The 72,089-nt window shown below is 34.6% G+C and overlaps 1 protein-coding gene across 1 annotated transcript; it reads left to right on the top strand.

The window, feature by feature from the left end:
* Positions 1-30,247: 30,247 nt before the first annotated feature.
* Cand1 (cullin associated and neddylation dissociated 1) lies at positions 30,248-68,860 on the top strand. The gene is made up of 15 exons (XM_026386640.2): positions 30,248-30,615; positions 41,853-41,996; positions 49,773-49,927; positions 51,476-51,599; positions 53,048-53,304; positions 53,384-53,489; positions 54,717-54,862; positions 57,946-58,238; positions 59,606-59,747; positions 60,051-61,544; positions 62,296-62,391; positions 63,760-63,929; positions 64,020-64,184; positions 66,009-66,116; positions 66,972-68,860. The coding sequence occupies exons 1-15, from the start codon at positions 30,548-30,550 to the stop codon at positions 67,194-67,196; spliced, it is 3,693 nt and encodes a 1,230-aa protein (XP_026242425.1). The 5' UTR covers positions 30,248-30,547; the 3' UTR covers positions 67,197-68,860.
* Positions 68,861-72,089: the final 3,229 nt, after the last annotated feature.

The raw sequence follows: 72,089 nt of genomic DNA, 5'->3' as shown, positions 1-72,089 counted from the left end.
TAGTTTTTTCTCCGGCATGAAGAGAGCCCATCAAAAATCCAGAAGAAGTATCAACTGTAACATGCAAATATTTTAATTTTCCAAATTCTGGCAAGTGTGTGACGTCCATCTGCCAAATATGGTTAGGTATCAGTCCTCTAGGATTGACTCCAAGATTAATTTGTGGTAAAAAGTTCACACAATTTTGACATTGTTTTACTATTTGTCTAGCTTGTTCCTTAGTTATTTTAAAACACTTTTGTAAAGTATTAGCATTGACATGGAACTTTTTATGAAAATTTATAGCTTCTTCTAATGTAGAGAAAATATGTATGTCATGTGTAGTTTTATCTGCTAAATCATTGCCCAAACTAAGGGCTCCAGGCAATCCTGTATGTGTCCTGATATGTCCTATAAAGAATGGATCTTTTCTGTTCCAGATTAGACTTTGTATAGTGGAAAGCAAAGAGAAAACAGTAGAGGAAGGGGAAATCCTACCAGCATCTTCAAGGGATACTATAGCATTAACTATATACTGACTATCAGAAAATAAATTAAATACAGAATCTTTAAACATCACAAAAGCTTGTAATACTGCATTAAGCTCTACCTTTTGAGCTGATTGTTTGGGTACTAAAATGTAAAAGTCTGATCACGTGTAACTACTGCTGCTGTACCATTATTTGACCCATCAGTGAATATATTTGGAGCATTCATGATAGGTGTTTTTCTTGTCAATTTTGGAAAAGTTACAGGATGTGATGACCAAAAAGACAATAAATAATTAGATGGTAAGTGGTTATCAAATGAAACATTAGATTTGCACATGATTATTGCCCAAGTATTTAACTCATTAGCTAACTCATCAATTTGATTCATAGTATATGGAGTAATAATTTTATTGGGAGAAATTCCAAACACTCCCTTTGCTGCTTTTATTCCTTTGAGTATTATTTGTCCTACAGCCTCAGGATACCTAGTAAGAATAATATTAGGAGAATAAGATAAATGTATCCATAATAATGGACCTTCTTGCCAAAATACTCCTGTAGGAATATTTTTTGTTGGTAGTACAATAAATAATAAAAGCAAACTTATATGAATTCTATCCAAATGCATATTTTCCATATATGTTTCAATGATTTTTAATGCCTTTCTTGCTTCAGGCGTTAACATTCGGGGTGAATTTGGATCTGATGGACCTTTTAGGATATCAAATAAAGGTCCCAACTCTCCTGTTGGTATACCTAGATAAGGCCTTATCCAATTTATGTCTCCTAATAGCTTTTGAAAGTCATTAAGTGATTTGAGTTGATCTACTCGTATTTGAATTTTTGGTGGACGGACTATGGTTGAAGATAATAGAACTCCTAAATAATTAATTGGAAAATTTAATTGTACTTTATCTATTGCTATCTCTAGATTATAATTTTTAATAAGTTTGTAAGTGTGACATAACATTCTAGCAATGTGATTTTAGCTTTGTGTGCTAATAATACATCATCCATATAGTGAAATATTTGTAGTTCAGGATTTTGATTTCTAAGTGGCTGGATTACTTTGTTAACATAAATTTGACACATAGTTGGGCTGTTAGCCAACCCTTGAGGGAGTACTTTCCACTCATATCTCTGATCAGGACCTTCATGATTCAGTGCAGGGATAGTAAATGCAAAACGTTTTTTACTAATTTCTGATCCCATATTTCTACTATAATACAACCCAACAAGATAACGCCTAACAAAACTTAAACAGAGTGAAACAAAATTGGAACAACACAAAATCATTATAATAGCCTCCTGAAATGTCCATCCGTCCTTTCTCCCTATCTATTCCTCAGATGTGAGTGGTTTTTCTTCCACCTTACACATCTCTAGGGACAGGCAACTTAAAACAAAAGTGAAGCAAAACAAAAGAATAATCTTAAAATGGCTACCCATCCTCTCGCCCTGCTCTCAGGGGCGAGCAGTTTACCTTATCACTTACCCTCAGTCGTTCCCCGTGCAGCCCACCAAATGCCGCAGTCTGGCTGGGCACAATTCAGGAGCCACGTGTTAAAAGAAACGAACTTTATCTTTAGAACCACACAGGCCAAACAAAAGAGCTCCTCAGGAAAAACCCTCAGAGCCCAACTGCCACCACCGGCTTCCCACAAGCCTCTCCCTCAACCACCAGCCTCTCCACCACCCACAATCCTCCTGCTCTTGAGGCCAATTGGCTGGGTCCCATGGGCGGAGCCAAAAAAGTCCCCCAATGAGCAGCTCCGTGGTCTGAAAGGGCAGGGAAACAGCCCAATGAGCATCATCGCAGAGGAGTCAATCAGCTAGATGTTGCTAGGGCTGCTGTGAGCCAATCATCAGCTGGCAGTCTGAAAGGGTGGGGAAACAGCTCAATGAGCATCTCCAATGAGCATCACCACAGAGGAGCCAATCAGCTAGATGTTGCTGGGGCCACTGTGAGCCAATCATCAGCCGGCCGCTGGAAGTGTGCTGGCAGCTGGAAGTTTGCTGGGGTCCCTTCGGCTGTGGCTCTCAGCAACTGTGTATACTGACAAAGAGATCATATCCAGAGCATTGGTATGAGGGCAAACAACTCAATTTTCAGAAAAAGTTGGTGCATGCCTATTATCCCAGCAGCTTGGGAGACTGAGGCAGGAGAATCATAAGTTCAAAGAAGCCAGCCTCAACAATAGCAAAGTGATAAGCAATCCTGTCTCTAAATAAAATACAAAATAGGGCTGGAGATGTGGCTCAGGGGTCGAGTGCCCCTGAGTTCAATCTGTGGTACCCAGGACCCAAAAAAAGAGCCAAAATCTTAAATAGAATTTCACATTAAAGGCAAATGTCTGAAAAAGATGTTCAATCTTATTAATAATCAATCTCATATTTAGCTGAAATATGAGATTTACGATAAAATGAAATACCATATACCTTCTCAACTAGCAAAGATTAAGTCAGAAAATCACAAGAGTTAGTGAGAAAGTGGTGCAAAAGATCCAACACCGGCCATTAGGTGGAATCCCACCAGCCAAGCCCACACGGACCCTTGGGCCGAGCACGGGATCTCAGAAGGGGAAGGAAGCGGTACAGTCCCATCCCCCACAGCGGACACTCCACCGAGGCAGTCAGCGGCCACCATCTGGTAAAGCTGAAGGATACACCGCCAGTCTCCTTCAGAGTGCAACATCAAAACAGCGGACACTCCATCCAGGCAGTCAGCGGCCACCATCCGGGAAAGCTGAAGGATACGCCACCACTCTCCAACAGCTTGCAACATCAAAACAGCCAGATGCAGGACCCCGGAGATCCAGGCCAACTGATTCGCACGGTCTGCCCCGCAGCTACAGAAGGCGTGGCGCCTCAGAGAAGCCATTAATTAGCAAGCAGGGAGGTTAGGGACTGCCATAGGTGGAATCCCGCCAGCCAAGCCCACCGCCCACGCCCGGAACAGGCCCAGCGACCTGCCAGCATGGTAGTCACGACACCCCAATTGGAATAGGGACAGAGCAGAGCCGCCTTCCACTCCCGGAACAGGCCCAGAGAGACGCCAGCATGGTAGACACGTCACCCCAATTGGAGTAGGGGCAAGCCGCCGCCCGCACCTGCAAGGGAGACTTTTCAACTATACAAGAGCAACATAAATAAATAGGGGGTAAATTTCAAAAACACAACAGTTGCACCAAGCAGAAAGAAACGCGAGCAGTAAGAAAAGACAAGGAAAGAAAGGACCACAAGCAATGCAAGTCAACTCAACTTTAGAAGAGGTAATAGCTGCAACAGATGGAATATCAGATAAAGAGTTCAGAATATATATGCTTCAGATGATCTGGAGTCTCAAGGAAGACATGAGACAGCAAAATCAGACAATGAAAGATCACATTGACAAACAAATCCAGGAAGTAAAAGATCAATTTCACAGGGAGATAGAGGTAATAAAAAACAAACAAATAGAAATTCTAGAAATGCAGGAAACAATAAACCAACTTAAAAACTCAATTGAGAATACTACCAGCAGAGTAGATCACTTAGAAGAGAGAACATCAGACAATGAAGACAAAGTATTTCAACTGGAAAAGAACATAGACAGCTCAGCAAGTCTGCTAAGAAACCATGAGCAGAACATCCAAGAATTATGGGACAATATCAAAAGACCAAATTTAAGAGTCATTGGGATACAGGAAGACACAGAGCTCCATTCCAAAGGAATAAACAGTCTATTCAGTGAAATAATACGAGAAAACTTCCCAGACTTGAAGAATGAGACAGAATCCCAAATCCTAGAAGCCTACAGGACGCCGAATGTGCAAAATCATAAGAGATCCACACCTAGACACATTATAATGAAGATGTCCAACATACAGAATAAGGAGAGAATTTTAAAAGCTGCAAGAGAAAGAAAGCAGATTACATTTAGGGGTAAACCAATCAGGATAACAGCTGATCTCTCAACACAGACTCTGAAAGCTAGAAGATCCTGGAATAACATATTTCAAACACTGAAAGACAATGGGCTCCAACCAAGAATCGTGTATCCAGCGAAATTAGGCTTCAGGTTAGAAGATGAAATTAAAACCTTCCACGATAAACAAAAGTTAAAAGAATTCGCAGCTAGAAAACCATCTCTTCAAAAAATCCTTGGCAAAACATTACAGGAAGAGGAAATGGAAAATAACATTGAAAACCAACAATGGGAGGTAGGACAGTAAAGGGGGGAAAGTAGTCAAAGAGGATAACAAATCAGGTTTAGTAACATCAATAAACAAATATGGATAGAAGAACAAACCATATCTCAATAATAACCCTAAATGTTAATGGCTTAAACTCACCAATTAAGAGACACAGGCTAGTAGAATGGATCAAAAAACAAGACCCAACAATATGCTGTCTACAGGAGACGCATTTGATAGGAAAAGATATACATAGACTGAAGGTGAAAGGTTGGGATAAATCATATCACTCATATGGACCGCGGAAACAAGCAGGAGTGTTCATACTCATATCTAATAAAATAGATTTCAAGCCAAAGCTAATCAAAAGGGATATAGAAGGACACTTTATACTGCTCAAGGGAACCATACACCAACAAGACATAACAATCATAAATATATATGCCCCAAATAATGGTGCAGCTGTGTTCATCAAGCAAACTCTTCTCAAGTTCAAGAGTCTAATAGACCAACATACAATAATCATGGGAGACTTCAACACACCTCTCTCACCACTGGACAGATCTTCCAAACAAAAGTTAAATAAGGAAACTATAGAACTCAATAACACAATTAACAACCTAGCCTTAATTGACATATATAGACTATACCACCCAACATCAAGTAGCTACACTTTTTTCTCAGCAGCACATGGAACCTTCTCAAAAATAGACCATATGCTATGTCACAGGGCAACTCTTAGACAATACAAAGGGGTAGAGATAATACCATGCATCTTATCTGATCATAATGGAATGAAACTGAAAATCAATGATAAAAGAAGAAAGGAAAAATCAAGCATCACCTGGAGAATGAACAATAGGTTGCTGAGTGATCAATGGGTTTTAGAAGACATCAAGGAGGAAATTAAAAAATTCCTGGAGTTAAATGAAAACACAGACACAACATATCGGAATCTATGGGACACATTGAAAGCAGTTCTAAGAGGAAAATTCATTGCTTGGAGTTCATTCCTCAAAAAAAGAAAAAACCAACAAATAAATGATCTCATACTTCATCTCAAAATCCTAGAAAAAGAAGAGCAAAACAACAGCAAAAGAAGTAGAAGGCAAGAAATAATTAAAATCAGAGCTGAAATTAATGAAATTGAAACAAAAGAAACAATTGAAAAAATTGACAAAACTAAAAGCTGGTTCTTTGAAAAAATAAATAAAATTGACAGACCCTTAGCCATGCTAACGAAGAGAAGAAGAGAGAGAACCCAAATTACTAGCATACGGGATGAAAAAGGCAATATCACAACAGACACTTCAGAAATACAGAAGATAATCAGAAATTACTTTGAATCCTTATACTCCAATAAAATAGAAGATAGTGAAGGCATAGATAAATTCCTTGAGTCCTATGATCTGCCCAGATTGAGCCAGGAGAATATAGACAACCTAAACAGACCAATAACAATAGAGGAAATAGAAGAAACCATCAAAAGACTACCAACTAAGAAAAGCCTAGGACCGGATGGGTATACAGCAGAGTTTTACAAAACCTTTAAAAAGGAACTAACACCAATACTTTTCAAGCTATTTCAGGAAATAGAAAAAGAGGGAGAACTTCCAAATTCATTCTACGAGGCCAACATCACCCTGATTCCGAAACCAGACAAAGACACTTCAAAGAAGGAAAACTACAGACCAATATCTCTAATGAACCTTGACGCAAAAATCCTCAATAAAATTCTGGCGAATCGGTTTCAAATACATATCAAAAAAATTATACATCATGATCAAGTAGGATTCATCCCTGGGATGCAAGGCTGGTTTAATATACGGAAATTAATAAATGTTATTCACCACATCAATAGACTTAAAAATAAGAACCATATGATCATCTCAATAGATGCAGAAAAAGCATTCAACAAAGTACAGCATCCCTTTATGTTCAAAACGCTAGAAAAATTAGGGATAACAGGATCATACCTCAACATTTTAAAAGCAATCTATGATAAGCCACAGGCCAGCATCATTCTGAATGGAGAAAAATTGAAGGCATTCCCTCTAAGATCTGGTACAAGACAGGGATGCCCTCTCTCACCACTTCTGTTCAACATAGTTCTCGAAACACTGGCCAGAGCAATTAGACAGACAAAAGAAATTAAAGGCATAAAAATAGGAAAAGAAGAACTTAAATTATCACTATTTGCAGATGATATGATTCTATGCCTAGCAGACCCAAAAGGGTCTACAAAGAAGCTATTAGAACTAATAAATGAATTCAGCAAAGTGGCAGGATATAAGATCAACACGCATAAATCAAAGGCATTCCTGTATATCAGCGACAAAGCCTCTGAAACAGAAATGAGGACAACTACTCCATTCACAATATCCCCCAAAAAAATAAAATACTTGGGAATCAACCTAACAAAAGTGGTGAAAGATTTATACAATGAAAATTACAGAACCCTAAAGAAAGATATAGAAGAAGACCTTAGAAGATGGAAAAATATACCCTGCTCATGGATAGGCAGAACCAACATCATCAAGATGGCGATATTACCAAAAGTTCTCTATAAGTTTAATGCAATGCCAATCAAAATCCCAGCAGCATTTCTTGTAGAAATAGATAAAAGAATCATGAAATTCATATGGAATAATAAAAGACCCAGAATAGCAAAAACAATGCTAAGCAGGAAGTGTGAATCAGGCGGTATAGCGATACCAGACTTCAAACTATACTACAGAGCAATAGTAACTAAAACAGCATGGTACTGGTACCAAAACAGGCGGGTGGACCAATGGGACAGAATAGAGGACACAGTAACCAACCCACAAAACTACAACTATCTTATATTTGATAAAGGGTCTAAAAGCATGCAATGGAGGAAGGATAGCATCTTCAACAAATGGTGCTGGGAAAACTGGAAATCCATTTGCATCAAAAAGAAGCTGAATCCCTATCTCTCGCCATGCACAAAAGTTAACTCAAAATGGATCAAGGAGCTTGATATTAAATCAGAGACACGGCATCTGATAGAAGAAAAAGTAGGGTATGATCTACATACTGTGGGATCGGGCTCCAAATTCCTCAATAGGACACCCATAGCGCAAAAGTTAACAACTAGAATCAACAAATGGGACTTACTCAAACTAAAAAGTTTTTTCTCAGCAAAAGAAACAATAAGAGAGATAAACAGGGAGCCTACATCCTGGGAACAAATCTTTACTCCACACACTTCAGATAGAGCCCTAATAACCAGAATATACAAAGAACTCAAAAAATTAGACAATAAGATAACAAATAACCCAATCAATAAATGGGCCAAGGACCTGTACAGACACTTCTCAGAGGAGGACATACAATCAATCAATAAGTACATGAAAAAATGCTCACCATCGCTAGCAGTCAGAGAAATGCAAATCAAAACTACCCTAAGATACCATCTCACCCCAGTAAGATTGGCAGCCATTAGAAAGTCAAACAACAATAAGTGCTGGAGAGGATGCAAGGGCACTCTCGTTCATTGCTGGTGGGACTGCAAATTGGTGCAGCCCATTTGGAAAGCAGTATGGAGATTTCTTGGAAAGCTGGGAATGGAACCACCATTTGACCCAGCTATTCCCCTTCTCGGTCTATTCCCCAAAGACCTAATAAGAGCATGCTACAGGGACACTGCTACATCGATGTTCATAGCAGCACAATTCACGATAGCAAGATTGTGGAATCAGCCTAGATGCCCTTCAATAGATGAATGGATAAAAAAAATGTGGCATTTATACACAATGGAGTATTACTCTGCATTAAGAAATGACAAAATCATAGAATTTGGAGGGAAATGGATGGCATTAGAGCAGATTATGCTAAGTGAAGCTAGTCAATCTTTAAAAAATAAATACCAAATGACCCCTTTGATATAAGGGGAGTAAACAAGGACAGGGTAGGGACGAAGAGCTTGAGAAGAAGATTTACATTAAACAGGGATGTGAGGTGGGAGGGAAAGGGAGGGAGAAGGGAAACCGCATGGAAATAGAAGTTGATCCTCAGGGTTATACAAAATGACATATAAGAGGAAAGGAGGGGTAAGACAAGATAATACAAATCGAAGAAATGATTTACAGTAGAAGGGGTAGAGAGAGAAAAGGGGAGGGGAGGGGAGGGGGGATAGTAGAGAATAGGACAGACAGCAGAATACATCAGACACTAGAAAGGCAATTTGTCAATCAATGGAAGGGTAACTGATGTGATACAGCAATCTGTATACGGGGTAAAATTGGGAGTTCATAACCCACTTGAATCAATCTGTGAAATATGATGTATTAAGAACTATGTAATGTTTTGAACGACCAACAATAAAAAAAAAAATCCAACACCCCCACTCTGAGTGTATATCCAAGGGAAATCAAATCAGTCTGTCAAAGAAGTATCCACACTTCAGTGTTTATTACAGCATTGTTCACAATGGCCAAGATATGGAATCAACATAGCTGTTCATCAACATATGAATAGATAAAGAAAATATGGTATTTTCACTATGCTCTTCAGTTTTGATAAATAAGGAAATATTGTTATTTATAACAACATGAATGATTCTAAAGGACATTATTTTAAATAAAATAAACAAGGCACAGAAAAATGTATACCACAAAAGCAAGAAGTTCTGTTGTGCTATTGCACAGTAGGGTGACCACAGATAATAATAATAACTTGTTATATATTTTTTAAAAAGCTAGAAGAAAGGATTTTGAAGATTTCACCATAAAAATGATAAATTGTTGAGGATGCATATGTATGTGGTTACATAGAGCTACACATGTAATATGTGGATATAATGTGCAATTTGATATATAGATGGGTACAGTATACTTGTGTGTTTATATATGCCACAAAACTGATACATACAAATTAAGAAAGTGGCTGCCTTAGATGGGGAGACATTTTCACTGGGATCAAGACTTCAGTGGAGATTTCTGGGGCAACGGTTTTATCTATCTGTCTGAGAGTTACATTGTGTTTGCTTTTTAATTATACATTTGGCTGAACATGTTTTGCATTGTTCTAACATTGTGTTATATTTCATAATAAAGTTGCTTCAAATACAAAAATAATCCTTACATGGTGAAATAATCCTAAAATGGGTGAAACATTGTGATTAGCCTCTCTTTTAATTTTGTGAATAATATTATAACAGTATCTCATAACATTTTTATCTCCATTTGGGGGGGTGTGAACTATAATTTAGTCATCTTTTTCTTCCAAAATTTGACACTGTGCTTGGCATTCAAATCATCCTATTGGTTTGATAGTAAACTGGGACTTTTTTCGCCTTAAGACAGCATAATTCACAAGGAATAGAACCTGCAAATCCAGGTTTTTCTCAGTCCGGGCTCCATCAAGTATGCCACATCTGCTTCCCCACAGTTCTGCTGTGGCAGACAGAAGCTGTCCCCAATCTTGGTTGCCAAATGCACACACAGCTAAATAAAAAGTCTATTTCCAACCATGCACTGTAAATAGATTGCAAGTTTAAAAGACAACTAGAAACTGTTTAAAAACGTCTTGGACCACAGAGCCTGTCCATAGTAAGTCAAGGCAGGAATTGTGTACCTTTTACTATTGTGTTAAACTGATTTCAGATAAGAAACCAGCTCTCCCTCTCCAAAGCAAGAGGAACTGTCCTTTTGCCCTAAGCACAGTATTTGCAGATGTTTTTCTAGAAGCTACAGAGATAATAATACATTTTTATTTTTAGGTACTTTGAATTTTCCATACTTTTCCATAGCTCACAGTATGCCTAATTAGTTCATCAAAACGTAGTCAGAAAGTATTGAGATAAAGATTATTTGAATCCAGCTAGCTGGATTTTGAAAATAGTCTCTGGACAGATGTGTCATTGTGGAATGCTATAGTATGGATCTGGAATGTTCCCAAAGTTCTATTTGGTAAAGTCTTGATCCCTAGTTTGGTACTATTGGCAAAGAGTGGAAACTTTAACGGGCTGGGGATGTAGGTCAGTGGCAGAATACTTGCCTAGCATATGCCCAAGACTCTGCATTCAATCCCCAGTACTGGGGGAAAAAAAGTGCAAACCTTAAGAGGTGGAGCTTAGTGGGAGATTTTCAGGTTATGAGGAGCATGCCCTTGAAGGGAATCATGGGACCCTGGTCTCTTCTTTCTATGTTATAATTCCTAGCCAAGAGGTGAGTGATTTTGCTCTGCCATGTGCTTCCACCATAATATGCTCCCTTACCACAGCCCCAGAAGCAATGGGTCAACCAACTATGGTCTGAAACCTCCTAGACTATAAGCCAAGTAAGCCTTTTCTTTATAAATTGGTTATCCCAGTTAATTGTTCCTGGGATGGAAACTGACTAACATAACTCTGTTATTTTCAGGGTTTAACAGACAACCAGATTTGAAATTGTACACAGACAGGAACAAACTCAGTGGATTCTCAGCCAGAGAAACAGGTTCTGGAGATACTCCTAAGAAGGGGGTCATAGTCCATTAATGAATCTCCACTACTTAGGAAAACATGAAATAAAATAGGTTATAAACATTAGTGTTTATAATACCACCATATGAGTGGTATGTGTGTATGTGTGTATTGAATTGTGTTATAAACGTTTTACTTAATGTGGATCATGATAAAAATATGTCCCAAAAAATCTTGATTTACATGATTTTTTCTTATATACTCTGAAAGTCCTGTTAAAGACCTATAGTTATGAGTTCTCTTTTATGATAATCCAGGCTGAAAACAAAGAAATACTTGGGTAACTGATATGTCATCAGACATGACCTAATTTATCTGAATCATTAATTTGATAAGGGCTCAGAAGCAACTGGAGAGCCAGATGACCAACAGGAACTAGCAAATTCTGTGATGTTATTAATTTAAAACATGGAGCAACTATTCTGCACTATTCTTTTAATCTGGTCCAAATGCAACAAAGCAAGGCACAGCAGAGTCCATGATGAGTGCCAAGGCTCAAGGAAGACTAATCTTCTAACTGATCCTAACTCCCACCCAAACTTCAAGAGCTACTCATGTTACTGAATACTGAACTTCAGTCATAAATGCCAACTGAAATGCTACACAATGAAGCAGCAACTTCATCATGTCTTCTAGATATTTATTCTTACTCACTTTCTTAATCAAGAGAGAGTATAAAGGTACCTCAATTCAGAATATTCCTTTTATGACTTATTGATCTTATTTTGGATATTGAATTATTTGACATATATATGAAAAACAAATGTCTTTAACATTATTAAAGAGAGAGAGAGAGAGAGAGAGAGAGAGAGAGAGAGAGAGAGAGAGAGAGAGACCCAGGAAACCCAGTTGGTAAGTCTGCCCTAAAAGATAACGGGTCACTAAAGTTTGGAAAATTGACCACTTTTCTCTAAGTGCAAAAAGCATGGGCACACATTATGAATGAAAATTTGTTAAATGATTAGATAGGAATAAAGACCGGAAGACCGGTATCTTTATAATTTCACCATGATTCATGCCAGAGCAAGCAATGGCCTGGTTGAATCCTGGACAGAGGCAGAGAGAAAGATAGAAAAGCAGCAAGAGCTGAATTTTGAGGCGGATTCTAACATAATCAATTTCCCATGATCAGCATGACTTCCTTTCTTCAGAGGGTCCGCAGGAATGACTGTAATAAAATGTTTTAACCTGAGAATGGTTTGCTCCATTTCTGAACTATGAGGCTGAAGATTGCTACTGAGAAGCAAGTAAACATTTAGAGGGAAGATTACCTTTTTCAAAATACAAACAATACTGACTGCCCTTTCTTTCTCTTGCGGAAGAGTGTGCAATCCTGTTTTAAGATTGTCGACAGTTTAGCACAGCCTCCCAGCTAATGATCCCTGCAACAGAGGACTGAGCAAAGTGTCAGGTGCTGAGCCTTGTCTTGTATATAACTGTTTCTATTTTGTCTTTACAACAAACCTGTGAACTAGAAGTTGCTATCCTTAAATAAAATAAGGCTAGTTAAACTCTGGGGTCTGTTTTCTAACTCAGGGATTTCTACCCAACTCCAAAGCTTTAATACTGCATACCCTCACTGCATACACTGTGGTTTGACAGAATTTTATTTCTACCTAATAGGATGCTCTGTGCTAAACAAAACAAAACAAAAAAAGTAAGAAACTGCAAATAGCTTAAAGGCAAGATTATATATATATATTAAAATTCTCATACTTAATTACAGATTTTTTGGAAGATCATCTTGTAGGCAGAGCTATTATTTACAGGCTGGATAAAATTCATGCATTACTTTATATTATTGCCCAAAATCTTTACCAAGTACACCATATTCTCTATTGTCATAATTGTACCCACTCTTGAAAATAATACCATCGGGTGATTTATTCAGGCTGAGTTTTGGCTTACTCTTCAAGAAATTATTTTAGGAGACACAGTGCTGGCTAACTCTCAAACCATGCCATAATCAATGCAGAATTTACAACCTTAGAATTTACTTTTTCAGATACAAATGCTTCTTTCTAAAAAGACTAGAATACAAGTCTCATGGCCCACTTACTACTACAGAGGACCAACATCAACAGGTACTGTGTGGGTACTGTGCGGATTAGGAGGATGATAAAATCTTTCATCTTTGAGATTATGTGTACTTGGGCAGTGGCTCAGTATGAAAAACAAAGCTGACAACATGTGTTGGTAGAAATTGGAAACCAGGAAGAAAATTAGTTTCTTTTATACCTAGGATTTCCAAACACTTGTGGCTGTAGGATTCACTTTTTATATTAAAGAACTCCTATCTTTTGTGATGAAAAGAATATGAGAAATAACCTCAGAGTCCTCAGCATACATTTTCAAAGAAAAAGTCAAAAGATGGGATCACAAAGAGTATTAAATGTTTTATTAGGCTAAAACATGGATTCTCATGAGATTTATTTTTCAAGGCACTGCTCATTCAAAAGAGGGCTTAAAGCAAATAAAAATTAAAAGATCCCTCTCTTCAGTTGACCATAATTCTAACTTAACCCAAATGTCTGATAGTGCCCTATTTTCAGAGAAAGAGTTAGGTGGCAAGAACATGATGTCATGTTAAATATTTTGTAAAAACAATCCTGGAGCATCAGGTATTTTCTGGAAGTCAGTAGCCACTGTCTGATCTCCTACTGCTATACTTCTAGAGATTGAAAGTGGGTATAATGAATGTGTTAGGGTTTGTGATTTGTCCCCTACAGGTTTCTGTGCTGGAAGATTGATTTCAACTATGGTGATATTTAAAGGTGGTGGAACCTTTATGAGATGGGACCCAGAGGGAGGTGATTACATCATGGGGGCAACTACTCTAAGGAATTAATGACTGTCTTCCTGGAATGGGCTAGGCTTCATGTGAATGCATCCTCTCAGAACAGGTTGTTATAGAGCTAGGCCACTCCATGTTCTCGGCTTCTTCTGTATGGGACTGTTTCCCTTTCTGCTTCTCTACTATGTTGCGACACAGCTGGGAGTCCTCATCAGACCCTCACACCATGGTGTTTGGAATTTTAAGGTGTTGAAATCAAATAAACTTCTTTTCCTTAAAAAGTACCCAGGCTCAGGCTTTTTTTTTTTTTAAGGAGCAATGCAAAATGGACTAGACAGAAAGGTAATCCTCATCCATATAAAATCCTTTAAAATAGGAATATTGAGTCATCTTTATTGTAATGTAGTCCATTATATCATCCAAAATCATTCTTAAAGTAAAGGAAGTTTTAAAAGATTTTGTTTTAAATTAATCAAAATTCATTAAAAAAAAAACCAAAGCATCCTTCATTCCCCTAGTTGGGAGGGTCTCTTGTTAAGAATTTTCTTTTCTTTCTTCCTTCTTTTCCTTCTGCTTTTCTTTCCTCTTCCTCTTCTTCCTCTCTTTCCTCTTCCTCTTCTTCCTCTCCTCTTCCTCCTCTTTTTTTCTTCCATTTTTTTGAGGCACCAGAGATCTCTAAGTTTCTTCTCTTCTAGAAGTATAGCAGATAATTACTGTCACCTTTATCCATTATGTTTTCTGTGAGACCCAAAATTATTTCATAGATGACAGCAATATATTTTGTTCCATTATGAAACTGCTATTAATTACTTGTTATTGTCAGTCTAGAGTAGATAAAGAAAAATAGTACAATGTTTGAACCAGGGCTGAGGGGTACCGAGCACTTGTTCTTTTAACATCTACAATGGTGAAGCAAAATGTAAAAGTCTAAGTCAGTCCTGTAAGCCTATCTATTCTTTGATAGAAGATATGCCAAATGACATTGTGGGTTTAGATTATTCCTGTTTTATAACCAACTCTGGAATGGTGCTCAGAGTTCAAGATTCAAAGGGTACTGATCCTCTCTGTGCAGTACTGCAAGACTGCAGCAACTTTCTGACAAACATCCTGGGTCTGGTGCCCACAGCCCATAGACAGAGGAAATCCAGGCTGTCCAAATCTGCCGCTCAGAAAGGTGGGAAGAAGTAGAACTGATGTTTCACTCCATACTAATTTCACTTCAAATATATTTAATTGTTTAAATATCCATAACAGTTCAAAATAGTTGAGCACATTTTCTAGTACATGGTGACTGATTTATTTACCAATTGTATAGATATATTATTATGCTAATAAGGTACTGACACATATAAAATAGAACTTAAAAATAAATGTAAACAAAAGTTCTTATATTTTCTTGCTGGACTTCAACAGATAGTTTCGAGTAGTCCCTGGAGTGCACCCTCATACACAAACACACACACACACACACACACACACACACACACACAGTGAGAGAGAGACAGAGAGAGAGAGATACTTAGTGTACTGCTGGTCTAGACTTGACAGCTGTATTAACCTTACTTTTGAATCCACAGGTCTTCTGATTGATCAATATATTAGTTTTCCATCAGAATAACAAAATAGCTGACATAGGCTACTTATAAGGAAAGATTTATTTTGACTAACAGTTCTAGAGGTTCAGTCTAACATCAGGTAGACCCATTGGTCTGGGCTTCTGCTGAGGGCTGCAATCATGGCAGAAGTGCATGTCAGAATGAGTGGTCATATCTTAAGCCAGAAAAGAGAGTGAGAGACAGAGAAATAGAGGGGGAAAGAAAGAGAATAAGACTTGAGTCCCTTCTAGGTCATACTGCCAAAGGTGCAAGGACCTACCATTAGGATTCATCCCTTAAAGGCTCCTAGCATCTCACAGTACAACCACCCTGGAGATCAAGCCTTTTCATATGAATCTTTGGAGAATACTCATCTAAACCATAGTAGCACCCATCCAGATGTATTTAATTTTTAGAAACAAGATCAAGGAACATTTGAAAAATTATTATGTCTATTCAGGACCAACATTTATAGAGAGAGTATATATAATGCCAAACAAAATTCCCCTGGTGTTTAAGTGATCTGTCATACTATAAAATATTATGCTTAAAATAGAGTATGCATATATGCAAGAATGTTTTAGAAAAGCCAATAAAATAGGTTAGGACTATGCAAGGATTAAATATAAGTTTAGTAAAAAAGGCTAAACTTTTATTGGTTAATAGTAAGTCTAATGTATAGGATTCCTTGATTATTTACTTTAAATTTTTTTTTTGTTATCTACATAGATCAATGAGTAAAAACAGATATATGCTTTGGGTTATATCAGATCATAACATTTTCACAACATGTTCACTTGGGTACTTCAGAAAATATTGCCGCAATCTGGCTGCAGCAAAATAACCGGGGGGTGACGAACCACTTGTGTACGTTGATACAGCAGGAGTGGGAGCCGTTTATTGTAGGACAGGAGCGGTATTTATACATTCCATACAGCTTATTTTAATTAGCATAAACTAGATACATCAGTCAACCAATAAGGAATCTCCACACTTAATGGCTCGCTGGCTTTACTTCACAAACCACTCCCTCTGGCAATATGCCAGGCGCCATCCAGACTTGTTTACAGACTCTAACATTTGCCAGGTGCCTTCCTGACTTGTTTACAGACCTTAACAAAATATGAACAACAAAAAACAAGTATACAGGCAGCTGTAAAATAACAGTGGGCTAATTAAATGTTTAAGGCAAACAGTAAAACCATAGATGCTTTTAAATTTTGTGTCTTATCTACAAATCAAGGAATATTCTTTTTTCCTGGCCCGGACTGAACTCCACTTTCTATAGTCATAAATGTCTTTCAAAGTCCTTCTTAATCCCATTTCCTTATCAAGTATTTAAAGTCCATCCTCATCACAGTTAGAACTAAATAATTTTCCTGTAGTTTATATATTGTGTACTGTGACATTTTTACCATCAGCATGAAAGGTGATAATACCTACTTTGTCCTAGGTAACAATTTGTGAGTGGTAGCTTTAAGAGCTCAAATCTACCTGATATCAAAGTCCATATTCCTCTCTTCATCTTATGAATTAATGAGCATATTGGGATCCCCAAAAGGCTGGTATGATATTGCAGTATATAGCATATCACAATTGCAAAATGGGTAATCCCAAATGTTTGTTAATTTGAATTTATAGATGCAAAAGTTACTCCAAATGTATGTATTCAAATTATGTATATATAATTTAACAATTCATTTCATTGACTTTTAAAATTCATATGAGTCTTTAAATGTGCTTACAGCATTCTTAGAAGGAAAAAACTTTGGGAAGGAATATGGGAAGAAATTTTGTGGATTACAATAATGCATTATTGTAATATAAAATGTTAGAAAGCAAGAGAATAATATTTAAAGGGGAAAATGTGTTGAAAAAACTTATTACTAGAGATAATGTGTTCATTTTTAAATCTATATCTAAAATTTTGATTATCATTTGACTTTTCCCAATTCTCAGTAGATGATTAATGATATAAATTAAAAATGTAGGATAATTCTACAAAAGTGACCTAAGGCTGCATGGAATTCTCAAAAACTCCAGGATGTCAGAATAGCCCATCAGAAATCTTGTTTGATTGAGCTCTCCCCAGAGAAATTATGAAGATTCCTCTGTCCATATTCCTGGGAATGTTGGTGGAGAGGATTTTGAGATATTATCAGATTCCTGTGATAAAAGGAAATTCCTCCTGAAGGGGAATACATTCATTATGTGGAAGAGGAGTCTGGCCATAGGAGGCCAGATTGCAGAGAGAATGGCCCTTCTGAGAATAGCCCTGTGGAGTTTCTGAGTGCTCTCAGGACAGGTCTTGAGAAATTTTTTTCCAAATTTCCTGAAAGAGAGCATATAAAGTTGAAAGAGTGAGGGTGCTACTCTTTGGAACCTAAAATAGTTGTATAAAATCAGTTCAAGATTTCCTAAGAAAGTGAAAAAACAATTTTTCTTATATTATAGTATATATTATGTATTTTCACTCTCATGTAAGAAGGCTAGCAAGCTATTCCAACTTTTACCTGTTTGAATTCCACTCAGTCGCCTGTTTTCATAAGGTTTATTAGCCAAGAATGTTTTTTAAAAATTTTAAAATAGTTTTTAAGTAAAAAATTATTTTGTAATATGTGAAATTTATATGAAACTCAAAAATAAGTGTTCATAAATATAATTTTATTAGAATATAGTTACATTCCTTTGTTTATTTTATATGACTGCTTCTGTGCTATAATGTCAGACTTCAGTAGTTACAACAGAGCCTGTAAGACACTAATCTTGAAATACTTACAATTTTCAGAAAATTTTGCCAACATCTAATCGACAGTGATGAAGGAGAACAGGAATCAATAAAGTGAATGCATGGAGAATTCTCCAGCAAGTTAATATTTAAAAGAATTTTGAAAAAATTGTAAAAAATGTGAGAGAAATGTTATTAAGTACTAATACTGAAGATGTAGAAATCAGTATGTGGAAATGATATCCAAGATGCTCAAAGCTCAGAAGATTCTGAGGCTTAGAAAAATTATTAATAGCAAGAAAAAAAGAGTTTTATTTGTGAGTAAGGAAAATATGAATGACATTAAGTCTTCTATTTGGGGTAAATGACAAAAATGCTACTGAAGAGAAGAAATTAAGTTGAATTATTTATCTTTTTTTTAACTCAACTAATTTCTCAAGTATATTTACATCTTTTCTGTGAAGGCTCGTCTCCATTTGGGAAAAGCAAAATAAACATTAATAAGAAGAGATGGGAGACTAGAAAATAAAATAGTAAAGAAATGTCCACCACTCTAGTTGATCTCCAGGCCTATAAAATGTCTTAACTAAATAGCTCTTGACAATCTTTGAGAATTTGGAAAGAAATGAAGAGATGCTTAAAATTTAGAGTTAAAAAAATAAATTCTCCAATTAAAAAAAAAGATACTGCAGACTACAGGATTGAGAACTTGACATGACTTTCATTAAGGCTCTTGGATGGACTATTGGTTCTTTAAGCACTGGAAAAGAAACCTATAATCAGGAGGAATTAAAATAGATTTGCTTAAAATTAAAAAAAAAATCATGCTAGGCTGGGTGCAGTGACCCACACCTATAATCCCAGTGACTCCAGAGGCTGAGATACGAAGATTGTAAGTTTGTGCTGGGCCTCAGCAACTTAGTGAGACCTTGTCTCAAATAAAAATAAAAGATAAAAAGGGCTGGTGATACAGTTTAGGAGTAAAGAACCCCTGGGTTAAATCATTAGTACCTAAATAAATAAATAATGCCAGATAAGCCTTGTATTTTCAGATAAGATTAAAATATATATCTTGATTTTAGAAAGTCCTCTGACAGGTTGTTGTTCTCTGTTGTAGAAGATTTAGAAGGGATGATGTTGTAGATTAAGAAGTATCATCAAGTGCAATTATGTGGACTTGTAATTAGAGTACTTGATTAATGATATCTCCCAAAATGTTGATTAATGAATTAATGCCAAGATATAGAGAATTCTCCAGAAGATGCTACTAGCTCACTCTCTCTGTTTTTACACAAATGATTTGGTTAAAAACATTACTGACATGGGGCTGGGGTTCTGGCTCAGTGGTAGAGCACTTGCCTAGCACACATAAGGCACTGGGCTTGATCCTCAGCACCACATAAAAATAAATACATAAAATAAAGGTATTGTGTCCATCTACAACTAAAAAAAACATTAAGAAATTGTTGACATGATGTCTAAACTTGCAGAAACTAGTAGCAGCAAGGGGAATCTAGCATGCCTCATGGTAAATTAAAGATCCAAAAAGACCATCAGAAATTAAAACAAAATTCTATAGTTAGTTCCTAAACAAAACCAGGCAAAACAGGAACAACAGAATAAAAATCAAACAAACAAAATTGGAGTTCTCAACTCAAATTACACATTAAAATTCTCTGGGGAAATTTTTATTTAATTGGTCTGGGATGCAGTTGGAGCATCTATATTTTGAAAAAGCATTCCAGATGATTCTAAGTTCATCCATAATCACTTGTAATAGATTAGCATTCTGAAAGTCGGGGATAGGGTGGAATAACCAAGGCACAGTGTGTGCATGGAAATGTTTAGAAGATTCTGTGGACTAAAAGGTGAACAAACCAATTATCCCTTAGTTTGCAATACTTCCCAGTTTAAATACTTTCCTATTTATGATGTTGGAATACTTTTAGACCTATGAAAAGAAATGTGGTAGTAGGAAAGGGTTGGTTTTCTTTGGAGAAAAATACATTTGGGTTTTTAATAACAAGAGAAATATTTGTCAAGCACTTATTTGTTTAAGTCTGATATAACCCTATGAAGTAAACATTATTCTCACTTACAGAAGTTACCCAAGATTACAGAATAAGTGGGATTTGAGCGCAGGCCTCTTTGAGTTAAACCTTGCATTCCAAAACACTTTACAGCATCTCATGTTGAATTTAAGGTGACTGTATAAGATTCAAGTAAAAACATGCCATAAAAATTAGAAATATGAGTATATCACAACAAAACCATTAATTATATGTTCAAGTACTTAATAGTTTATAAATATGCTTACTAAGTAGTTTTAAATGGAGGAGTAGCACAAACATTTTCATGTGTCATAAATATAGTCAACATACCTTATATACAAACAGAGATATGAAAAATTGTGGTATATATGTGTATTAAGAATTACAAAAAAAGTACACGTATAATGACATAAATTGACGTGAACATACTTTATATACAGAGATATGAAAAATTGTGCTCTATATGTGTAATAAAGATTGTAATGCATTCCACTATTGTTGTATATTTAAAAAAATAATAAAATCAATTTTAAAAAGTTAAAAAAACACAAAAAATAATAAATATAGTAAATTTCTCATAAATATAGTATGACTAGTTTCCAAAAATTTTTATCAGGATTGTAGATATATATAGGATATAAACCCTCATTTAAGCAATTCCTGGGTCCTTGTTTGTAATAAATATCTTTTCTGGGGCAAATACATGAAAGAAAACTAAAGTTACTTTGAGACTTATATTCTAAATCATTTTGACTTTTATTTTTATTATCATGACTTTTATTTTTATTATCATTTCAACAGCTTTATTGAGGTATAATTGACATCCAAGAAGGAGCACACATTTAAAGTCTACATATTGGGGGCTGGGATTGTAGCTCAGTGGTAGAGTGTTTGCCTACCACGTGAAAAGCCCTAACTTAATCCCTAGCACTGCAAAAACAAAACAAAACAAAACAAAACAAAGTGTACATGTTGATAAATTTTGACATCTGTATACACACATGAAATCATTACTACAATTATTGTAACAAAAACTTCCACAATTCCAAGTTGTCTTTGAGCCCCTTAATCATCTATCCCTCTCTTCACCTTCGTCTCCAGGCAACCACTAATGTGCTTTGTATCCCTACAGCTTAGACTGCAGTTATATATAAATAGACTCCAGATATTTTTTTTTTTACTATTTTCTGCCTGACTTCTTTTATTCATTTTGATATTGAGATTCATCCATGTTGGTAGGTGTATATCCATGGTTCACTCCTCTTTATTGCTGGGAAATATTCCATTATATGAATATATCACAATTTCTTTATCCATCCATCTGTTGGCAGACATTTGGGTTGTTTCCAGTTTGGAAATACTACAAATAGATCTGCTATAAACACATTCATATTCTTTGTCTTTGTAAGGACATATGTTCTTCCTATTTCTCTTAGGTAAATACCCAGGAATGGAACGGCGGGTTATATAGTAGATGTGTATTTTTAACATTTGAAGAAACCACTGATCTGTTTTCTACCAGCAGTGTAGAAGACTTCCAGTTGTCTTACCAACATTTAGTGTGCTCAGGTGTCTTAATTTCAGCTATCCTAACACATACATTGTATATTATTATAGCATCTATTTCTTTCCTTGAGAGTATTGATATTGATCACTTTTTAAGGTGTTTGTCATTCTGTAGCTTCCTTGGTGACATATCTGATCAAATAATTTGCATACTTTAAAATCAGGATTTTTGTCTTATTACTTAGTTATGTAAATTAGTTACATATTCTGAATACAAGTTCTCTGTTAAACATGTTTCACAAATAGCTCTCTTGTTTTAAACATTGATTAAACTGGTGAAATAATTTTCCCAAGGGGGCAAGATTTTTTTCTAATTCCAGAATTTGACATATCATATATAAAAATTACTACATTGATCATAAAAAATCCTTTATATTTTCTGGGATTAATCCAAAATTTTTATTGCCTTCTTCATGAAATACAAAGAGAGTTTACTTGAGTTTTTTTTTTTTTTTTAAGGCCATGTAGAACAGTTTTTATTTTCCAAAATGACGCAAAGGCAGCAAAACCACATTTATATGATCAGCAATTTTCTTCTGGAATATAAGGTTTTTATCACTTAACTGATTAGTATTAGTAATGATGTATGATATTGCATAAAAGGAAAGAATTTTGCTGTCATTTCATTATATTTATTTTCATTAATTTACAATTTTTTCCCAATCTTGTTTTGTTGTAATTTATTTTCAATCCCTGATCCTATGGGTTCATAATTTCTCTTACTCTTTAACACTTTTTTTTTCAGAAATCAAAACTTACACTGATAGTAAGCAAAATACCCTTTTAAGTAATAAGGCATCATCAGCCCTTTTGTATTTTAAAGTGAATTGCAGCATTTGTTGAATTCTAGCTCTTTCTTCCACATCTTTACTCCAAAACTGATAACAAGTTTTACATATATAGAATTATATTTTTATTTGGAAATCCTAGAGAGTGCTCTTATCATTGATATTAGAAAATATTGTGATTTTTACATTATGGTTAATACTAATATAAAAGCCAAAGGTAAGAAAAAATGGTACATATTCCAAAGGAAGCATATCAGTGACATAAATAATCTTTGTAATTTTCACTAATATGCAGCAAATGTATTTCTAACTCTAAAAGAATAATTCCTTCACAGAACAGCAATTAAGCTTGATTTAGAGTGCCACTAAAAATTAACCAAGAGCTCTGGAAGTTATTTAGAAGAGAGTAGATCACAGGAAAAACTCTAGCTGTTGGGTTGTTTCCCATCAGTTGGAAATAAATCTCCTTGAGATTAGACTTATACAATATTCACTTCCTAGGGTACCTAAGTAGAATTCATCATTGGCAAATGATCCATAATAGGAAGTAGTTTGCACCTGTTGGTGTGTGAAACTGTCTGCAGTGAAACACAAGTCAGAAGTGCCCTTTTCCTCCCCTATTAACCTTTCAGCTTTGACATTTAACAAAGACTTAGTTATATTTCAGGAATCAATTACTGGTTGAATAGATGGAGCCCTATTGTCTTTAATTCAATTTAAAACAAACAGGAATAGAGCACAGTCCACATTTACTCAACTGAGGGCTGTTTTTAAAATGTACACTGCAATTATTTTCTACCATGACTCTCCATCTCCCCATGATCTGTTAAGAAAAAATATCAATAGAACATTGTGCAAATTGTGTTTCATATTACATTTATCCTTTGAGATAGTAATAGGTACAACTTTAAATTTTATGCTCAAATGTGTCAAGCAGCTGTGTACTACATATTTGTTTTGGGGGTTCATAATATATGTTAGCATATTAAATGTTCTGAAGTATTTTTCATTAAGCAAACTGTTCCAGACTGGGCACCATGGTGCCCACCTCTAATCCCAGAGCCTTGGGAGTTTGAGGCAAGAGGATCACAAGTTTGAGAATAGCCTCAGCAACTTAGTGAGACTCTGACTCAAAACCAAAAATTTTTAAAAAGGGGGTGGTGGTGGTGCTGAAGATGTAGCCCAGTGGTTAAATATCCCAGTACCAAAACAAACAAACAAACAAACAAACAAAAACTTTTCTAAGCGTCTAGGATGTGGCTCAGTGGTAGAGTGCTTGCTTAGCATGCTTGAGGCACTGGGTTTGATCCCCGGCACCACATAAAAATAAACAAATAAAAAAAGGTATTGTGTCCACCCACAAATAAAAAATATATATATTTAAAAAAAATAGGGCTGGGGATGTGGCTCAGTAGTCAAGTGTCCCTGAGTGCAATCCCTGGTACCAAAACAAAACAAAAAACCCTTTTATAAACTTTTATATTTAAGTAATATCTTGCCACCATTAACACCAAGCTACACCAAAACCTCAAAGCATCTGTTTCTGTTAACATTTTATGGAACTTGTTCACTCCAACACAGTTTGGGAATTGCTTCAGCAGAGCCTCCTTGTAATAAGAGGGGGAAAGGACGGAAACCCATAGACAGCCCTCAGAGTGTCTTTTCCCACTAAAAGCTTTGACTTTTTTTCTTCATCTCCTGCCATATTAAAACTGCTTTAGTAAAAATTTAAAGGGTTTTGATTCCATTTAATTTCTTTTACACTCATAGTCTCTTGCAGGAGTACTAATGAACAGTCAAATACCTAATGGGGCAGATAAGCAAATTAGGGCGTTATTTAGAATCTAAATAATCTATAACAAAATTAATTTATTTCTATTTTTTCTCTTAAAATCACCCTGGGTACCCAACATCAATGTATATTATATGTACATGCATAGACAAGGATCATAATAAGACTGTACACAGTGAAACAAGAAGTCAGATGTGTGCATCATTCAGGGTTTACTTATTGAGAACTGACAGAGTGGAGATGGAAGTGATTCAGTTTGGGGAAATAGAGTTCAGACTCAAGACATTCTGAGCTATGTAGGCTAATATAAAGAACCAAAAAATTGATGAAGAAAACTTCATTCTTTGTCATACCACTTCAGATCTTTCATTTCTCTGTAAAAGTGTCATTCTAAACTGTCCCTCTTTATACATGTATGAAAAGAATGTCCTTCCATACATTCTTTTCATACATGTATAAACTGAGACATTTCCTGTGATCTTAGAAGCCCCAGCGTTGAAAATATTACACATAAAGTAACCTCCTATTTTTAAAAAGATACTCTGAGGGGACCCAGATGCCCTCCAGTCTATAAGCTTATCATGGAGGAGAGAATTCTAAGAGAAAGAAATGTGGTAATTATTAATTGGCAGAGAGAGTTGGGTGTTTCTTCCCCTACTCACTTCAAAGACAAACAACAAAAAAAAAAGACACTTGGAGGAAATGAGAATCTTTGCAAGACAGGAAGAGCTGGAGAGCTTTGTGGTCTGCCCATGATGTCACTAAGGATGAAGGAAAAGACTTGAGTGTGTGTTTGTTTGAAAGCAGTGATAAGAAAAACGAAATGATAGAAAAATCTTTAATTTAATACTTCCAAAGCTTTAGATTATCCATTATTCATGGTTGGCCATCCTCTGATCTGTACCCACTTGAGAAGAGAAAGGCAGAGAAGTGGCAGGGTCCAGAGGGAATTGATAGTGCAGTGGTTGTACTTCCTCCACCCAATGTGCCTAGGATGCATGGGTTTTAGTGGCCACATGGACAAGTGTTCTGAAGAAAGTTGGGCTTGAACCTGGAAGTATCCCATCTAGGAGTGCTATTGCCACCTGGAGGCCTATGGAGTGCTCAGAGCTTCTTTGTCAGGAAAATGTGCAGTCGGTGGCCTCTTTTTTAGAGAGAGAGAGAGGGAGAGAGAATTTTTTTTTAATAGTTTTCAGTGGACACAACATCTTTATTTTATTTTTATGTAGTGCTGAGGATCGAACCCAGCGCCCCGCGCATGCCAGGCGAGCGCGCTACTCCTTGAGCCACATCCCCAGACCTAGTCGGTGGCCTCTTGAGAGACACCTCAAAGAACTCACAACCTTGGCCTTCATATGAGAGTCAGTGTTTGGGTGAATGCCAAAGAGAGGATATTAACAGCAAGGACAGAATCCTCTCAATTCCAGAGGATCTAAAAACAGACTGGAGTATCTGGATGGCTATTGGACTAACTAGTGTCTTAAGTCTATTTTCTGTTGATATGATAGAAACAACAGACTAGTAATTTATAAACAATAGAAGTTTATTTGGCTTATGGTTGTGGAGGCTGGGAAGTCTAAAAGCATCTGACAAGGGCCTTTGTGCGAGTTCATGACATGGTGAAAGGGCAAGTAAGCACGTACACGCAAAATGGAGGACATCTAGTTGAACTCATTCTTCTAATTAGGCACCCACTCCCACCAAAAAAAAAAAACATGAGTGGATTAATGAGGCAAAGCCTTAATATCTCACCTATTAATATCATCATAATAGTAATTATATTTCAGTAGGAGCAATTGTATTGAACTTGTAACACCTTGAAAGGTCTGAAAATCTATGGTTCTACCCAAGATGTCCTTAAAGGTCATGGAAAGTATTTTACAGGTGTATTTAGAAAACAAAACAGAAAAGTAACGTTTTGTGCTGGTACCCTGAAAACTTCAATTATTCAACAAACCAATTGAATGATCTTTCCATTGCTCTTCATTTATTGACATTTATCTTTTAATGCACAATTTATTCCTACCATATTTAAAAATTTTAAAGATAATTTGAAGATCTACTCTTCATTTCAAATACAGAATATAAAGCTACCTTGATTCTATATTCATGGTGAGTCTCTTTTTTTGCTTAAAATGTAAGAATTTTGATATGAAATTTAATATTTTATCCACATGAATGTTCAAGATTAGGGGACATGTTTTGCTTATCTTTGTGTCCCCTTTATCTAACACAGTGCATAGCATAGTGTAGGTACTCAATATATATTTATGAACTAAGCTAAACTAATGATAATGTTGGAGAACTTCCCAAAAGCTGAAGGACACTGATTTTCTTGCTATTATTTCTCATCTAAGCCTTCTATTCTGACCATTTACTAGAAAAAACAAAAACAAAACTCTGAGTTTAGCTTTACCTAGATTTATTTTCTTTTGTATATAATATTAATTTAGCATAAATGAATCCTTAAAAGAAAGCATTCTCTGCTGTTTACTAACAAGCTATATTCATTGAAATACAAAATCAGATTTCCTTTTTTTAATATCTTTTAGTTGTAAATGGACACAATACTTTTAATTTTATTTATTTATTTATTTATTTATTGAATGTGGTGCTGAGGATCAAACCCAGGGCCTTGGCGCGTGCTAGGCAAGCATTCCACCACTGAGCCACAATCCCAGCCCCAAAATCAGATTTTTATAAAATAAAATTAAATGCCACTAAAATGCCTATTAAAATTTTGGTATTGGCTTTTTACTCAAAATAAGCAGAAGTTTAAAGATGGAAACTGCTCTTAGGGAACTTACATATTACTAATATAGTTTGTCTAAGACTCTAGAAAGGGGAGGGGAAAGGCATTCATATGGGTGAAACATTCTAGTGGAATAATTTAGGAAATGGGCTCTGAAGCAACACTGTCTGAGTTTCAACCCTGACTCCATCTTGTCAGTGGCCTATTGTGAATTACTTAATCTTTTTCTGCCTCTTATAAACCCTGAATCCATCTTTGCAGGGGCCTTTTGTGAGTTACTTTTTTCTGCCTCTTATACTTAAGGTATAGAAAACATCTATAAGATTCTGAGGATTTAACGAGTTAATACTATACTTGATCCATGAATACGTTCTTATTGTAGTTACAAATGATCACCTACTTAGAATGGCTAGATATAATTTTCCAACTTTATAATGGTGTTAAAGCAGTATGTATTCAGTCAAAACCATATTTTGAATTTTAATCTTTTCCCAGGCTAGCAATACATGGTACAGGTGAGCCACAGCTTCCAGTCAGCCACACCATCACAAGGATAAAAAACTGATGCTTTACAGTGTACTGATACTAAATTATGATGTGCAGTAGGTTTGGTATAGAAAATGGATTTTCAGGTAAGATGGGTTTATTGGTATGTAACCTCGTCATACATTGAAGAACAACTGTATTACTATTATTATATACAAAGAATTGGAGCTAGGTCTTTGAAAGACTCAAAACAGTGGGAATAATTCCTATATTAGAAGAGTGACAAGTTAGAAACAAAAGGGTAAGGACAGATGAAGGAGGCCACTGAATTTCCAAATATTGAGATATTATTATGTTACTAGTGAGCCACTAAACATTTTAAACAGGTTAAACAGTACAATTTTAACAATGTTTTGAATAACTTTGGGTGTGTAAAATGACTTGGGAATAGGGAAAAATAAAAGACTGAAAGAATAGAATAATATTAATAGTAACTTTTATTAGACACTTCTTGGAACTTTGTAAGATATTTGCAAGAAACACTAATTTTAAATATTATTACTATGCTATAGGCAATGTGATATATGGTGTATCTTATTTAACTCTTAAAACAACACTAAAGATAATACTCTGCTGAACTTCATCTTACTTATGAAAAAACTGAGAATCAAATTGAAATGAATTTCCTAAGACAGAGCTAGTAAATGGTACTAAACATGATTTATATTCAAGGTGTCTGACTTCAAATACTATAGTTCAGTTGGAAACTGATAAATGAAAAGATTTACACACAAAAAAAGACAAGCCATGATTTTGTGTCTTACTGGAAACAGGCTAAAAGAAAGGATTATCAGATAACTGAGCTTTCAAGCCTTGAGAGTCACACAAGAAAAATGACCTCTCTGTGTGTGCATGTATTACATTAACTATTGTGGGAAAATTGTTCAGAGCAAAAGGAAATTAATTGTGGCTAAAGTCCTCAAGGACACCTTGATGAAAAATGCCCTAATGGTGGCAAACTTGGGCAGAATGAAAGCAGGCATATGGCATTACTGGGCAGAAAAGAATATACATATGATATTAAAGTAAAAGAATAAATGGTGGTAGACAGTAGTAATAAGGAGAAATTTGGATACTTGCTGTGAGTTCAAATCACATTTCCATCTGTTTTATTAAACTGCTATTGTCTATAAATGTCTCTGACTTAGAAGATACTCAGTAATAATTTGGGGGAAAGAATGGTAAAGATATGTCAGATGGCTTTGGTTGGATTCGATGTATTTAGAAGTAAGAGAACATTTAAAGGTTTATATTTAATACGACTATCAGAATGAGATTGAGTTTTCCTTGTCTCTCACTTAACTCTTTCCAGACAGTTAGAACAGATAGCTCCACTCTTACTAAAATTTTTTAGGTGTTGATCCCTAGCTGGAAAAATTTATGTGAAAACTCCCAAATAGGTTTAAAAAAACAAACAAACACAACACAACAACAAAAAAACAACCACAAATCCTTGGATAGTGAACAAATGCTTTGATATTGCTTCTCTATGTATATGAGGGCACAATAAAATAAACAGCTATAGGATCGTCAAATGCACAACATCGAATGCAGAAGACAGTCTTTTAACATTCTAAAACGAGTGTCCCCCAATAAAATCGTCTGTAGCTGTATATTATTCTTACTAAGGTCCTGCGGCTTTAGAACTGGTTTTTTGATTCACGAAAGCAGTGGGTCTGGACAGAAGTGAGGCTCTGGGCCTTCGGATGGGTAAGGAAGCACCAACTGATCCGCAATGCGCTTGCCCAAACCACAGCAGCCTAGCTCTGCAAACATCGAAAATGGGGGTGGGGGGGGAGGTGTGTGTGGGAGGGGCGCGTGGAGGAAAACAAGAACCCAAGGCAGAAACCAAGAGCACGCTGATTGAAAGGTTGTATCCAGCACAGCAGCTTAGATCGCCTGCAAATCCCAGCATCCCCGCCTCCCACGGGAGCCAGTGAGAAAGAGACAAGTTCCTACAGCCAATCATATCCCAATACAGCCTATCACCCTACTGAATTCTGGGACTTGTGGTTTTCACGTGGCAACACTACATCATGGTGGTTAAGGCTAAAAGCCACGCACGCGTCTGTATTAAAACGAGAGCTCCATTTTATGTCTTCTGTTGGTCTCTAAGCTAGTTCCCTATTATTATTATTCCCAGACCTTACACGTCTTAGGAGTCATAAACGTTTTCTGTCAATGTCATACGGAAGAAAACATTCAACCTATTTTCTGAAAATATACTCGTCCCACTAGTCTTCCGTCCATTAACCGTCGCCCTACAGTCTCGCGAGAACAGCCCCGTTGAATCCTTGTCATGCCTCCTGAAGGCGGTTCACGCGAAGACTGACATTGGCTTCGGCCAACAGAATTGCCCTTTAACTAGCCCCTCCACAGCGTGCCTGGAGAGACCTCGTGAACTCTGACCTCAGCTTTCCGTAGCGTCCCGCGTCTGCCACCCCCGCCCGCGGAGCGAAGGAGGCGGGTTTTGGCCTCTTGCCCTAGGGAGCGAGTGCGGAGGGAGTGGGAGCGAGACGGCCCGAGTGGAAGTGTCTGGCTTCCTCCCGTAGAGGCCCTGCTGTACGCCCCGCCGCCCATGTACGCCGCCGTCGTTAGGCCGGCCCCCTAACTCTGCTTCCCCCGGGACAGGCTCACGTCTCTTCGGGGAGGGGGCATCCTGTAGAGGCGCCTCCAGTCAGCGCCAGCGTCGCTCTGCGACCCTGGAAGCGGGAGCCGCGGCAAGCGAGAGGAGGAGCCCCAGCAGCGGCGGCAGCGGGCAGCAGCAGCCACAGCGCCAGCGGGCGGGATCGAGGCCGTCAACATGGCGAGCGCTTCGTACCATATTTCCAATTTGCTGGAAAAAATGACATCCAGCGACAAGGACTTTAGGTGAGGACGAAATCCGATTCTAACCCACCTCGGGGGTCCCCCATCCACGGCCCCGGCCTGCACGCCGGCCTGGCCCCACCCCTTCGGCCTTGGCCTGGCTGCCTCTCTTCCCCGGGGTTTTCAGCCCACCGCTCGCTCCCGCTTCCCCGCGGGTCTCCTCCAGCCCCCGCCCCCAGCCTTTCCTCTAGGCGGTTGTCCGCCGCGGCTCTGATCCCTTCCTTCTGGGTCTCTAAGCGTCCCCGCCGCATTCCTTGGCCCCGGCGACGTGGTTCCCGCGTCCCCGGCAGTGCGGAGGCCCAGAGTCACCCAGTATTGTAGTGGAGGGAGTCGCTCTAGGTGCGGAGAGCCGGCGGCTAGGCCTACTCGCCGGCCCTCCGAGACGCTAGGCCTCCGAACGCGCCCGGGCCCTAGCTGCTGCCCGCTCAGGGACGCAGCATTTGCCCGCTCTCCCACAGATGTGGACCTGGCTGCGTTCAGCTGGAACGATGAACTTTTTTGAGCTCTTCGCTGATTGGGTTATGTACTCTTTCTTCGGATAATGCTTTTTTGAGAAGGTGGGGAGAAGGGGGAGGGGAGCTGGGATGAAGGAAACTTGGACGGTAGGGTTTTCCCGCCAGCATCTTGTCAGTCTTCCTTGTCAGGTGAAACCCACGCAAGATCACGGGATATCTGAAAGTCTCGTATCCTTAGATCCCAAATCACTGCCAGAGGGTTGAATTGCTGAACCTTAAACCACGCAAACGAATCTTCTTGAAAGACGGGCTGGTGAACATGAAGCTTTAGTACAGTAGTTCTGATCCAGGAGACTCGTACTGTTGATTTCAAATTCTTGTACCATGCACATTTAAGATTTGTTATATTTTCACTTTTTTTTTTTTCACACTACAGGGATTGTTACATTCCTTACTGCCTGCCTTATATTTCTTCACAAATAAATAACCTCTCCATCAAAAAGAAAAAAAGCTATTGATAACCTAAGTTTTCCTTCTCTTGTGCTGTAGTAATTGTAATTAGCGTTCTTTTTAAAAGAACCGTCAATCTTCAATTAAAATTATGGGTAAAGAACTTCCTTTTCTATTTGTATGAACAATAAGTTTTAACACCTGAAAATGTGTTCAGACCTTGTTTCTTGGGAAGAAATTTTCCAATTTCTGAAAAAAGGAACCATGAAAAAAATCAACAATGGTGTTCCAAAACAAATTTGAAAGTTTTGCTACCAAGAGAGCTTTTAAAAAAGTGTTCTATTTGTAATTTCTAAAAACTAATTTGCTGAAGATAGTTTAGTGCCCTGTTTGGGTTTTTTGGAATTCTAGATTTGTGTAATTCTAGGGCCAAAATCAAGATTACTGAAGGAAATAAAATTTTTATGTATTGTAGGATGGGGTTGTAGTTCAGTGGTAGAGTGTTGGCCTAGCATGTGCAAGACCCTGGGTTGGATCCTCAGCACCACATAAAAATAAATAAAATAAAGGTATTGTGTACAACTTCAATTAAAAAACAAATATTAAAAATATTTATGTATTGTTTTAAAGATTGGGATGCTGTTTGATTCCCTTTGGAGTTTTGCTTTTTCACAATTCGAGTCTTGAAATTTAAATAAATGTTTGAATGGAACATACATACATACATACATACATACCTTTGGATCATATAAGATGTGTGGTGTGATTTCCTTGTACCTTATGTCAGATTGGTTATTCCTATAAAAGTACTAAATTTCATTCTGATTTTAATTTTAGTCTAAAGGTAGTGCTTCCGCCATACTAATACAATTTCAATTAGACTGAATCAGATATGGATAATGTTTAGGAAGAGTAAAGAAATCATGTCATGTGGTGATACCATGGATGTGATTATTGATTGAAGTTCCCTTATATTTCTGGCAAAAGAAAGTAATGCATATATGCCCGAGTTTTTGTTTTCTAAATAAACTATATGAAAGAAATAATACTTTGATATTCAACTACAGTGATTGCTGAACTTGATAAGAATTATCTATTTACTTGGGTTGGAATGCATCAAAACTTTGCTTAGAGGGTTGGTTTATTGATATAGTTCTAATGGTGAATGCTATTAAATGTATCTTGAGGAACAATAAGTGACTTTCAGTAATTTGGCATCTTTAACATTTTTATTAACTGTTTTAAAGACTTTCTTGTAATATGCTTTAGCCATCTGTTAACAAACAAGTCCTTGGGACTAAAGCACCTTGTGTATTAATTAACAGACATTTAAAGATTAAAATAGCATTTGAAGTTTTTTGAGGATTTTTCTCCATATTTTCTATATAAGCATTTATTTTACATTTTTTAAATGATGCTTTGTTCACATAGAAATTTAGTTATTTTGATGTAAGTACCGGAATCCTGATTACATATTTTAAAATAATTAGTGCCAAGAGGATCTTGAGGGCAAGGATAATTAACATTATTGGATGCCTAACTAAGGTGTCTAAAGTACTCTATCTTGTACAAAGGAAAGCGGAAGAAAATAGTGCTGCCAAAATGAAGGAAGTTCTATTTTCTTGATAGAATCTAGGAGAATTTTACCCAGTCACAAGATAGGAGTTCTAGTCATGCACTATTCTTTGTTGTGAACTGTGAGATCTTGGGCAAGTTACTTGAGATTACATTTTCACTTCTGAGAGGCTTGCACAGGTATAATTACAAAAGATCTCTTATGGGTCTGAAGTTTCAGGTTTCTACTTAGCTAACTACATAGCTCGTTAATGAAGAGAAGGTAGAGAAACATGCAAAATTTAGAATTTTGAAATTCCAGCATTTTAAAATCTTTTTGTAGATAAAAAACTTTACCAGTTTTTTTATTATTATTATTTCATTTGTTAGTATTCTTCATTATTTGATGGTAGGATATTAAGAGTTTGGAGAAATGGAGAAGCTTTGGGAAGAGAAATGTCAAGACTGGAACCTTTTAATAAAATGGGACATTTGTGTGTATCCTAATAATGAGGATAGTGCCTGTCACCTACTAGTCTTAATATTTTGGGGAAAAAAATCTTTAAAATAATAAATGTTAATTCAGATAACTCTTTAAAATTAAAATGAAGAAACATTCTTTAGGAGAGTACCTTAGAATATAGTTCTCATCACTTACTTAAAGGAAACACCTTCTGCTTCTCCCTCCACACCCAGAAAACCTTTATATCAATATGTTTTGGTGATTAGGTGATTGTGTAGATAACAGAGTGAAAGCTTTGAGGTAAATGAGCCCTGTGAGTGAGTAGTCCATACATGACTTAATAGTGAGCATTCAGTGGGTGGAGGCAACTTTTCATCTGCTCACTACCAACTTAATTAAAGTATTGCAAAGAATCAAAAGCTAAGGAAAATATTCACTTGTCTCTCTGTACATATATATTTCTGCTTACTGTGAACATCATATACTTTATTTATTCTTCATAAGTAGTAAAAGTGGACAGTAATTGTATTACCATTAAGGAAACTGAGATTTGGCTTAGTTATTTCCCCTACATCATGATAGATTTGGGATTTATAGAACCTCTTTACCCATGAACTCTTATTTCCTGCCCCCTCACTAATAAATGAAGATATATAACCTTTCAGAATCACATAATCTGCCCATGAACTCTTAATTACCATGCTATGTTACTTCTCTAGAGTTTTAACTAGTGGCATTATAAGTCAGGCCTTAAATTTCAATTGCCTCTAAAATTAGGCTTATGGAATATTTTATGCTGGAAAATACTTTTAATAATTCTTTGAGAGGAACTTCAGAAAGATCCATTGCTTGCCCTTAGTGAGTATACATGTTTGCTGAGTGGTCAAGACACTATTGTAAAAAGATAAATTGTACCATGGCAGTGTGTAAGTGTTAGGCATTAAGTGGCAGAGAAGATTAAAGTAAGGAGATTCATATTCATGGAGAGATCTTAGTAAGGTCTTGAAATTCTCAGTAGAAAATGTGAGAACAAGTATGCAAGCACACTACAAAATTTCACTAGGGGAGGGGGAGAAAATAATCTTGACTGTAGATGGGCAGGTATTTTTCAGAAACTTGTTAAGGACAGAAACCTTGTCTTACTGAACTGAAACCTGTAGAATTCTTTAGCCTTGTGGTTCTTCAGTAAGTGCTTATTAGATCCAGAGTTAAGGAAAAAAAGTGTGTGTGTGTACACACATATATAAGTATACACACATATATAAAAGAATTGTAAGAAATCTCTTTAATAAACCATTGTAAAATCATTTTGTTTAATACCTCTCTATACAGTCTTCTTCACTATTATAGAATACGAGTATTTCTCAGTTGCAGAATGGTTTATGATACAAGTTTGTTAAGGTGTTTTGGATATTTGAAGACATTTTCTCTCAAAATGTTTAAAATGCTGAAAATAAAAATTAGACCTTTTAAGGAATCATAAGCAAAACACTGTTTGAGCATTAACAGGAAATACCAATTGAAATTATTTTGACTACTTGGAGAAAATCAGGTGTCCTGAGAAGAAATAGATTTGTAGAGATATTATATTAATAAGGTGATTCCTGGTACATTTTAAGTACTTAGTAGATTTATGGCAGCAACTTACTTGATTTTACTCAACATGATTTTTCTTTATATAGATACACTACAAACATTATCAGCAATGGTTAGGATTCACTATTGAAGGAGGGAGGGGGATGTTATAGAGGATACTTGGAAGAAGAATAAAAATTAGTTTTATTTACTTGAACATCACTAAGACTACTTACTGTAAGCTAATTTATAGCCTTTCAGGAATGAGGAAAAGTTAAAACAGTGTTGTGTGCTCAAAGGCTTTGAAATTTGAAAGATAATTGGTTTACTGGGTGATGCAGTTGGCCCATATCACCTAGATTTCTGTTGTAATCAAGGGTGAAATTGTGTTTGGATAAGAGGAGAAAGATTATGGTGGAAGTTACTCAGCGTGCAGTCAAGACATCTACTTTTACTGTGTTCCTGCTTCTCTACATTGGATTTACTAAAGATAAGTTTTCCCTTCAGAGAACTTCTAGTCTGGAAGAATAATCCAGGAGTATAAGTATCAGACCATGACAGTCTTGTTCATCAATCACTTTGTTCACAGCACAGTTCCTTATGCTGGGACCCCCAAATACGTTTGAGTAAATCCCACTGAAAGTCCAAAGCAGAATACCTTGGTGTCACCCTTATCCTGCCTTTCTTCTCTTTAGTCCTATGATGAGTATTTCTCAAATTAGTCTCCCTACCTCAGCCTTCTTCCTAATCTAGTCTGTTGTTCGCTCTTGCATAAAGGAAATAAATTCTTTATTTTCAGCCAATTACTGCCTCTTTCACTAATTTTCCTGATGACAAAATAAATTAAATCTTTTTGGCTGTTGCCTCTCTGAGTTCACTGAAACTGCCCTACCTGAAGTCTCTAGCATTCAGTCTTCTGATATAACTGATTCAGTGAATATTTTTTTTTAATACATGACAGCAGAATGCATCACAATTCTTATTACACATATAGAGCATAATTTTTCATATCTCTGAATATAAAGTATGTTCATACCAATTCATGTTTTCATACATGTACTTTGGATAATGATGTCCATCACATTCCACCATCATTGCTAACCCCCTGCTCCCTCCTTTCCCCTTCCACCCCTCTGCTCTATCTAGAGTTCTTCTATTCCTCCCATGCTCCCTCTCCCTACCCCAGTATGAGTTAGTGAGCTTATATAGGAGAAAACATTCACCATTTGTTTTGGGGGGATTGGCTAATTTCATTTAGCATTATCTTCTCCAACTGCATCCATTTACCTGCAAATGCCATGATTTTGTTCTCTTTTATTGCTGAGTAATATTCCATTGTGTATGTATGCCACATTTTTTTAATCCATTCATCTACTGAAGGGCATCTAGGTTGGTTCCACAGTTTAGCTATTGTTAATTGTGCTGCTGTAAACCTTGATGTGACTGTGTCCCTGTAGTATGCTGTTTTTAAGTCCTTTGGGTATAGACCGAAGAGAGGGATAGCTGGGTCAAATGGTGGTTCCATTCCAAGTTAAGGAATCTCCATACTGCTTTCCATATTGGCTGCACCAATTTGCAGTCCTACCAGCAATGTGTGAGTGTTCCTCTTCCCCCAAATCCTTGCCAACACTTATTATTATTTGTCTTCATAATAGCTGCCATTCTGACTGGAGTGAGATAAAATCTTAGAGTGGTTTTGATTTGCATTTCTCTAATTACTGGAGATGATGAACACTTTTTCATATATTTGTTGATTGATTGAATATCCTCTTTGATATGTTTTTGTATTTCATTTGCCAGAGTTTTACTGAGAATTTTTGCATCTGTGTTCATTAGAAATATTGGTCTGAAGTTTTCTTTCTTTGATATGACTTTGCCTGGTTTTGGAATCAGGGTGATATTGGCCTCATAGAATGAGTTTGGAAGTGCTACCTCTTTTTCTATTTCCTGAAATAAATTGAAGAGTATTGGTATTAGTGCTTTTTTAAAGGTCTTATAAAACTCAGCGGTGTATCCATCCGGTCCTGGGCTTTTCTTGGTTGGTAGGCTTCTGATGGAATCTTCTATTTTATCACTTGATAAACTGTTTATATCTTTGGTTCAGTGAATATTTTCATTGGTCTATCTATTTGATATTTAAGTACTATGTTATCACTTTTTTTCCTTTCAGAGTTTCTTACATAGGTGTCCTGGACACAGGTTAGGCTTAATGTTCATCACAGTGAGGGAGAACACATACAATGGGGTCTTGGAGGTTGTTATTTGGGTCATTTAAGGAAAAGTCTAAGGAAGTAGGGCTTTACTTTAAATTGATGTTTCTATGACCTGGCATCTCAAATTTTATAGGGATTTGTATGTCTGTTTTTTCTTCCAGTTACTATGTATGGCCAACTGCAGATGAAGTTGTGCTACAGGACTTTGATCCATGGTGATTATATCTTCATTGTGACTGAAGATTTTGTTGATTTAAGATTAGCAACATACCTATTCAGGGTAGTTGTACTTAAACCAGAGTTAATTCTTTCTCATTCTAGTGAAAGATGAGTGATTGAACCATTTGATGTGACAGTGGCTGTACAGTTACATTAAGACTAGACAAAGATACATCAATGGTGGTAATACCCAAGTCTTTCTACTTCTTTCTTCCACTTTATCCATTATTTTGCTCAAGTCTAATCCATTTTGAAGAACTATTTTACCTGATAACCTCAAATATAGTTAACCCTTATTCTTGTAGTAATTGCTTTCTGTGAAGTTGCCACAAACATCAAATTTTCATATATGGAACCCTTGCTTCTATGGAAATTAAAAGGTTAGATTATTCTGAGCCCCTGGTCAAAACATTTTTTCTAGTTTTATATGTACTTCTGTTTAAAAACATCTTATTTAATATATTTGGCTCATTAACATTGAACTCTGAGTCAGTAGTACTGTAATTCATGTCTGAATGAAGCTTATCTCCCCCCCCTCCCCCCCTTAAGGCCCATCTCAGCCTTCTTGCACTGAGGGACAGCATTTTAGAACTGTGCATGGGGGCTGTATTAAATAGTAAAATCACTAATTCAGGTACCAATGTGGAAAACCTGGCACTAAATAAGCTAAGAAGATATTTGTTTATAATTATGAGAGTTGAAACATAGAGTTGAAAGTAGGAGGCCGCTGAGAATATATGTGTTGGGTGTCAAACTTTTTACCATTCTTTACTTGTTTGCAAATGATTATGAAATGAGTATTAATTTTGGGCTTATGAATAAATATAGCCAGTAGGCAAATTTGCAGATATGTATCTGCAAAAATTGAGGATCAGCTCTCCATTTTTCCCCATTTTTATTGATAACCGTAATTCAAACTACCATAATTTCTTGGTTTAGACTGCTGTACTGATTCTCCAAACTGGTCTCCATTCAGTCAAGCTAAATGAAGATTGGTTCTCTCTAAAGTGTTGTCCATAGTAGTGGCTAGAATAGTATTTTTGAAAGGCAGATCTGTTTATTGCAATTACTTCCCATCTTGATCCCATATGCCTTTCAGTAATTTTCCATTACTCTTAGAATAAAAACTACAATCCTAATGTAATCTACAAATCACTTTAATTCCATCTCTTGTTTACCTGACATCAGTTTTCTCCCTACTCCTGAATAATTCTGCCTGTTCTTCAGAATTTTTCTTCTCTGACCCACAACCCCTAATTTAGTCTAGGTCAGGTTACTTTGTTATACCATTTTTTTTTCTTGTTGGCATATTTCTTTATGCATTTATCTCACCTCATGACTCTATAGGTACTTATGTAATTTTAAAAATTAATATGCTTCTTACTAGACTGTAATGTAAGCTTCACATTAGGAAATATGTCTTCTTTGGCTATTCCTTATATCCATAGCAGCTAGTATAGTACTTGATACATAGTAGATTTTCATTACATAGTGAATAGACATATATATATATATATATATATATATATATATATATATAGCCATTCCTAGCTTGGCCTCAACCTACATTTTCATTTTTTTCTATTAGGTTTCTGTGCTTTAGTCACACTAAACAACTACTCATTCCTTTACTGTGATGTTCTCTGCTCCCTGCCATCACTACCACAAAAAGAAAAAAAAAAATGTAAATCCCAAGCCAACTTTTCTCCGTGAGATCCAAAATGACAGGCAGTTCTTTGATGTACTCGTTTTTTTATGCTCTTGAGTGCTGTTTTAAAGCAAAATGTTTAACAGTAAGAGTTGTCTATTTACACTGGGCTCAGTGGTACACACCTGTAATCCCAGCAGCTCCAGAGTCTGAGACTGGAGAGAGGGCTGAGACAGGAGGATCACAAGTTCAAAGCCAGCTCAGCAATCGAGAGGCACTAAACAACTCAGTGAGACCCTGATTCTAAATAAAATATAAAATAAGATTGGGATATGGCTCAGTGGTTGAATGCCCCTGAGTTCAATTCCCCATACCAAAAAAAAAAAAAAAAAAAAAGGCTCAGTGGTAGAGTGCTTGCCTAGCATGTGTGAGGCACTGGGTTTGATTCTCAGCACAGCATGTAAATAAATGAATAAAATAAAGGTTCATTAACATCCAAAACATATACTTTAAAAAACAAAAGTACAGAACTTAGTCTGCATATATCATCTTGGTCCTTAGCACCATAACCTAAAACGGTAATGTCTGCTGAAGGGTCATTTCCAAATTAGCTGTTGAATCTGCTATGGACAGCCTTTCAACTGGTCTGACAACTTTCCTTAGAAGGAGATATATTATGCAATTTTTAAATTTTTTTTATCAAATTAATGGAAGAAAGTACTCCCAGAACTTTCTGGCTTCAGAATCACCATTCAGAAGTAATTCTTGATATTACAGTATCTCAATCCACTTTTTCTGGTGTTTAAAAATACTGTCTATTGCTAATTTCGCTGATACTCATTTCACCTTTATTTATTTATTTATTTATTTAAATTTAACCATGGGTTTTCAAAAATTGGTAGACTTCTTTATACAAAATAAGCTTTTTGAGGTCAGGGCCAAGACTTACTCACCTTTTATCTTTCCTTAGCTCTTAGCTTAGCCTTTCCAGCCTATAATAAGCAGTGAATAAGTAAATGACTAAGGAATGAATTTGTGTACTAGAGCTCATTTAGAACCATAAGAACAATTTTTTATTTGGAATTATCTGCATTTTCACTTAAGTTGATGATTAGTGTTTCTCTTGAAGCACTTAACTGGCTTTGCAGAGGTCTTTGGGTTATTTAACTTGTATGGTTATGTAATGTATTTTATTTAAGTAAAATGGTTAAGTTGCTTTTCAGTGCATTGTATGTAAAAGCACTTGTATTAATGTGCTATGCAGTTTTCTTCCACTTCAAAATATTATGAAAATTATGTGGTTCTAATTTTGTCTTCATATTTTATAATGGGGAGAAACTTCCAATTTTTTAAAAAGTACATGCCTCATTTTTCTTTTATTGTCTTGATGTGGCTATAAACTTTATAAGCTGTTTTACAGAACTTGATAAGGATTGAACTACATGGCTTACATATAGTTTAAAACTTAATTAGTATTAAATGAACATCTTGGTTATTAGAATTATCCTTAAAATTATAAGTAGTGAATTGCTAAATTACATTGTCAGCCTTTACCATATAGTTTATTGCCACACTGCCTATCTTCATAGTTGTTTGTCAGTTTAGCTCCAATTGTTGTCACTAGCTGTGTTTTAAAAATTTAAACATGGATTTTAACATTCACGCATAGAACAAAATATTCAATTTTTATTCAAACTGGATCAGGTTCAATAAAAGAGAAAGATGTTAATAAAAAGGTGTTAAGTAGTTGTCATTTAAGTTGGATTATTTTAATGAGTAGAATGTAGCTAAGAATTATGAGAAAAGTTGATTTGGCTTTAAACACGTCTTAGGGCTTTATTTGAATGTGAGTACCTTATATTCTGAGAAACTAATTTAAAAAAATAGTAAATTTTGTGGTAATGTACATTCGGGAAAAACCCAAGATCCTATTTATCTTACCCTCTATTCAGCTTTTCTATTTAAAGCTTAGGGTAGATGATTGATCACTCTAGGGTATTTTCAGACTATTCAGTGCTAAACTTTACTTTCCCTGAGATTCTTAAGGAGGGGGGAGAGGTAGATGTCAGCTACGACAACTTTCTAGAATTACCTCCTCGCCATTTTGAAAATACACTTGATTTCTTGTGACAGAGTTGGAATGGGCATGAGACTTTATACTGGAAAATTTCTAGTAATTTATAATATGTGACCCCTGATGGAACATACACAATTATGGTATGAAGAATGTATTCTTAATGTTTGTGGTTAAGGGCTTCATAGATAAATTAAAATCCTATGCAAAAAGAAAAAAATTTTTCCCTAAAAACAGTAATAAAATTACTTAGAATGAATGAACATTCACTGCAGGTCATGTTAGTAAATATGAAATCAAGACTGACCAGGGGATAATAATTTTGAATGATGTTACTTAGACCTAATATAAGAGCATATTGGGACTTAAAAAAATATCCATCTGAATATAATAATTTTTAAATATAATCTGTTATCCTCTTTGGTAGCATTTAAATTTATGATCACTTAAAAGAGTTTTTGTAATATACTGTGTTCCTAATATGTAAATGATATAGCATTGGATTTGAAAGATGCTTTATTATTATTATTTGTTATTTATTATTAATGTTTTAAATTATTTGAATTAACAAATTTTAATTTGTTAATAGGTTTATGGCTACAAATGATTTGATGACAGAATTGCAGAAAGATTCCATCAAGTTGGATGATGATAGTGAAAGGAAAGTAGTAAAAATGATTTTGAAGTTATTGGAAGATAAAAATGGTGAGGTACAGAATTTAGCTGTCAAATGGTAAGTTGTATTTTGCTACTCCTGTGCCTGAAAACACTCCACATGATTGGTAATTATCTTATTTTGTTTCTAGATTTTTAAAAATAAATTTTAGGTAACTAGTGAATGTTTAGTGTTTGTGGTATATATATTTCCATACATAATGTAAATTAATGAGCTTTTCATGGTATTTCTTTAACGCTTTTAGAATATATATAGGGAATTCCCGAAGCAGTGGTTCTCCAACTTATTTGACCATAGCCTAATTTTTCATATGGGTAAAAACCTGTTTGCCTCTGAAATATTAATTTCAATAGTGATGGGATTTAAAAACCAAATGTTGAAGGAAAATCAACATTCATTTTTAAAAAACTTCTTATTTAATAAAGAATGGAAGCAATCAAAGCCATAGTTAAAACTGATGACATGATGGTTACAAAGAATCTTTCCTTAAAATAATGGAAATTCTAATTGTTTTTGGATATATAATGCAATAAATAGGAGCTTCTTGTTAGGCACGATGTTGGCAGTTTGGTTTCTGCTTAGAATAATTGGGTACAGAATCTGAATTCTTAAAATTTTTTGTTAATATACCTATTTAATTTGCGAATACTAGATTTTAGAAATCTGTAATTTATATACCAAGTTATTAGTATGACCTTCAATTTTACACAAAAATCAAACTGAAGTTATGTCATTTTTGTTGTTTGTCTTTGGTATCCATTTAAATAAAGCATTGTTCCATTATTGCTCCTTTGTTGAATCCTTAATAAAGGTTTCAAATTTATTTTAGGCTAAGTTCTTAAATATTTGCTGTAAAAGCAGGAAGAAAATGAAAAATCATTGGTCAACCTAAAATCTGTAGATACACAGTACAAATATCTCTAATTTGGAACATTTGCAAGTTTAAAATACATCTTCAGGAAATGATAAGTGTAGAATAATACAACTGAATTAGTAATTTTACTCTTTCTATAATTGTTTCCTGTATGCCTGATAAGCAAAATTCAGCTTTGTTCAAAATGTGCTAAACATTTACTATCGTCTTAAAGCAATAATAAGAAGTAGTCTTTGTCCCAAATTGAGAGTAGCAAAGTACATAGTTCTTAATTCACTTAAGTATGAATCTTTACTTAAAGAGGTCGGAGAAGAAATATTCAAGAAAGTAAAGGAATTTAAGATAGAAAAGAATTCATTACCCAACAGAAAGATCTAAAAAGGTTCTTTGAGGTTTCAGATGTCTCTGAAATCTTAAAGAACAGATACCTCCAGTACAGATAGTTCTAGTACTGTTCCAGAACATAAGATCTGAATACCGTCCACTTTTATTTAAACTAATTACTGACAATAAATCTTGACCAAAGATAACACTAGAAAGGGGCAACTATAGACCTCATTTAAATGTTCAAAAATAAATATAGCAAAAAGTTAAGAACAACACACCTATGACCTACTGGGGTTTAACACAAGAGTGTAAGGGTAATCACTTCAATATTGTGTGCTTTATGTGTGCTTTGTCATATTTCCTATTGGCAAAGGAAGAAAGTACATAGTTGTCAACACACTGATAAAATTCAACATTGATTCTTGATTGAAAAAAAAAAACACAAGTGCATTCATTACAATTAGAAAGGTGAAAACACATCTTCTCAAAAAACCAACACCATACTAAACATGCCATTAGAGTGAAGAATAGGTCTTTATCTCCTTGACAGAATTCATCACTTGTTTCAGGTAAATCACTTAATAATATAGGAATTGAGGGTCCGTGTTTTTCATTAAATATTACATTTCTTCAAAAGCTAATAAAATACCAGATAAATTCACATTAAGGTCAGAGACAAAGCATCTGGGTATGTTTTTGTCTTTCTCTACTTTTTTTTTTTTTTTAAGAGTATTAGTCACTATAAGGGATAATAGGAAAAAGCAAGTCAGTCAAGAAAAATGTAAATAATTCAGTGGGGTAGTAGAATATAAAGTTTAAAAAATTAGTAGCTTTTCATTTACTTATAAAAATCAGTAGCTTTTCATATAAGCAGTTATAACCAATTAGAAGCCATAATGGAAATGAATACCTATTTACTGTAGCATCAGAAAAGACAAAACACCTAGAAGGAAGTGTAACAAAATTTAACAGTCGTGATCTTGAATGGGAGTGTTGTATAAGGTAAGGTTACAATTTTAACTTTTTCAAAACTTTTTAAGAGGAAGCCAGTGCATTAGTATTCACCTGTAATTTTAGCAACTCTAGAGGCTGAAATAGGGGATCACAAGTTCGAGGCCAGCCTCTGCTACTTGGCAAGACCCAGTCTCAAAATAAAAGCAAACTAAAAGGGCTGAGAACGTGGCTCAGTGATAGAGTGTCCCTGGATTCAGTCCCCAATACTACCAAAGAAAAAAGTTCTGGGAGAAAAACTTTAAAATATTCTTAGATAAAAATGTTCTCAAGCAAATGGAAAGACATCTGTGTCCTTGGATAGCGTAGCTCAGCATCAGCATTGTAGAGTTGAAGCTAAGACAAATTGACTAAAGTTTATTGGGGTGGGGCAGGCCTGTATACATAAAAGTTGAAAAAACTGAAAAAGTAAAACTATTTCTGGTGGTATAGGGGTAGTATTTAGCCCTATGAAACAAAAAAAGTCATACTATTATGTCTATAATCAAAGCAGTTAGGTACTGGGGCATTCATAGACCAATGAAGCAAGTCATAAGGGCGGCATCACAGGGGGAAAGATGGAACACTTCCCCAAAAACTGGAAAACCAGGGGCTGGGGATGTGGCTCAAGCGGTAGCGCGCTCACCTGGCATGGTGCGGCCCGGGTTGGATCCTCAGCACCACATACAAACGAAGATGTTGTGTCCGCCGAATACTAAAAAAAATAAATATTGGAATTCTCTCTCTCCCTCTCTCTAACCCTCTCTTTAAAAAAAAAAAAAAACTGGAAAACCATTTGAAAAGATGAAATTGTACTCTTATATAGCATCTCAATTCAAGTTTACATCGTTCAGATTTTGTTCACAATAAATTGGCTTCGCCTGTTATAAAACATACAGTGGAATATAGTGTGTGCTGCTTTATGTCTGGCATTTTTTTCTCTCCTAATATCTGTGAAATTTGTTCATGTTATGTGTATTAATAGTTTATGCTTTTTTTTTTAATCGTTAGTAGTTCACTGATGTTATAATTTGCTTATTTATTTGGTTCCTTTCCATGGTTTGGCTATTGTGAATAAATGAACATTTTTGAAACAGTCCTTATTCGGTCATGTATCTTTTTAATTTCATATTGATTGGTGCCTAGGAGTGAAATTGCTATTATCTATTTAGGTCTTTGAGAAGAGTTATTTCCCAAAGTATATGTTCCATTTTCTTAAGATTAACCAAATGTGCCACATTCTCACTATTTCTAGTTGGGTTGGTCTTCAGTTTTAGCCATTCTAGTAGATGTTTAACTGTGGTATTAACTTACGTTTCTCTCAGAACTAATGATGTTAAAACCTGTTTCATATATTTCATTATTGGCCATTTGTTTTCTGTGGATATTTTGATATTGAGTTTGTCCTTTCATTTATTAAGTTGTAGGATTTCTTCATGTATACTGGACACAGGTTCTTTGGCACATACTTTTTGTAAATATTTTATCCCAATTTGCTGAATTTAAGTTGGTTTGTTTTTTGTGGTACTAGGAGTTAATCCCAAAGCTCATGTGCTAGACTTGACTCTACCACTGACCTATATCCTCAATGCTTAATTCCCAATTCTTTTCTGGTTATTGTTTTCAGTTTCCTCAGAAATCTTTGTTTACTTTGGGTTACTAAAACTTTCTTCTGATAATCCTTACAGGTTTAGCTTGTGTTTTTAGTTCTATGATCTATTGTGAATAATTTTTGCAGAAAATTAGATTCACTTTTTTTTTTCATGTGGATATCTAGTTGTTGTAGCACTACTTATTGAAAAGACCTTCTTTTCTTACTGAATTACCTTTGCATTTTTGACAACAAATCAGTTTACTATAAAAGTGTCTGTGTTTGTAGACTTTCTTCTGTTCCGTTGATCTGTTTGCCTGTTCTTATACCAGTTTTTTTTTTTATTTTAACATTTATTAAGATTTGTGTTATAATGTACCTACCATATGGTAGATCTTGGTGAATATTTCCTATTCACTTAAAAAGAGAGTATATTCTTTAGTTGTTGGTTAAAGTGTTTTATAAATGTCAGCTCAGGATAGTTGATAGTGTTTTAGATTTATATCTTGTCTGACTTTTTTTGTTTGGATAATCTTGATTACTAAGAGGAATTTTTAAATTTCAACTATATTTGTTGATTTATCATTTTTCTTTGTAATATCAGTTTTCCTTTCGTTTTAAAATTGTATTATTTAAAGACAAAATTATTGGCATTTGTTTAAACAGTTAGGAAAACTATTCAGGGTTGTTGTGACAGGCGTCAGGATTATTGCAAAAGCAGACATGGAAATTCTATGTTCTTTTAATCCCAAACATGAAAGAAAGTTCCAAAAAATATAAAAGCAGTACTGTTTCTAGTACTTTTTCTGATTTTTGAGAATGTAATTACTTTTCTTAAAAATGATACTATTCCTCAGATATTTGTCTTAACTGTGAATACAAGGATCAGTGGAGATTTATAGCTATCAAGTAAAATGAAGGAATTAGGAGATGTAAAATTACATGAGACACACCAGGGTGAGCCAATTCTTACCACTGAGCTGTGCAGACCCAGCAAGTACAGAGCAAAGGTCAAGGCCTAATTGAAAAGTGGTCTCAGAGGAACCTAACTAAAATTTGGTGACTGTGAACACATTTATTATAATTGTTATGTCTTCTTGATATTTGAGTCTTTGAGTATGTTTTTCTTGTAGACAACAGGTAATTGGATGTGGCTTTTTTTTTTTATTCAGTTTTATAATTTCTGCTGTTCGGTGGAGTGTTTAGTTGATTCACTGACATTTATTGTAAGTATTGATACGGCTGGATTTTGGCATGTCATTTTCTTTTGTTTTCTAGTTTTGTTATTATTTTCCCCCTACTTTCTTTTGGGGTAATCATATACTTAATGCAGCACTTCCTGAAGTTTGGTCTAGAGGGGCCCTGGTATAGCCCTTGACCCTGAAAGGGTCAGACTGTCATGAATAATACTGAGGACTTATTTTTCCTTTTGATTCCATTTTCTCATAGCGCACAGCATTAATTTTCTAGAGGCCACATGATGTGCAATAACACAACAAACAGTGCAAAAGCAGATATGGAAATTCTATATTCTTTTAATCCCAAACATGAAAGAAAGTTGCAAAAATGTAAAAGCAGTACGGTTTTTTAATTTTTGAGATTATAATTACTATTCTTAAAATGTTACTATTCCTAATATGTAAGTAGTTTTATTTAATTTTAATATGGTAAGCATTGACAGATACATCCACTTAAAGATAATTTCTTTAGGGTCTTAAGTGATTTTTAAAGTGGGTCCTAGACTCAAATAGTTGGGAATTCCTGTTACATGTTTTGTTTTGATTCTTCTGTTGTCTTTTAAGATGTGTCACTTTATAGACTCTAGGGATTACAATTCATGCCTTAAATTTATCACAGTCTATTTAGTTAATATTGTGCCACTTGATATAGTTTAATTCCTCCCCGCAATAATAACAGTTCATTTACTTTCCTCCTGTTGTGTGTGCTCCTGCTTTTTAAATACATTGATAAGTATGTGTATGTGTGTGTTTCTATAATACAACATTTTTTATGGCTTGAGGAGCAAAATACAGCCCTTTAAGTGTAGTTTATCATGTGTGTACACATGTACCATTTCTGGTGGCTATAGTTATTCTTTTCTGTTGACCCAGATTACCATCTGGTTTAATTTTCTTTTAGCTTAAAGATTTTCCTTTGCTAATTAATTCTTAATACTACAGGCCTGATGATGATGCATTCTTTCAAAATTTTTGTTTGTGTGAAATTGTCTTTGTTTCTATTTTTGAAGAACAATTCTACCAGATATGAAATTCTAGATAGACTTTTTCTCTTGTTTTTTGAGTTGTTTTCTGCCATTCAAATAGTTGTTTTCTAAAAGATAGTTTTGGAAATTTTGCAATTGTTATCTGCAGAAAGGTTAGTTTAGCAAAGCTATTCTGCTTATTCCTGGAAGCTACAAATCTTTAAATTAATTTTTGGAATCCCTTTTATCTTTATTTTCAGTTTTCATGGTTACACCTTAGTTTATATATATATATATATATATATATATATATATATATATATATATATATATATATATATATATATATATAATCTGCCCTGTTTTTATTATCACTGCCATCAATTTAGATTGGGCTGTTCTTGGAGTTCTCCAGACAACTTGTTTTTCTTCCTTTCTCTTAATTTCCCAAATTGCAGTGCCTTCTACTTCTCTAGTCAAACAATCAGCAGTTATTTCTTGAGCATCTGTGTGAGACATTGATTGTCAAACTATTTTCATGTCACTTACACTTGAAAAACTACATTGACTCCCATTTTTACTACATCACACTTAAATTTATTGGCTTGACGTTAAAGGTGTTTTATAATATCCTAGGACCCTATCTTTCCTATTGTGCTTTCCATCTGCCTTTTGTATCAAACAATTCTTTTTACTCATTTCTTCCAGTATGCATTCCATTCATTCTAGTCTTTGGTCTTTATAAGAGCTTGTCTCCCCATTTGAAATGTGCCTCTTTTCTAACTATCTCTTCAAAGTCCAGAACCTAAAAATCTGTTGTTTCACATGTTAAATCCACTAGTGAAGGCTAACATTGAATTTAAGAGTTTATTTCAAGAAATTGCAAGATAGCAGATGCCTTTCTCTCCTTTCCTCCCTTTTTTCCTTCCTTCCTTTGGTACTGGGCCTTGAACCCACCGCTTTATACCTGGTAGGCAAACATTCTACCATTGAGTTACATCCTGGTGCCTTTTGTTTTAAATAGGGTCTCACTAATTTGCTGCCCTCTAAACCCTTCTGCTTCTCGGCCACCTGAGTAGCTGGGATTATAGGTGTGTACCACCAAACATGGTTTTACTTCATTATCTTATAGACAAATGAGTTTTTACCTCACCAGCTATGTAGTAAATTTTCAATCATAGGGACCATACCTCCTTTGTTATTTAGTAATCTTGAATACAGTGGCTTCTTGATAACTGTTCATCCATCAAACTTACCTACTATGTGTTAAAGTCTATGGGAAGGTAATAAACAAAGGACTTTCCTCCATAAAGAAGTGGTTCAACCTGTGGATGTAATGCAAACCTTTATTAACAGTATAAGATACTACCAGGAAAAAACTATGTGCACAGTGCTTTGGGAGCAGACTAGTATTACTACTTTCAGTTGTTGCAACCAGTCAGAATAAAAGGAACTTTGTTATATAAATTAAGGATACTCAAGGACGTTCAGAATTCTTTTGGCTCATGAGGTGGAGTATGGTGATAGTATGATAGTATAAGTAAAAATACATGTGACAACTGCTATAGTAGGTAAATCTTCCTGCTAGTAACAGACTCCTAGTTGATTGCCTTTATATTATAAATAAAGTTTTTTTTTTTTTTTTAATATTTGAAGTGGTAGAGTGGGGAATGAAAGTCATCTTTAGTTGGGGAAAAAATGGGAAACCAACTACAAGGAGTTTATCAGTCGAGTTTCTTTTATATCCTTATTTGTATACTATTTATGATACAGGCCTAATGTATCTTAGTTGACAGTTGCTAGCCAGACAAGTTAATTTTAAGGGAATTTTTCTTCTTTATATTTCAGCCTTGGACCTTTAGTGAGTAAAGTGAAAGAATATCAAGTAGAGACAATTGTAGATACCCTCTGCACTAACATGCTTTCTGATAAAGAACAACTTCGAGATATTTCAAGTATTGGCCTTAAAACAGTAATTGGAGAACTTCCTCCAGCTTCCAGTGGTAAGCAAGAACATTTTTTTCTTATTTAATGGAAGTATTTCTCCCCTGTCTTTTACCCCTGGTTTCTTTTTTCCTTTCCTGGCCAGAGAGGGAGAGAGATCATAAGAGATCTTTATAGGTATCCCTTTAAACAATTAAGAAAAATCAAGGCCTGAAGCCTTGTTTTTCTTAAAAATAAATTTAACTTTAAATAATTATGATTTAATTTAAATATATCAGATGAATTTTTATATGTTGGAGCAAAATTTTATATTGTATGTGCCAAAACTGCAGAGTGGAGTTGTACTAGCCTATATGTTGAGGGGAAATATAAATAATATTTTGAGTTCTGATCACTATTCTATTTCCAATATTAATTTTCCTTTGCATCAGAATTTTCCATGTAAAATTTAGCAGTTAAGACATGGCTGTGAACCTGTTCCATTTACTAGTAACTTTAAATTTTTTATTACTTGGTAATATAAAAATTTTGAATTACAACTAATGAATTTGTTAATTAATAAGCTTTGACCTCTAATGAAGTGTCTATGTAAGTTTTAGAATTGATCTTGACTTGTAAACTCACTAAAATTAGCAGTCTACTAGTTATTATCTCATCTGCAAGTGGGGTAAAATATTATCTCCCTGCTTCATGGGAAGATTTAATTGGTAATAATGTTACCTAGGTATGATGTTTTTACTCATTTGCTTAGTAAATACTTAATAATTCACTATTCTAGCCATCATGCTAAATGCTGCTTATTTATTTCACCCTAGTCTAAACATCAGCCACCCAAGGAAATCTTAAGATTCTCCTAGTTTGTAAATGGAGGAACTGAAATTCAGAGAGATTAGGTTAATTCATCCAAAGTTTTGATGTCCTAGTCCAGTAAAGATTCAATTCCATTATCTTCTGATTCCAAATTGATACTTTTTCCACTATATCATACTAATGTAACTTTATCTTTATTAAGAAGTTCATTTCATTCAAATATTCCACCAGCTCTGACTACTCTATACAACTCAACATTATTTAAAATTGTATTGGCTGTGTTGGTATTTCCTTTATTTTACTTTATTTTTAACCATTCAGATTCTTTCTTTCAGTTATGTTTTTTTTCTCTCATTTTCAGTGGCAACATGACCTACTTTCAATAGTAATAACGTTGATATATGTATGAGTATGGAATAACATTTCTCCTTTATAATGAAATTATGGAATCTGTGCTAAAAAGGACCTTTATTAGAGACTACATAGCTATCAGGTTTTCTTTTAAAGAAACTATTAAGTATTGGAGCTCAGAATGTTTTTTAATTCACTGAAATTTAAAAGGCTAGGTTACTAAAAAAGAGGACTTAAGTAGAGAAGACTATTGTTATTGCCTTCATTTATGTCTAATAAGTTATTTTATTGAAAAACAGCCCATTTTGAAACATGCTTTTCTAATATGGAGCTTTTGAGTGTCTTCATCAAGTTTAGAGTTGTTAAATATTTGATTTCCTCAATGAATATAAGATGGAATTCAACATCTTTGTCTTGAAATTATCATTGGTTTATTATTTATTCAGGTTCTGCATTAGCTGCTAATGTATGTAAAAAGATTACTGGACGTCTTACCAGTGCAATAGCAAAACAGGAAGATGTCTCTGTTCAGCTAGAAGCCTTGGATATTATGGCTGATATGTTGAGCAGGTAAATATGCCCATTATTTGCATTACTTGTTTTACAGATACTATGTTCATTTATTAAAAATTCCTTTTGGTAAATGTAAAAAAGGTATCCAAAATTATTCATGTTTAAAGTGTCTTACAAATGTATATGATTGGGGGTAGGGGGACACATAAGCTAATTATGTAAGCATAATTATAAGAATAGTATAGTTCTGTATACTATGAACTAGTATAATAAGGTTTGTATTTTAAGTTTTTTCAGCACAGTTGTTTTTCCTTTTTTTTTTTTAACTATTCTTATGTGTATTGATCTACTTAGATAAGAAGTACAAGTGGAAGTTACAAATTTTCCCGTTAAACAAATGCTGGTAATCTTTAGTAATCATTGTTTGTATTGCATGGTTTGTGGGGAGAAAGGAACTTGACTTTTTAGTAATTTGTTGCTTTTCTACTTATCTACTTTCTCTTAGGAGAAAGTAAGTTAAATGGTCTTCAGTTATTTAATCCTTGGTTCTTGTAATTACACTTGTTCATTATTTGTGGCTAATTCAGTTCAATTTAAAAATAATCTTGTGCCTTCATATGGAAGGGTATGTGTGTATATGTAAATATATAGTGAGGTGCTATCATTCTAGCACATGAAGAGCTTATAGTTTACTATAGGAAATGAGAACACAGATGGCTATAAGGCAGAATGGGACTGAAGACTGATAAGAATGCATTTGAATTGAAGTGCTGGGTAGCACTTTTATAGATGAATGTGCCTATATTGCAGGTATAGAATATGTCCATGTAAGTGGTGTTTTCTAGGATATAGAAGGATATAGTAGTAAGAAATCATTCTGATAGATTGGAGTCATGTTGAGGTGGGTAGAGATTTTGTACTTAATTTGATAAGCATTGACAATCCAGTCAGGCTTTCTGTCCTGTGTGTATTTTGATCACTGGCACTGTCCTGGCACATTATGGGTATTTGAGTACTATTAACTCATTGAACTTTACATGTACATATGAGATGATTTTAAAAGAGCATTTGGAACCATGAGAATCTCTGAAATTTTTGGTATTTTGATTTATAGAGAAAAGAAGGCAAGGAAGAGAGAGGAATGAGGTGAGACGGAATATAGAAGTGTTGTGAATCACCCCAGAAACTTTGACTAATAGACAAAATCATTTAAAGATCATGGAAGGAAAAAAGTGACAAGATCATTGAGTTTTTGCCTAGCCAGTTCATTAGATAGCTTCTAATGGAGAATGTAAGTCTAGATTCCAGGAGTTCTAGTACTAGTTCTATATTTTTTGTTGCATTGGCAAAAAATAGTGAGAATTCAGTTTTCCCTTCATTCTAAATTTGGGTTTGTTTCATCTAAATTTATACCCTATTGCATATTTATGTTGAGTTCAGAGGACAGATATTTTAGTGTGCTCCAACATCTTGAATTCATTCATTTTTTTCTTTTTTATTTTAAGGCAAGGAGGACTTCTTGTTAATTTCCATCCTTCAATTCTGACCTGTCTACTCCCTCAGTTGACCAGCCCCAGACTTGCAGTGAGGAAAAGAACCATTATTGCTCTTGGCCATCTGGTTATGAGCTGTGGAAATATAGTTTTTGTAGATCTTATTGAACATCTGTTGTCAGAGTTGTCCAAAAATGATTCCATGTCAACAACAAGAACCTACATACAATGTATTGCTGCTATTAGTAGGCAAGCTGGCCATAGGATAGGTAAGAAATGTTTTAAAGCTGTCTTTAATTAAAAAAAAAAAAAAAAGCATGTTTTTAAGAACAGGTATGTTTTTCTTAGGTGAATATCTTGAGAAGATAATTCCTTTGGTGGTAAAATTTTGTAATGTAGATGATGATGAATTGAGAGAATACTGCATTCAAGCTTTTGAATCATTTGTGAGAAGGTAAGTTATTTAGTTTTTTTTTTTTTTTTTTCCTTAAGAATAGAATAATAGGGCTGGGGCTCAGTGGTAGAGCACTTGCCTGGCATGTGTGAGGCACTGGGTTCAATTCTCAGCAACACATAGAAATAAATAAAATAAAGGTCTATTAACAACTAAAAAATATTTTTAAAAAAGAGTAGAATAATAATTAAAATCTAGAGTAGGTTGTATAAGGAAAAACAGTGCTCAAAATTTCAGCTGTGTTTTAAATAGTTCTTTAATAACTGATAGCCCATATTTGAAGATAATGTTATTTTTGTTATCAAATGTGATTATCACATTTACTTTGAAATTGTTTCCATCTCATTATTAGGAATTTATTTTTTAAATGTAGGAAAAGCATTTATAATTATTTCTGCCTCTGTAGAGGGGAAGAAATACAATATATGAAGATATATCTGTCTTGAGAGATCAACAAGATAAATTAATTATTTGATCAGTGACTTTCAAATCTTTTCAACAGTTTTTGTTTAGATCCCTCATATCCATTTTGCTAAGAACAGTGATACTCATTTTGAAAATTTTGATTCTAATATTTTTTAAAAGCTTAATAAGAATTTTTGCATTTATGTACTCGAAGGCAATACTAACCTAGTAACAGATTTTTCCTTTGGCTAATATAGCATAGTGTCTTGGTCTCACTGGACTTAGTCTTCCAGTTATTCCTTGCCGTTCAGGTTCTTGAGAAATCACTTTATAATCATATCCGATTTTTAAAATTGGAAATTTTCTGATTTATTTCTGTTCCTTTGTAAGAAACACAAAATTATTCCTTTATTTATTAGCCCTATGTACATTTATGTATTTTATTTCCTCTCAACATAAAGCTAGAAGACCAAACTAGATGAATATACACTTTAACATTGTCAATAATAATTTGAGTTGCTAAAGAGCACATTTATCTGGTCTTGGTCTTCACATATTCTTTCTACTCTTCTACATTAACCATAACATAGTTAAAATGTGTGTGAAGAGGAGGATTCTTCATAAAATTAATTAATTAAATAAATATAATTTAAAAGAAATCTTTTAAAATATGAAGACCCTGGAAGAAAAAGTTCAAGGCCAATTGGTGTTAAATAGTCTGGGAAACACTTTCATATGTTATTGATGGTAATAAAGTAAAATGTGGCAGACACTGAATCAAGGAGAAGAGTTGCTTAAAGCAGGTTTTGTTTTTATCTTCAGATGTCCTAAGGAAGTATATCCTCATGTTTCTACTATTATAAACATTTGTCTTAAATATCTTACCTATGATCCAAATTACAATTATGATGATGAAGATGAAGATGAAAATGCTATGGATGCTGATGGTGGTGATGACGATGATCAAGGTATTTCAGATTGGATGGAAGAAAATTTAAATTTTGTGAAAGACTCGGTATTATAGATGGAGGTGATTCTTACCGCAAATTATAATACAGTTTTGTTCTTTAGTTTTCACGGTTTCTACAAAATGTTTTTGTCAGAACATAAATCAGTGTTTTTTGTTTTTTATTTTAATTTTTGAATCTGCTAGGTATGGTGATGCAAGCCAATAATACCAGCTACTTAGGCGGAGGCAGAAGTATCACAAGTTCAAGGCCAGTCTGGGAAACTTAATAAGACCTTATCCCAAAATAAAAATTAGAAAAAGAACTGGGGAAGTAGCTCAACGACTGAGTACTTGTCTAGCATGGGTGAAGACCTGGATAGGGTAACGTTTAAAGACATATTAGACTTTCATGAATGGCCTAAACATTTCTAAAGTTTCTAAAATTGATGTTACACTGTGATTTGTGGTATTTACTCTGGAAAGGAATGGCACTTAAAGGACATAGGGTTGCTCATGTTTAGTTGTTTCTTTTTGTATTGGAAGAACTTAAGAGATATTTTATGAGTAAATCGTAGAGATATTTTAATGGGTAAATATTTTTAATAATACTTTTTATTTAGTTTGATTCTTTGAATTTATGTAATAAACTTTCCTATAAAGTTTGTAATTTGACCTATCTTTAAAAAAAACAACTAAAAATACCTCCCTTAACTTCTCTAGCAGGTACTCCTTGTTTTCTCTCTACAGCAGAACTCTTTTATGTTTTTCTTTTCCTTTCTTCACCTTCCATCTTGAACCCTGTCCTTCAGTAATGTATAATATTGCAAAGCCTGGACTGACTCTGCCTGTTAATTTTAGCAGTATTCTTTTATTTAGCTTTTAGGATACCAAACTTGGCTAGGTTTGGTCCTATTGTTGTGGTACTCCTTTTCCAGGACACAGTCCTTATACTTATCTATTGAACTCTTAATTTTCTTCTGGACTTCATGAAGTCTCCTGACTTTATTAGTATGGTGACAACCCATATCTTATCTTTGCTCCGGATCTTTTCTTTAGAGTCCATATATGACTGTTTAATGTATGTAACTGGCCAAATATCTGAAATATCTTCTCTCTACCTTTTGTTCATCCATTTTCAAACTTGTTCTTTCTTTGGTCTTTTTTCTTTCTTTTCTTTTTTTTTTTTTTTTTGTCTTAGAATGGCACCTCCATTCCTCTAGTTTCTCAGGACTAAAACCTTGGTCATACCTGATTCCTTTCTCTCATATCCCTCCCATCTTGGAGCTTTCCCCTCCTTTGGCATACCTCTATTTCCCTTCTCAGCATTTTAATTTTGTTTATCACAGTTTCTGACACATTATATGATTATCTTCTACCTACTTGCTGTCTTCAGGGAGACTAGAAATTTTAACCTCTTTATTAACTGCCTTATGTCAGTGCCTAGAACAGTGCCTAGTACACAGTAGGTAACACATGTGTTATATTAATGAAGGGAAACCTTAGCTTATGTTGTGATGTGAATATCATTTGAATGAAGCAGTAGCAGTGTATGCTCCAGGTTTTGAATGTTGGTGTTTAGCATGCTACTTTATAAGTTATATGAATTATAAGTAACACCTCCCATCTTTCTTCCATGGTGTTATAATGATTCATTAGGTAAACATAATTTCAGTGATTAGGACATTTGTTAATTTTTTACATAAAATTGTTTTTAATAAACCTTATGTTTCTGTGATGTAATTCACATTGTATGTTGAAATTGGAGAAAATTTGATTTATTTATGTTGAAATTGGAGAAAATTCTATTTATTTTCTTTTAAGTCAGTAGTCTTTTCTAGCTGTTCCTTTTAAATTTTATTTAAGTAGGTATGGGAGAATGAATCAAATGTCTTGTGTTTAGCAGTATTTTGTTGAATTATCTATAATGTCCAAAAATGAATGAAATTAAGTAAACTATTTGGAGATTTGAAATTTTTATTATATATCATAGAGTCTTCTAAAGTCTACTTGGCTATACTTGACTGTCACTAAGCTAATTTGGTTATAAGGCGGTAGAGAGATATTACCCCTTACCCTCAATGTTCATATACTAAGGAGTCATTTCAGAGCTATAGTCTTATCTAAGAATAACAAAACCATTGATAAATAATTTTAGACTGCCATGAGAATTGCTTTTTTTGTATTTGCTTTCTTTCTTGGTACAGTGCCTTTCACAAAGGCTCTACCACTGACCTGCACCCTCAGCCCATAACAATTGTAGTATTTAATTTTTTTGTAGTGCTTGGGATTGAACCCAGGGCCTCAAGAACTCTAGGCAAGTGCTGTGCCACTGAGCTGCATCCCTAGTCCAAAACCACTGATGTTTTTGTTGCCTTTCTGACTTTGTTATTCAACTGATTGAACCAATAGTGTTAGGAAGGGAATAATTTTTTTTTAAGATTTCACATACACTCACATATATACACTTTTTTTTTTAATAGTATTGGAGATTGATCACCCCTGCCCCTGCCCCAGGGTGCTCTACCACTGAGCTAGATCCCTAGCCCTTTTTAAAAACTTTTTGAATTTTGAGACAGTGTCTCTCTTACTTGCTCAGCCTGGCCTTGAACTTGAGATCCTCCTGCCTTAGTCTCTGTGAATTGATAGGATTACAGGAGTACAGCACAGTTCCTTGGCAAATTATCTATTACATATACATAAGTGAGATATAATGATTATGCTTGCAGTGTTTGTGGTTTAACATTAGGAATTTGGAGAAGATGGTAATCTGTTAAGTGGGCAGTGTTTTCTTTTTATCATGAAAAATGTACAGTGTCTTTTCACAAAATTTTGAAAGGTAGTGTATGCATATTTGTCCTAATAGCACATCAACCAGTTTAGTGAAAAGCCTTGTCATAAAGAAGTTCATTTATGTACAAATCTATACTAGTAACAAGTTCTGTGTCTGTTTTAAGTTCTAGTTCTTTTTAAACTATGCTTGCTGTATATGTTAATGAAAAGTTAGATTAACTGTCTTTGATTAAAAATTACCAATTTGCTTTTTCTAAAATGAGATACTTTTCTTACCATTAATATCTTGTTCACATTAAAACTTCCCTTTAGGTAGTGATGATGAATACAGTGATGATGATGACATGAGTTGGAAAGTGAGGCGTGCAGCTGCCAAATGCTTGGATGCCGTAGTTAGCACAAGGCATGAAATGCTTCCAGAATTCTACAAGACTGTCTCTCCTGCACTGATATCCAGATTTAAAGAGCGTGAAGAGAATGTAAAGGCAGATGTTTTTCATGCATACCTTTCTCTTTTGAAGCAAACTCGTCCTGTACAAAGTTGGCTTTGTGACCCTGATGCAATGGAACAGGGAGAAACACCTTTAACAATGCTTCAGAGTCAGGTTGGTTTAAAAAAGTATGCCTTAGAAATTCATGATAGTAAATGTGCTTCCAGTGTGTGTGTGTGTGTGTGTGTGTGTGTGTGTGTGTGTGTAAATGTGAATTCTGAAATATCTTTGGAGAAACAAAGTTCTAAGATAAATGTTTGTGTATCAGTAAATGTTCATATTTATTTATAAATCATTTATTCTAATCAAAGTGTTTCTCATTTTACTTGACAAGTGATATTAAGATTCATTAAAGTAATCTTTATATTTGATATTAATGGAGAATTCTTAGAACTGTCAGATCATATAGCCATCTGTTTTATCTGTTTTATTTAACCTCTGTCTTCTCATTATAATAAAGGTTTACATAAAAGCATTTGGCTCATGTAGTGAGAGATGAAATGATCTGTTTAGTTTCAGTGTAGTGCATATTACTTAGTGCTTGACATATGCCAACTCTTAGTATAATAATATACACATTTTTTACTTGAGGACTTTTTTTCTAAAACATTACATCTTTATAGCTCCCATTTATTGACTAGTATATAGTGGGCATTTTCTTACATGTAATCTCTGTAGTAGCTCTATCGAGTATATAAATACTATGTCTTTTTTATTATAAAAGAGATATTTTAAGTCATTAAATCAGAGGAGGGGATAATACATATCATATCTGTTCAGTTATGATATGTAGCTGTTTAGTATTGTTGAGGAGTTGTTTTTGTTCTTAATCTCTTTTTTAGTTATTGAGGGATTTTAGAAGCTCTGTCTATAGCCTAAGTCAAGCTCATCTATAAGAATTGTTGATGGAGACCATATTTAAGTTTTACTAACAAACATTAGAAAGTTTAGACCAGATGTCTATAAATTGTACCCCTGCTGCTTATAGCTACTTTTGAAGTGAGATTGTTTTCCTGGTGACAGGAAACTGAAAGCAAAAAAAAAAAAAAACCAATTTGATGGTTACTTTTCCATAATGTTACTTGTTTTCTTTGTTACTTATCTGTTGTCTTTCTATTTATAAATTAAATTGCTAAATTTTTAGTTGAAAATTATTATTTACCATTTGTTGAATTTTTATTAGTCATGTGCATTTTATAATTAAAAATCAAGGAAAATTATTTTGTTGCTCTGTAGGAAGCTAAGTGATATCTTTTTAGTTTCTTATTAGTTGCAAGCAAATAGTTATAAGAGTTATAGTACATTCAAAAAACTTGGTTTAGATCTAATAGTCTTTATTTACAAGAGTACTAGGAGCTGATTTAGGAATGTAACCCAAAAAAAGAAATAAATTCTTACCTTTTTCTTCATTCTCCATAAATTATATTAAATATACTGAGGAGATACCAATGGATGAACTAATGAGTATGTGAAAATTACAGGTTCCCAACATTGTTAAAGCTCTGCATAAACAGATGAAAGAAAAAAGTGTGAAGACCCGACAATGTTGTTTTAACATGTTAACTGAACTGGTAAATGTATTACCTGGGGCCCTAACACAACACATTCCTGTACTTGTACCAGGTATGAAAGAAATAGTATCTTTTGGGGGCTTGTTATGGACTTTTTATTTTAAGACTCAGATAAGTTTAAATAATTATTTCTCTTAAGAGGGAATTTTATGAAAATTTAATTTGCACATAGAATTTTTTCATCTAAGCATCTTAAACATGTGAAGTTAGAAATTTGCAAATAAAAAGTTTAAAATTTTACTGTGTTTAAAATTTGGCTGTTATAGATTGTGGGGTTTTTTTTACTTTTGAGATAATATATATTTCTTTCTTGAAACAGCATAGAAATGATTCGATTTTTTTGTTGGCTTTTTAGGAATTATTTTCTCACTGAATGATAAATCAAGCTCATCGAATCTGAAGATTGATGCTTTGTCATGCCTATATGTAATCCTCTGTAACCACTCTCCTCAAGTCTTCCATCCTCATGTTCAGGCTTTGGTCCCTCCAGTTGTGGCTTGTGTTGGAGACCCATTTTACAAGATTACATCTGAAGCACTTCTTGTTACTCAGCAGCTTGTTAAAGTAATCCGTCCTTTAGATCAGCCTTCCTCGTTTGATGCAACTCCTTACATCAAAGATCTATTTACCTGTACCATTAAGAGGTTAAAAGCAGCTGACATTGATCAGGAAGTCAAGGAAAGGGCTATTTCCTGTATGGGACAAATTATTTGCAACCTTGGAGACAATTTGGGTTCTGACTTGCCTAATACCCTTCAGATTTTCTTGGAGAGACTCAAGAATGAAATTACCCGGTTAACTACAGTGAAGGCATTAACACTGATTGCTGGGTCACCTTTGAAGATAGATTTGAGACCTGTCCTGGGAGAAGGGGTTCCTATTCTTGCTTCATTTCTCAGGAAGAACCAGAGAGCTTTGAAACTGGGGACCCTTTCTGCCCTAGATATTCTGATTAAAAACTACAGTGACAGCCTGACAGCTGCCATGATTGATGCAGTTCTAGATGAGCTCCCACCTCTTATCAGTGAAAGTGATATGCATGTTTCACAGATGGCTATCAGTTTTCTTACTACCCTGGCAAAAGTTTATCCCTCCTCCCTCTCAAAGATAAGTGGATCTATTCTCAATGAACTCATTGGACTTGTGAGATCACCCTTGTTGCAGGGGGGAGCTCTTAGTGCCATGCTAGACTTTTTCCAAGCTCTGGTTGTCACTGGAACAAATAATTTAGGATATATGGATTTGTTGCGCATGCTGACTGGTCCAGTTTACAGTCAGAGCACAGCTCTGACTCATAAGCAGTCTTATTATTCCATTGCCAAATGTGTAGCTGCCCTTACTCGAGCATGCCCTAAGGAGGGACCAGCTGTAGTAGGTCAGTTTATTCAAGATGTAAAGAACTCAAGGTCTACAGATTCCATTCGTCTCTTAGCTCTCCTTTCTCTTGGAGAAGTTGGGCATCATATTGACTTAAGTGGGCAGTTGGAACTAAAATCTGTAATATTAGAAGCTTTCTCATCTCCTAGTGAAGAAGTGAAATCAGCTGCATCCTATGCATTAGGCAGCATTAGTGTGGGCAACCTTCCTGAATATTTGCCATTTGTTTTACAAGAAATAACCAGTCAGCCCAAAAGGCAGTATCTTCTGCTTCATTCCTTGAAAGAAATTATTAGCTCTGCATCAGTGGTGGGCCTTAAACCATATGTTGAAAATATCTGGGCCTTATTATTAAAGCACTGTGAGTGTGCAGAGGAAGGTACCAGAAATGTTGTTGCTGAATGTCTAGGAAAACTCACTCTAATTGATCCTGAAACTCTCCTTCCACGGCTTAAGGGGTATTTGATATCAGGTGAGTATTTTCTTATCTAAGATAGATTTTCTTGTCTAAAATAAATAAATAATTTTTTTTGACATTGAAAGATAGCTAATGAGGAAGTTGAACCAGATTCTCTTGTATGTAAAAGTTAATGTATGCACATGTACTGCCTTGTGTTACAATGTGGAGCTATATTGATGAAATTTTGTTGTTTACAAGGATAGAGTATAATTAAGTAGTAATGTTAATAAGTTTGATATAGTTCTTCATGCTGACTACATTTTAATGTCACTGTCTTAAAATGTGGAAGATTGCTCTAGAATTAATCTAAAGGGCTTGCTAGTGCTAATTATGTTAAAATTGGTGAAAGTATTTAATTCAGTTGAAAGATCTTAGATTTCAGATTTACAGTGTCAGTGCCATTGAAATAAGTAGAAAATAGTAATGGCTATTCATTCTTAAAATAGATTTCTTTTTTAATAAAATCTTGAAATATTTATAAGCTACTTGTGGATTTAACCACTTCCCTTTTGTGAGGGCTAGATCCTCCATTGTTTCTTCCTTTGGTCACCTTCTTCACAGAAGAAATTATCTTTTGAAATTTAATGTTTAAATTTTGTTCGGTAAGTAAATTTTGCTTCTTTAGTATTTTGAGAGCAATAAGAATATCCTTTTTGGCCAAAGAGAATTTTAAAGATTTGAAGACATGGTGTTATATAAAGTAGTGTGAAATGATGTCCATGGATTTCATGGACCAAGAGACTTGCAATTTATTTTTAACTAGGCTCATCATATGCCCGAAGTTCAGTGGTTACAGCTGTGAAGTTTACTATTTCTGATCATCCTCAACCTATCGATCCACTATTAAAGAACTGCATAGGTAAGTGGGGAAAAAAAGATAAATATAGTGTGTTAACTCTTTGGGTGAAAGAGCTATATTGTCAAGTTTCTTAATTTCAGTAACTATAAACATTTCTGAGGAAATTTTTGTTTTGCTTAGAAATTAAAATGCCTTTTAGGTAATTATTTTATTAAAAAGATTATTGATGTCTGGGCTTCATGGCACATGCCTGTAATCCTAGCAGCCTGGGAGGCTGAGGCAGAGGCTGGCTTTGAACTTGCAATTCTCCTGTCTCAGCCTCCTAAGCCGATAGGATTACAGGCATGTGCCACCGTGCCCAACAACATTTATATTACTTTTGAAACCATGCTGTGTTCTAAACTTTTTGCTTGTTTTTTTGTAATAAGTGCTGAAACTTTTCTGGATGTTACCATTGAGTTTACCAATGTACATACAGTGTCTGAAATCTCCCCTTATTTTATCAAATTGCATTTTTCAAATTGATGCTCAAGTTTTTTATTACCTTGTCTTCATTTTCTTGTTTATTTTTAAAAATTGCTGATATAGACTTGGGATCATATAATATTGAATCACTGCTACTTATGCATACCTTGTATTTTCAAGTACTGTGTTCAAACAGTATGCATAATGATTTATTCTGTTTGGTAGCCCTAAAAGTATAATTCTCATTTTATTGATTGAGAAACCTGAGGCTTTGAGTCACCATTTCTGTAACTTGAAAGATTTTTGCATTATAAAATTCTCCCCACATTGGGAAAAACAAGCAGACTTCAGTCTTATTTCAAGTATCTAGAGGCTATGTTTGGTGTTTGTTACTTGTTAAATTTTAGTTTACTCCTTTTATAATCTTATACTCTTACTGATTCACATATTTCTCAGTGAAGATAGAAAAAAAAAATACAGGTTTTGGAGACTAGTTTCTCTGACACTTGATTGCTTGTATACCTGTAAACAATAGTTCATCTTTCTTTAGCAGTAGATCTGTCCTCGCCTTATTTTGAACTTTGTTTAAAAATTTTTTGTTGTTGCTTTTAGGAAACTATAAGGAAAACCTTGCAACTTAGTTTTAGCTACAGACTTATCACTTTTCTGTGTAGGCCGCCTCTGGGGAATTTCATGGACTGTCCTTCCATACACTCTGCAGTATATATAGATAGTGGGTTATCACTTGAAAATGTACTCAGCTTTAGAAATGATGATTTTCCTGCTGCTAAAATAAACTTTTATGGTTCACTTAATATTTTATCAAGTTCTGTTCTTTGACCTTCAATGAAGAAAATAACAGTGATACCAACTATAATAAGCAATTCAATTTGAAAAAAATATTATGCATATTTTATTTTACGCTTACTATAGCTGTATGTTGCTTTTCTCATAATTTTTCAGGTGACTTCCTAAAAACTTTAGAAGACCCAGATTTGAATGTAAGAAGAGTAGCCTTGGTCACATTCAACTCAGCAGCACATAACAAACCATCATTAATAAGGGACCTTTTGGATACTGTTCTTCCACATCTGTACAATGAAACAAAAGTTAGAAAGGAGCTTATAAGGGAGGTAAGTTAGTTAGAGTACATTGTTTATCTGAGCTTGTCTTTTATTTCTTAAGTATCATATCTACACATTCTTTTTTTGTTGTTTTAACAGGTAGAAATGGGTCCATTTAAACACACAGTTGATGATGGTTTGGATATTAGAAAAGCGGCTTTTGAGTGTATGTATACACTTCTAGACAGTTGTCTTGATAGACTAGATATCTTTGAATTTCTAAATCATGTTGAAGATGGTTTGAAGGACCATTATGATATTAAGGTAAGATGTTTGATTGTTTTATAGAATGTTTTAGAGGAAGACTGCAGCACCTGGTGCCCTTGTAATTTGTTAACACCTATAAGTTAAAAAAAAAAAATGGGTTGTCTATTAAGGTCTTAGAAAGCATCTTATAAACTGTAATATGCAAAAGTAGTAGTAATGACCAGCCATGGTGATGCATGCCTGTAATCCCAGCAGCCTGGGAGGTTAGAGCAGGAGGATTGGGAGATTAAAACCAGCCTTGGCAATTTAGCAAGCCCTAAGTAACTTAGCAAGACCCTGTCTCTAAATTAAATATAATAAAAGGGGTGGAGATGTGGCTCAATGGTTAAGCACCACTGAGTTCACTCCCTAGTTCAAAAAAGAAAAAAGTAGTAGTAAGGTAGTGTAAGAAAAGTTGATATAAAAGAAAAGTCCAAAACTCATTTTATTAAAAGATGAAGTGGAAATGGACACAAAGTTTTTAAGAAATACTGTGCCAGCTTGCTTAGTGACTAGTCCCTTACCTAGATCTTTTCCAGAGAGTCCAGATAGCTTTTGCTATTCAAAGTATAAATCTCTGACTTTTTTGGCCTGTCTCGATGTTGGACTATAGTTGTTACCCATGAGAGAGTTTCCTAGTTTCTTCATATTGTCTTGATCTGTCTTTGAGGCTGATCTGAATGATAATTATTTTTGTTTACCTGAATGAGGGCTTTTTGTTTTTCAGTATAATATACCATGTTTAATATCAGAAATTTTATTAAGAGGACAACATGCAATAATATTTCTTAGAAATACAAAGCAATCTGTAGAAGAGCCTAGAAATGACTCATTACTTCTTAAGTTTAGAACTTGAATTGTGTTTAGAACTATTTTTTATTTTCTTGTTTGTTCATCTCCATTGTAAATACAAACAGTAAATGACAGATTTGAGGGAAAAACTGTATTATATCCTTTTCCTCAACTCTTCCATTAGAGCCTTTCCAGGCAGAGCAAAAGTGGTAACTGATCAGTATTGAGCTATTCTACCAGAACTTTTATTTGTTGCTATATATGGTAGTGACCTGATCCTCCCAGACTTCAATAAAGAGAGCTCCCCCAAAAAGTAACAGTATATATTGTTTAATTCTATAAATTTATATCCCAAGAGAAAAAAATTAGGGGTTGTTTAGTTTTATATGAATTAATCTGGATAACAGTTAAGTTAACCCCTCTCCCTAGAAAAAATCTGCTAAGGTAGTGGAAACTTACTATAAAGCTTTTGTCCAGGTTAGTAATATTCTAGTTCAGTGAATTTCAATTCTGGTGCACATGGGCTTTTTAAAAAATACTAAATCTGAGGCTGAGGTAGAAGGATCACAAGTTCAAAGTCATCCTCATTGAGGCCCTAAGCAACTTAGTGAGACCCTGTTTCATAATAAAAAGGGCTGGGGATGTGGCTTAGTGGTTCAGTGCCCCTGGGTTCAATCCCTGGTACCAAAAAAAAAAAAAACATTGAATCTACAACCCTATCCTGACAAGTTAAATAAAGCTCTCTGGGGATAAGGCTGAGGAATGGGTATGTTACAGAACCTTCCCAAGTGATTATAATGTGCAGCCAAGATTGAAAACCAGTTTTCTAGTTTTGTATTTTAGGACCACATGACAGTTTTTCTCCCTAGCACTTAACTCAGATAAGGTTTGAAATAAATCTTTGTGATATAGAATGACATATTACATTAAAATGAAGCTCTATTTTACATGTGAGTCATTTTTCCTTTTAAGAAATTTATCAGAATTTGGGATTTTGTCCTTAGAAAAAATATCAGTTGTAAATTTTGTGATTTTTTTTATTCCTAATAGATGCTAACATTTTTAATGTTGGTGAGACTTTCTACCCTTTGTCCAAGTGCGGTACTACAGAGGTTGGACCGACTTGTTGAGCCATTACGTGCCACATGTACAACTAAGGTAATCCTTAATAGACATCAACATAGACTATCCTCGGTGTAGGATTTATGGAGTGTGGAGAAAGGGTCCAGGGTCTGTTTACCATGTTAAGATTAAAATGTTAAAATTTTGTGACTAATTATTTTTTGCTTTATAAGTCTTTTCATTTAAAAATAAAAAGTTTAGGGAAACAAAAACCATGTTTCTTTTTCTTGTGTAACTTTGAATTTAGGATTGGTAGCTTTTTCTGAGGTTTCCAAATTTAATTATTCTAACTTCATATGTAGTAGTTGATCTAAAGATAACCTATTGTTTTATGAACTGTAGCACTGTTAAATGTTATTTTTATTGCTATAATAATATGATATATATTTTAAAGTAACCATATAGAATAAGATGTGATAAGGTCATATTCAGTTCTGGTTAGGGAGGGAAACATAGGAGACTTCATACGAGGGTGATGATATTTGAAATTAACCTTGGAAAATGATTTTTTAGACCAAGAAGGTTAAACAAGGTTTTTAAATATCAAGTAATTACATGAATAAAGGCATGGAGATGTTATTATATGGCATTTGAAGAATCATGAATAATAGGATAGCTAGAGGCCAAAGTAGAATTTGCTTAGCAGGTGATATTTCCCAAGTTTTTTGTTTCAATCATGTGGGTCTGGATTTTCTGTGTAAATTCCTATAAAAGAAAAAGAGACAGCTTCTGCTTTGAAAGAAGTTTAATTCTGGCTATACTTAAAATATAAAGTGCCCTTTGGACCTCTGATAGTAATTTTGCTTATTTACCAGGAATTCCTGTGTGCTTAATTTTGTTCATGTAAGCTATCTTTTACAGCATGTAATTTAAATTTACTTCCCATTACAGGTAAAGGCAAACTCAGTAAAGCAGGAGTTTGAAAAACAAGATGAATTAAAACGATCTGCCATGAGAGCAGTAGCAGCACTGCTAACCATTCCAGAAGCAGAGAAGAGTCCACTGATGAGTGAATTCCAGTCACAGATCAGTTCTAACCCTGAGCTGGCAGCCATCTTTGAAAGTATCCAAAAAGATTCATCATCCACTAATTTGGAATCAATGGACACTAGTTAAATGCTTGTTCAATACTGGGACCATTACATTTGACCATATAATGCACTGAATTGACAAGTTAATCATAAGACATGGAAACAGAAGTGTCTAAAAGCTTCAAAATGTTCCACTTTTTTTTCCTTCATGGAGACAGTTTGTTCAGCTTTCTTCCATTGTTGTTTTGTAGCATTTATTTGAGAAATGTGTATTTCCATAATCCAGAGGTTGTGAAACCACTAATGTTTTAGTGGTTAGAAGCAACATTTAAAATGGAAACTAAAAGTTAGGACTCAACAGAGTGTGGAGATAGGGTCCAGTATCTATTTACCCTGTAATGTTTAGGATTAAAATGTTAAAATTTTGTGACCATGAATTTCTTTGTTTTATAAATCTTCTCATTTAAAAATCAATTCTGCAAACAAAAAAAAACATGTTTCTTTTTCTTGTATAATTTTTTGTTTCAGCAACACAAATTGATTTTTAGCTGGCAGACAAGAATATCCATATAAAATTTGTTACATTTCAGAGGATTTGGCAGTTTTGAAAGGATAATAAGGTATCATTTTTAAGTATGAGGATTAACAATATCCCTGTTGCACACACTAATTTTGCATGAGCAAGTTTACAAATATGTATTGTCTGTAAAGAAGCATGTGCAGATTATTCATAATACAAAAGTTAAAATAAGTATTATTAGTGCAATTTTCAGATATTTATTTTTGCACAGAAAACATATCTGGAGAGAGAGGAGTAAATTTTGAAACTTTGGTTTTCTTAATGCCAGTGTGAATTTGCAAATGTTTTCAGCAAATCAAGTCACAGGAACAATTTGCCACTTTTTTTCTATTATAGATTTTCTTACACATTTAAAATTTGAATATTTAAGTACTCAGTTTTCTTCAGTTACCCATTTGTGTGCGTGTGTTTCCACCTACAACTTCTTAAAGCTAGATCTTTCTTTCATTACTGTTGAAAGTCTACATTCCTCAGCAGAGGATACAAATACTGTGTATGCTTTTGAATTTTATTTTTAGGAAAATTCTGAAGCCAGCTATCACAGGTTTGTTAACTAATCTTTTAGTTGAGTTAGATTTTTCCCCATCTCTTATAGAGCTAATTTACATATTGTGTTTGGTAAGTGTTGACTCCTTTTTCTGATTAAGGAATCTGTGCTGGGGGAACAAAGCTTTTGCGTTACAGTTGAAATTTTTTTTTAACATATCCTTCAGTGAGCTCATTTCACACTGTAGCCTCTATTCAAATTTGTGGTGCTCCTGTAACAGTAAGAACTAACTTCTGAAATAAAAGACATCTCCTAATGCTGTGCAAACATAGTTTACTAAAATGTGTTGAAGGAGGCAGTTGTTGAGTGACCAATTTTAAGCTGTCTGATATTTGAAAACTGCACATTTTATTTTTGAAACTGTGAATTAGAAATACTTTACTTGCTGTATTACTTCCTGCTTTAACAACCAATAATGCAGTGGTTTTAATTGATACTGTGGTTATTAGATTAAGAGCTTGATTTTTGAATGTTCCAATGATAACACAGAAGACGTTGCTACTAGTGAGAATTTTGATTAGTACATTGACTTAAAGTTGGTTGCATTTCAAAATATGGCAGGTGAAAATCTTATACCAGAATTTGCATAAAATTGTAATAGAAATTTATTTTGAGATGTAGTATATTATGTCCTATGCATTATTGTGGTATAGATATTGTGGATATATTTAAGGTTTTGGTTACATAGTTTCACAATAAACTACAATACTGCAGGCTTTAGGACTGAATAGGTTTGTGACATGCATATAGACTGACATACATATGTTGTGTGAATGCCTTAGTTAATTGCCTAAAATTAAGTTTTTTTGTGTTTTTTTTTTTTTACTTTATTATTATTTTTTTATTTAACTTCCAAGATGCATGTTATGGGGTTTTTTGGGGTTTGTTTTTGTTTTTGTCTTGCAAACCAGTTCATTTTTCTAACATAGCTGAAATTCTTAGTACTAAAGAAATATCTTTCTAGTGTTAATCTACCTATATGTACACCAGCATAACACAGTAACAGGTATGTTCAGCATTTGAATGTTGAATTATCCTGATTAACTCCATACTTCTAGGGTAATGTGGTCCAGATGCTGAATTGGAAGTAGCAAGGTGTAGAGACCAGACATATTTTGTTATTTATGCTGCTTACTGTAAATGGTAAGAGGTTCTGCTTCACAATTCTCCACGTGTAGGTTCCTCAGGAGATCTAAAACTTAGCAATATGAGAACAAGCTGTTTTCTGGTTTTCATGAAGACATTTAAATATTTAAATTTTAGATCTGTCTTCTATTTTTTTGAAGAAAGTTCTATGGGATTGAGTTTATTTTATCTTAAAAAAACTAAGGCAGAAAGAAAATTTGGTATAGTAGAGCCTAACTTAAAAAGTTATTTATAAAATCAGTAGGACTGAATAACTTTTAAAATGATGGTCATATACTTTATTAATGATATCTGAAGGCTACTCAACCATTAGTAATTAGTGTTCTTATAAGGTATACTATGATGACTTCATCACATGTTTGAGAATTTACATGATTTTTATGTAACCATAATTGAATAACCAAATTAGTCTTTTTTCTTACACTTACTTTTGGTAAATAGTAAAAAAGTTAATATGGGCATATCTAACCAGTTATAGGGGGTATTCTGATATCTATATCTTGCTCAGCCTCAGACATGATTATATGGTCATGATTTAAGTACAAAAGGATGAATATTCAAAATCCTCAGCCATGGAAGAATTCAGTTGAGCTGTTAATTAGCCATTTATGTTGTATTTAAAGTCATATTACGAAATATAAAGTAATACTTTTTAATTGAAATAACATTTTCTGCCCACAGTTAAATTTTATCAAAAATATAAATTGTTAAATTAATGATATTTAGAGAGTAAAGACCTCAAAAATTTCAGCAAGTAGGTTTTGGGTTCTAGCTGTACTTTGAGTTGAATCCTAATTATCAAACCATGCCTACCCCAAACTCAGACCTTTTTTTGAAATCTTAAAAATTTTCTGTGGAGTGGGAAGTTACCATTGTAGTAATAGGTCCTTTACTATTTGGAAAGTATTATTATGATAAATAGAATATCTTTATAATTTTGGTTGCTAAAATGGAACACAATATAATTATTGGCCATAGCTACCAAAAGCTCATCAGATAAAGCTATGTTCTTTTTTTAAAAAAGCAAAGTGAAGTCATATTTTACCTTTCCAATACAGTAAGTTGCTTGTAACTTCTATTAATACTAGAAAAGAATTTGTGTAGACCTGTGCTGTGGTTTATGGCAAGAAGTTTTAGAAACATGTTTTTGCTCTTTGTAAGTTAGAAATTAGCTCTGATTCCAAAATGGGATTTGTTTTTTCATCAGGCATTTTAAAAGCCAGCTTTAATTAAAACCACCAACGAGGTAATCCATATAATTGTACTTTGCTCAACCCTGTTGTAATATCAATGTGTCAGGTTTCAGAATTTTTAGGAGATGAAGTTCTGTTTTTGGAGTGTTATTACCCTGACCTTCATACCTTTAAGTTATTATTTCAGATCTGGGATGACTTTGGCAAGTTTGTTTTGCTGAGGTCTTTGGAAAGGGGGGGGGAAACCCTTGTATTATTTGAAATGAAATTCTTTACAGATTAGGGTGTATCGGAGTTAGTGTATTAACTGTTGTTAGTAATGCTTGGTGCACATTGAGTGATATTTCTCTAGAATGCTCTTACACACAAAAACTAAAGAATTGTACTTTGAGACTCTGATTAGATGATATCATGATAATGAAGAGCTATATTACTTGTTCACAGATATAAGGGCAGCTGAATATGTGCAATGCTAGTTTACCTGTAATCTTAGTACAGCATTTTTAAAAATGCTTGCAATCATTACCATTAGTGAATTAAGTTAGGCTTTCCTAAGATGTCCGGAAATAAACTCCTGGTTTTCTATTTTAGAAATAAAATTCATATTATTTTAGATTAGGATTTTAGACCTTGGACTATTAGCATTTTGGACTTTTTTTTTTTTTTATAATGGGGGAGTGCTGTCATGTGCATTGTAGGATATTAGCAATATCCCTGATGTTTATCCACTAGATGCCGGTAGGACCCCACATAACCCAGTTGTGACAACCAACATTGTCTCCATAGGTTGGCAGATGCCCCAGGTGAAGGGAGGCAGGCTTTGCCTCAGTAGAGAACAACAGTTTGCCAGAAAATTTGCTTGTTTCTAGCAGCGATACCCAACTGAGAGTGTATGTAGGTATTTCTCCAGAAAAGGTAAACAGAAATCTCATGTTTACATAGGCAAAGAGTTTTCAGACAATCTTAAATGTCAGTATTTTATTTTCCTAACTATATGTACTGCTTCTAATCAACCTGTTTTCTTCTACCAATTAAAACAATCATGGCTTAGTGAAAATAGGTTTCTATTCTTATGTTCTGTCTTGAGTAAATCCTTTAACCTGGAGTGTTTTTCTCTGGCTATAAAATGGCTTTTTGCATACTTGGTTGAAGTATGATTATGAAGGGGGTTGTGAGGCAGTTCAAGTGCTTTTATATCAGTGCTTTTAACTTGTACTGCATACAAGTTTAGGAGCAGTAGCCATGAGCAACCAATGTACTTGAATTCTTCAGTGAAACCAGTGTATAATGGGTTTTCAAAATCATTAACTTTCTGTCCATGGGAACGGTTTGTCCATTAATTTACTTTATTGAACTAAAGGCTTGTTTCCAATATGGACATCTTTGTTTAGCTTTATGCCAAATGGTGATATTTTGTATTATAATTCCAAAATATATTTGGGAAGAATTATTAAAGTCAAGCTGACTCTAGCAGATTTTTCTAGAATTAGTTTATGATTGGAGACAATAAAA

The sequence above is a fragment of the Urocitellus parryii genome, chromosome 5, assembly GCF_045843805.1.
Source record: "Urocitellus parryii isolate mUroPar1 chromosome 5, mUroPar1.hap1, whole genome shotgun sequence".
NCBI classification, from domain to species: domain Eukaryota; kingdom Metazoa; phylum Chordata; class Mammalia; order Rodentia; family Sciuridae; genus Urocitellus; species Urocitellus parryii.
Note: the sequence above shows the minus strand (reverse complement) of the source record. Positions and strands in the feature narration are given on the sequence as shown.

Bases quoted from the DNA above. Each gene is read 5' to 3' on its own strand.
- Cand1 (XM_026386640.2), top strand. From the start codon at position 30,548: ATGGCGAGCGCTTCGTACCATATTTCCAATTTGCTGGAAAAAATGACA. The intron at 53,490-54,716 runs GTAAGTTATTTA...TTTTATCTTCAG, and splicing joins TTTGAATCATTTGTGAGAAG to ATGTCCTAAGGAAGTATATC. The intron at 58,239-59,605 runs GTTGGTTTAAAA...TGAAAATTACAG, and splicing joins TAACAATGCTTCAGAGTCAG to GTTCCCAACATTGTTAAAGC.